The sequence below is a fragment of the Mirounga angustirostris genome, unplaced genomic scaffold (assembly GCF_029215605.1).
Source record: "Mirounga angustirostris isolate CCGP_5_RB_7025 unplaced genomic scaffold, mMirAng1.0.hap1 SCAF_9, whole genome shotgun sequence".
NCBI classification, from domain to species: domain Eukaryota; kingdom Metazoa; phylum Chordata; class Mammalia; order Carnivora; family Phocidae; genus Mirounga; species Mirounga angustirostris.
Genome location: NW_026991717.1, coordinates 137,517,203 through 137,589,291, shown reverse-complemented (window position 1 = coordinate 137,589,291; position 72,089 = coordinate 137,517,203).

The following is a 72,089-nucleotide window of genomic DNA, read 5'->3' as shown; positions in this document are numbered from 1 at the left end:
CAGGGAATAGACACCCACTTGGGGCTCACCCCTCACCCACGCAGGGCGGGCTGGGGAGACAAAGAGGGGCAAGGCACTGGCCACTCTGCCCCTGGGGGGACGCTGCCCTTTGGCTAAAATGCCTTCCCCACCATCTTCTTTCCCTGAACCCCACTTCCCTTCTCCCCTCCTGGCTGCTTCTTCACCTCCTCCCTCCCCTTTTAAATATAGATAATGGAATAAGGAGAACGGCTTATGTCCACGAAATTTCTGAAATTGCCCCTCACACGCCCGCCCGGCGCTGGCCTTGACTGACATCAAGTGCAGTAATTAAACAGCCCGCCAGCTGAGGTAGGTGAAGGTTTATTTATAATTACACATTTTTAGGATGGTTTGTCCAGAGTTGGTGCATTTAAAAAGACAAATCGGTTGCAGCTCTTACTGCCCCAATTATAGGTTTGAATGGTGGGGGTTTGTGATGGGGGTGAATCTGCTTGGCCAAAAGTAATTATTTGCCCATAAAACCAGGAAGCCAGGGTGGAAAAGTCTGATGGCAGAACCTTTGTCTGGAAAGCGTGGGGGAGAAAGTGGGTGTCTGTGCGTGTCTGTATGCATGTGTGCATGGGATGTGTGCCTGTGTGTGTGCCTGGGCGTGCATGTGTATGCCTGTGTGCACTTGCGTGTGTACATTAATGTGCTTGCGTGTGTAAACAGGTGTGTTGTGGGGAGTCATAAACTGCAGCAAAACGAACCTTCTCTGCAGCGCCCTATATAAACACCAGGCTGTAGATCACAAACCCCTTCCCCGCTTTATCTTAAAAATGACAAATCCATGGCCATCTTTCAGATCCAAGACAATGAGATCCAACAATCGCAGAGAGGACCCGAACGACCAGAGAGGACCAGCCCGGCCTGTGGGAGCCCAGTGGGAGCCCAGGGAGCCAGGACTGGGGCTGCCGGGAGGACCGAGCCAGCTTAGAGTGTCCGTGAAGGGCAACCGTGCAGAACTGAGGAAGACCTTCCAGTCCAGCATTGAGCATGGAGCCGGCGGGACGGCAGGACTGGGCACGGGGGGCCAGCGCCCTTGAGGGCGGCCAGCGTGTCCTCTCCTCCCACATCCGCTGGTGTTGCTGCCTCTTTGGGAGCCTGGTGTCACTTAGCCCCAGCGGCAGAACCAGTGCCATCAGGCTGTGCATCATCCCCCTCGTGGAGTCTTGGGGGCCCCACAGCCGGAGACAATGGCAGGGGCAGCCTTGGAGAGCCCCGAGTGTCACCTGGTGTCTTGGCAGGCAGCTGAACCTGGGAGTAAACCGAACCATCGGGGTGCTACAGGTATTGAAGTCACCCTGACTGAGCAAGGCTTGAACACTGGGATAGGAGCAGAGGGAGCAACAGGAAGCGCCCCTTAGGGGAATCGCCCCGGGTCGGATGTGCCTCCGCCAGGGCGCAGGGCGCAGGACTTCCAGGGGCAGAGGGGATGCAAAGGCCACTGCTGACCTGTGGGGTGAAGGAGCTGTGGAGGTCAAGGCCAGGCACGGAGCGGCCCCGCCATCCTGGAATGCTGCACAGGAGAGGCCAGACTGTCTGGAAAGAAGCTAGTCCTTCCGATTAAGTGGCAGAGCCCTACTGAGAGAAATAAAAGTGAGGAATGGTGAATTCGGTACCACTTGCCAGACCAATGAGCTTCATCAATTAATCACAGCCAAATAATCACCACCTACATTAAAGAATAATACATGAAAAGGACAGGGGCCTCGCTGTAACTTATTCAGAAAGGGCTGCCTCCCTAATCCCTCTGAGTCCTGACATGTTAACTGGATAGCGACTAATTAGATGTCAAAAATTCATAAGCGCTCTTTAATATTGCATATATCTGCAGCCGCCGACATTTCAATATGAGAGTTGTATACACAGAACTCACTATAGCATTAAAACACAGCGGGGTGGGAGGAATAAAAGGGAACCAATAAAAACAATGTCCCTCAAAAACCCCAGAGAGTGTGGGCTTTGGAAGTGTGTACTTTCTTATTCAGAAAAGGTATCACCTTAATAGGAATTATAGGCAAAGGGGTTTCGCTGCTCCGTGCTGCGTGGACAGAAAGAGGGAGAGGAGACGGGCTTATCAAAGGCACTGCCAGGTAAATAGTAATTTATTGTGCATGCACAATGAACATTACCCAGTGTCCTGACACTGGGTGATAATGAAAGACATGTTATTATGGCATCCACACAGGGAATTTCCACTCCCGCCTCCTCCCTGCTCCCTGTCTCTCTTGAGCAAAGAAGCAGTGATGGGTCCTGGCAGCTCCAGCCTGTTTCAAGCCATTTCACATAATATAGGATACACCTGAAGTTTAGTGGATTAAGTAAGTGAGTTAGTTTGCCGGCTCGGTGATATATATGTTGCCTGCATGTGAACTTATATTTCAAATGCTGGGGACTATATTTTTATGAAACAAGCCTTTTCCTGTTGGAAGAATTATAGGAATGTGATATAACACAAGGCAGTGAGATTAAAAACAATGCATCATAGCTGGGAGAAAATGCACTGTTTTATGACTTGCATCCGTTAATTGAACCTCTCAGGGATAAAGAGAAGGGCTCTGCAGGAACCTGCTGGAAAATCATTCTCTTTTTTGACTTCCAGCGGGTGGGGTTTTTTGTTTGTTTGTTTGTTTTTCTGTTTGTTATTTTTATTTGTTTAGCACATATGCACATACATAAATATGTATGTACACACATGCACAGACAATGCACATACATACACACTCACATGACGTATATACACATTTAAACACACACACATGCACACATACACTCGTGTGCATGCGTATACACATGCAATATGCCAGTGAGCACACATATATACACACAGACCGATGCTATGAATGGCATGTTTTGCATTCTGAACAAAACTGTTCTTTATCAAAAGTTATGTTTTCTGGGCGCCTGGGTGGCTCAGTTGGTTAAGCGACTGCCTTCGGCTCAAGTCATGGTCCTGGAGTCCCGGGATCGAGTCCCGCATCGGGCTCCCTGCTCAGCGGGGAGTCTGCTTCTCCCTCTGACCCCCCTCCCTCTCATGCTCTCTGTCTTTCATTCTCTCTCTCTCAAATAAATAAAATCTTTAAAAAAAAAAAAGTTATGTTTTCTTTTAACTCTCACATCTGACATAGGAGGAGTGTAATTGTATTGAGTATATAAGAAAAGACATGAGTTCAAGTCATCAGGTGGACGGTTATTAGCAGCTTTGCACCAATTGCATTAGTATTCTGAGTCTCAGTTTTGTCTTCTGGAAGATGGGTGAAGCAATGCCTTCCTCCCAGTTGGTCAGGCAGGGTATGGGAACGACATCACAAATGCCAAGGTATCTGTGAGATCCCATGAAGACCTCATGTCCTGATTAACTTCCATTGCCCTGTGGCCAGGGCTGTTCCTCCCCACATATATCATGACGTTGACACAGACTCTAAAAAGAATAGTGTCAGATGACACTTTATCTTTACTCAGAGCCCTGGATGATTGCGATGATGCAAGCCCCACAGTAGATATTCATGATCAGTTTCATGGTTTGGGGGCAATCCCTTCCAAAGACAGTCCTGAGCTCTATTTCTGGTTAACCTTGGAGCATATCTCCAGACTCACCCCTGTCTCTAGAACGTCAGCTCCAAGGGAGAGGTAGTCCAGAGAAGGAGGAGGAGACCTGATTTAGTCATCTGGCACAGCGCCATGGCCAATGGTCAGTCTTTATCTGATTATACAGGGTCTTTGATTTGGAATTCACTACATTAATTCAGGCTGAAAAAGTCCTTTATGAGCAATATTTAAATCACAGTTAACCACGCCCATTTGCTATTTTTGTACCCCTGATCCTTTCTCACAGTGTTAAATTGGTTTTTTCCCCAGCTTCGGTGTTTCTTTTTTCAAAACAGGAGTCTCTATCAATTTTGACTGGTAGCTAGGAAAACACGACCTTCCCTGGTTTGTCTAGGCTGTAGGAGATGAGACATTTATTTCCTTAGTGGGTGAGATGAAAGCCCGGGTCATTTCACTCATTCAGTGCATTATCTGCCCACTCGTTCACCCATTCCTGCATTAACTTTTCAAGTATTTTTTAGCATAATTACCACATCCTGACTCAGTTTCCTCTTGGTGTTACTGCTGAAAACAACCCTGTTTTCCTACTCCCCAAAACATATAGTCCAGTGGGTTAGGTGACAATGGACATGTGACTCAAAGATAATAACACAAGTGCCAGGGGAGGTGGCATTTGTTAGGGGAGCGTGAGGGGCACACACAACCGGGGCACCAAAGGTAGTCCAGAAAGGGAGACATCAGGAAAGGCATTAAATTGGGTACAAAAGGACCAGTATGAGTTGGGAAATGAGGGTGGGAGAACTGCCGGGGCACAGGGAATAGCACATCAAAGGTCAGTGTGGTGGATATTTGGGTAATTGTTCTCTTTCCTCCATCCAACCATCTTCTAGAAACAGCCCTCGGTACAGTTTGGGGGACACCCCCGTGCTCAGTCATATGATTTCAGTGTGGTTGATACCCTCTCCCATTTTTAGGGATGGGCTCTCACCTGTTTCACCAATTACTGTTCCCACCCCTTTGGTCCCTGTGATTGGTCCAGGGATGAGCACATAATCCACTCAAAGCCAGTGAAATGTGAGATGCTTGCTGGAGATTCTAGGAAAGAAATGCCTCCTCTCACTTCCATAGAATCTCTCAGAACTTCCCTTTTTCGATAGTGTGGTGTGAGGTTTTGAGTCTACAACCGCTAGGAGGGCCCAGAACTGCCAGGACTATTGCAGAGTGTCAGAGGGTAACACTCACATTGTGAAAAGTAGTGCAGAGAGGCGGAGAGGAAATGGATCCGTGTGATATTGTTTGAGCTGTTGGATCAATCCTCACCTCAAGCTATATGGTTATGAACTTTACAATTTTATGAGCCAATAAATTCCTCTTATTGCTTAAACCAGTCTGATGGGGGATTTCTTTTATTTGAAGCATAAGGTTCTGAAAGGAAAAAATCTGTGGCATAATCTGGATTTTGTGATGAAGAAGAAGAAAGAGGAGGAGGGGGAGGAGGAGAGAGAAGAGGAGGAAGGAGAAGAAGGGGTTATGGGGATGACGATGATGAAGGTTATGATGATGGTGGTGATGATGATGATGATGAAGGTGATGATGGAGTTGGTGGTGATGGTGGATAAGATGGTGAACATGGCTACCATGAACTGTCTCCACCATATCAGGCACTGTACTCAATGCTTTAAAATTACCATCTTCTTAATCTTCACAAAACACTGTGAGATAGATATTTGTCCAAAGTCCTACCCTTAGTAAGTAGAAGAGGGATTCAAACAGTGTGGTCTCACTCTAAAGCTCAGGTTCTTGGCTGAGGGAGATGCTGCTAAGGAGGTAAGAGGTACGGGGACAGGAGCCAGATGCAGGGCATCTGCAACCCAGGCACGCGGTTCTGGGTATGGAACTTTGTATACCAGGATGCCACATAAGTTTATCACTTGGAGAATTTCTCTGTGCTCCTCAGGCTTGAGATCCATACGCCTGCAGACCGCCCTCCACCACAGTGCTTGATGCATTGTTGCATTAATAGGCTTCTTGTCCATATCCCATGCTTTCTCCCACAAAACACCCGCTTCTAGAGTATCAATTGCATTCTTCACCCACACACAGAACACAGGTGACCTGCCCCTGATAGGTGACTGATGAGTGGCAACAAAGGGCTGGTGTCCATGCTACAAGGGCACTGACCTTGTGGTGGGCACTGACCTTGTGGTTCAGTTCATACTCCAGAGCTCCCCTTAAGATAGACTCCCCTGTGGTTACACACTTGCTCACCTCCTTCAAATGCCCTCTCCTTGTTTTCCTCCCTCTTCTCCACATTTCTCTCTTGATAAATCATTTGCAGATGTATCTCCATCTCAGGCTCTGTTCTTTGAGACCCCCACCCTACAGTGTACCGTGAGGCAGGGTGACTACAGAAGGGCTTAGGGCCGAAGGCTTCTGTCCAGTGCTTACTTGGCTGTGAAGACATCAATCTACCTCTAATGCACCCAAAACAATGGTCAGGGACAAATGAACAATTTCTGGGCCCTATTGAGCAATCCGGAAGAGGCTTCTAGTTTTTCCCAGGCTTGCTTCTTAAATCTCTGTTGTTTTGGGCTAAAGGGAAAGGCAGCTGGGTAGATGGGATGGGCCAAGCAGAAGTTTGACAAAGGGAAGTCATTTTGGCTCACTTAGAAAAGCTCACCGGAGGGATCATTGTTTTTAAGTCTTAAAGAAGGAAATGAGCATTACACGTGGTGATGAGAGCTGTGTCCTTGAAGCCGTGACTCAGAGCAGAAGCCACAAACATTCAACTGATAACAATGATGATATTTTGGAGACCTGAGAAATGATCATCAAACCCATTTCCTAGACTTACAAAGTTCTGGTCTGTATAAAATACACATTATTGGGCGCCTGGGTGGCTCAGCTGGTTGAGCGACTGCCTTCGGCTCAGGTCATGATCCTGGAGTCCCGGGATCGAGTCCCACATCGGGCTCCCTGCTCAGTGAGGAGCCTGCTTCTCCCTCTGACCCTCCCCCTCTCATGCTCTCTCTATCTCATTCTCTCTCAAATGAATAAATAAATCTTAAAAAAAAAAAAGAAAAGAATAAAATTTATGGGCGCCTGGGTGGCTCAGTTGGTTAAGCGACTGCCTTCGGCTCAGGTCATGATCCTGGAGTCCCGGGATCGAGTCCCACATCGGGCTCCCTGCTCGGCGGGGAGCCTGCTTCTCCCTCTGACCCTCCTCCCTCTCATGTGCTCTCTCTCTCTCATTCTCTCTCTCTCAAATAAATAAATAAAATCTTTAAAAAAAAAAAGAAACAAAACATACAAAAAAACAAATATCACCGCCTCTGATTTCCCATGAAAATTAAAACTACACAAATAAAAGTGCCTAGCACAGTGCCTAAAATAAATAGATGCTCAATAAACATTAACTGCCTTTTCCCTGGCTTGAAGCCATGTGATTAATGAAGAAATAAGGGGCTTAAGAATTAGGTTTGGGCGCCTGGGTGGCTCAGTTGGTTAAGCGACTGCCTTCGGCTCGGGTCATGATCCTGGAGTCCCGGGATCGAGTCCCGCATCCGGCTCCCTGCTCAGCAGGGAGTCTGCTTTGCCCTCTGACCTATCCCCTCTCATGTGCTCTCTCTCATTCTCTCTCTCTCAAAATAAATAAATAAAATCTTTAAAAAAAAAATACACATTATTTCACTGAAGCCCTCAAAAAATACCTGTTTGATGTGTGTTCTTATTCCAATTACCCGGAAGGAAAACTGGGTTCAGGGAGACTTATTTATGTATGAGCTATAAAGTGTGTTCTATCTGATCCTAAATTCAGTATAGTTATTTGACTCCATGTTCAAAGATCAATACTTTAGCAGCAGTTTTTTGTGTGTTTTGTTTTGTTCTGTTTCTGTAATGCAGACTCTGACTATGTAAGTGGGCAAAAAATGAACCCTTATGAATGGTGCTCGGTGGCAGCTGGATCACACCCGGGCCAGCATTAACGAAGTCCTAAAAGACAGCTTAGTGACTTCTATGCCTGAAGAAGGGATGACCTGCCCACATCATTTCAACAAAACTATCCAGGTACAGGAACATGAATTTTAATAGCATTTCTGCTTTGTAAATTTCCCCGATAATTCCTTCGATTTTACATTTCACTTAGAAGATAGCCCATTCTTTGTGAAATGATGTGGAAGAAGAAATAATAAATTCTAGACAGATGGCACCCAAATAGATGGTTAGAAACTATGGCAGAATTTGGATCCCAGTCCACACAATTTACATGAGAAATTTGGTGTGTTGTTTGTGGGCAGGAGAGCAGAGACTAGCAGTTTAATCTGAGGATGAATAAGGGATGCTTACAATGATAAGTGCCTGTTCAGTAGGAACAGGCTGGTGGGCAGAAGGGGTGCAGAGCAGGGAGCAGGGAAGATTATGCACAGGGAGAAGATACAGGTACTGTGGCTTGTTCGCTCATGAGTACACTTGCCCCTAGTGTGCAAGGGATTTAGTGTCTGTTCTGCATATAACCACCTGCATGCTTTACTACATCCAGATATGTAATTGGCCTGGAGATGATCAAGTCCCGCTCTCCAGGTGACCCGGATCACTTAGATTCCTCTCCATGGACAGGATGATGAGGGTGATTTTATGACAACAGAAACAGCAACAACAAAACAGCCACAGTTATAATGCTCCCTGGTTACTGGGGGTTTATTTTCTATGTGGGACATGAAACAGAAATGTCTGTAGACCACATCGCTACTAGAAGTTTCCTTTGACTTGGAAGCAAAAGAAAGGAAATCACTTTTTTTTTTTTTGAGGACTTGTTCTATGCATCGTAAGATGCTTGGCACGCTAAGGATGTGATCTTATTTAATCTTCATAGCCACCCCTGCAAACTACAGAGTAGCTACAGCCTCCATGAAGAAACAGCAGCTTGGAGGAGTTAATTGCCTTGCCTAGAGTTGCCTAGAATTGCCTAGAGTTGCCCAGTGAATCAATAGCAGAGTTTGATTCAGGTCACCATGAATTATAGCTTCCACCTGCACAGGGAAAGCCAATTTCTCATGGTCACCCAATAAAAATGGGAATGAAACAGAATCCTCACCATGTTCTCAAGATGCTGTTTGGGTCAGTCAGCCTCTCCATTTCCTCCCTTCTCCCCACCTTTGTAACAGAATGTCACTTTTTCTCCAAGACAATCATATGATTATTTATAAAACAACCCCCAGACAGGTCCTTGCAAATCACCAGTTTACCACACCAGCTGGTAAACATTGCCCAGAGCCCAGGGACCCCAACCAACCAACCCCCCAACGAGTCATTTTAACTTATAATGAATCCTATACATCTTCATACAGTTAAAGAAAATAATTTAGAGGAAAAAATAAACTCTAAAAGGAAGAATACTCTAGAGTGGTTTTGTTTATAACAGATCCAAATTGAGAAGAGCTCCTGTATCCAACACAAAACCATCTAAAAAGAATCACATCCTCCATTTTAAATGGAAATGCAATTTATTATAAAATGAAAGATTACCTCTCATGGAGATCTATGAAAATAAAACCAGTGTTGAGCTACAAAACAGAATTCAAAGGTGTAATGACCTCTTAAAAGGAAGATGCAAAATTTGTATTACTGCAAAATTATTATTACTATATTTGTTATGAGTGTCTACTTTAAAAATGCAAGGGAAGAGAAAATCCAGTTTTACATGAACCGGAGAACTTGCAGAATTAGTCACAATTAAGTAATGTGACCATTTCAAAAGAAATACTCTAAACTTCAATAGCTTTACTAAGTATTAGCAGCATTCATTGAGAAAATCTCATGGAAAAACAAACTCAAAGCCAAAATATATATAATCTGTCCTTAGTGTGTAAAATGCCTATATGGAGAACACTGTACAAATTTATTAATAAAAAAAGGGGGGGAGGAGGGGCGCCTGGGTGGCTCAGTTTGTTAAGTGGCCAACTCTTGGTTTTGGCTCAGCTCATGATCTCAGGGGTGTGGGATTGAGCCCCACCCACATCGGAGTCAGACTCTGCACTCAGTGGGGAGTCTGCTTGAGATTCTCATCCTCTGCCCCTCCCCACTTTAAAATAAATAAATAAATCTTTAAAAAGAAAACAAAAAAAACTTGATTGAGATACCTGGTTTTTACCCACCTGTTGGATTGCATCCTGTCCCATTCCAGGGCATTTGCACGTACTGTTCCCTTGCCAAAAATGCTTTTCCCTCTGATATTTTCCATGGTTGAGAGTTTCTTTGTATCTCAGATTCCTATCAGCTCAAAGAGGGTTCTCTTACGTCCTGATCAAGAGCTGCGCACTATCACCGCCAGTCATTTGCCTTTACCCTGTTCTTCATGGCACTTAACATCACGTCACATTATCTCATCCACCTGTTCACTTATTTATTGTCTGCCTCCCACACTTAAACAAAAGCTCCATGGAACAGGATTCTTTTCATTCATCTCCATGTCTGACGCAGGGTAGACACTCCACATATATGTGTTTAATCAAATTTGAAATACATAGTATGGCTTATTTAGAAAGAATAAATAAATTAAGGGGGTAAATTCTCTCCCAATACAATGAGTAGTTTTCAGAGCTCAAACTCAGATCTCGAATAGGCCATCTCTAGACTGGGGACTAGAGATTCAGTTAATGATGCTAGAGGTCAGTTGGCAGAATTAAGAAAAATAATAATATAAGGGAGTACAAATAACTATTTTCAAGAGAAGCTAAAGGGGGTTGGGCACTTGGGCTGGCTATATTATAAAACTTTTCATAATGCTACGCTAGGGAGAACAGTATAACATTGGCTCAAGGATAGAGAAGCACGAAAACAGTGGAGCTCAATAGCAGGTCATAAACTATGGAACAAAAATGGAGTAGTAACATATGATAAAGATGGTGTCAAAACTTAGTGTGTATGGTAGGCAGAATTCAGGGATGGCCCCCAAGACTCAGGAGCCTGGTGTAGCCTTGCATAATTCCCTCCCCTTGAGTGTGGGTAGGATTGTTGAATAGGATGAATCGCACCCCCCTGGTTAGGTTACCTTATATGACAAAGATGAAGGAATTTTACAAATACAGTTAAAATCCCTAATCAGTTGACTGAGTTAATAAGGAGGGAGGTTATTCTGGGTGAGCCTGACCTAATCAGATGAGACCTTAAAAGTGACTGAGTCTTTCCTAAAGGTTCAAAAGTGTGAGAGGGATTAAAGAGGGGACCACATAGCAGGGATGTGAGGGCAGTCTGTAGGAGCTGAGAGTCCCCAGTCAGCCATCAGTGAGCAAGAAAACAGAGATGTCAGTCCTATGTTCGGGAAGCAGGCTCTGCCAACAATCTGAAGGAGTTGGAAGCTAATGTTTCCCTGCAAGCCTCTGGATGAGGACACAGCCATTGCCATCTTCATTGCAACCTTGTCCCCTCAGCAGGGGACCAAGATATACTACGCTTGGACTTCTGACCTACAGAACTCCAAGCTAATGACTGGGTGCTGTCTTAAGTCATTGTGTTTGTGGAATTTATAACACAAAATTCAAAAGCTAATCCAGTGGGGAAGGAAAGACAATTCAGCAATATTATTAGGAGTTTATTAGCTACTTGGGGAATGTAAGTATGGATTTCTGTAAAATACTTGGTAGCAAAATAAATTCCAGATAGACTAAATAACTGGATGGGGGAAAGTGAAACCATGTATTATCTAAGTAAATACTTCAGTGATCTGAGGACAGAAACATAATTTTCGAGCACAAAAATCACAGAAAAAATTTCCAATACGATAGATTGGAATGTGCAAAGACTAAAACTTCTTCAGGAGAAAATAGCAACCCAAATCTGTGGAAATCTTTGCCTCAGAGATAACAGATAAAAATGTGGTATCTTTCCTAGGTAAAGAACACAGAAAAGTATATTAAATATTTGTAAATGTCTATGTGTGTATTCATGCTAATATAGAAGGAAAATACCAACAGCAAAACGTCCTCATCAAATATCTCTGGATGATGAAATTATGAGTGACTTTAAATTTCTTTGGCAGATTATATTTCTAGCCCGTGTACAATTTCCAAATCGATTCTGTATTCATGCCATGAATATATAAAAATAACAATTAAATATATAGCATTTCAATATACAACTACAATGGAATAGAATATAATTCAGTAGGATTAATTATATTTTGTAATGTTTTTATAAATATTTAAGTAGTAAAGATCAGGGGAAATATTAGAACATTCCTGCATCTGTATGTGTGGAAACATTGCAAGCATAGATGGGTGAAGATGGGGAAGATTTTGTATTATCATTAAAATAGATGTGTGAGGATAGTGGAAATAGGGACAAGTAAAAATGTCTTCTTTAGACTTTTTGGATTAGATGTTTGTATCTACTATAAGTGAATAGAGAGAGAGATGATAGATTGATACACAGGTAGGTAGGTAGAAGGATGATAGATGGATACATACATTCAAAGGCTTTCATGTGCATTAGTATTTCTAAGCCTTCTATAACAAATTACTACAGTGTTGGAGGCTTAAAGGAAAGAAATTAGATCTGAAATCTCAGATTAAGGCATCAGCAAGTTTGGTTCTTAAGAAGAGTCTCTCCTAGGTTTGCAGATGGGCTTCTTCTCTCTTTACTCCTCTTTCTTTCTTTCTTTCTTTCTTTCTTTCTTTCTTTCTTTCTTTCTTTCTTTCTTTCTTTCTTTCTTTCTTTCTTTCTTTCTTTCTTTCTTTCTTTCTTTCCTTCTTTCTTCTTTCTCTCTCTCTTTCTTTCTTTTCCTTCCTTCCTTCCTTTTTTCCTTCCTTTCTCTCTCTCTCTTTCCTTCCTTCTTTCTTTCTCTCTTTCTTTTCCTTCCTTCCTTCCTCTCTCTCTTTCTTTCTTTCAAGATTTTATTTATTTATTTGAGACCGGGAGAGAGCATGCAGGTACACTAGTGTGGGGGACGGGGGGATAGGGGCAGAAGGAGAGGGAGAAGGAGACTCCCCACTGAGTAGGGTGCCCAATGCACAGCTGGATTCTAGGACTCTGGGATCATGACCTGAACTGAATGAAGGCAGATGCTTAACTGACTTAGCCACCTAGGTGCCCCTCTTTCCTCTGTTTTTTTTATACTGTCTTCTGTGTGTGTTTTCTCTGTATAAGGACACCAGTCATATTGGATCATGGCCCACCCTCATGGCTTCATTTTTAACTTAACCATCTCCTTAAAGACCTATCTCTAAATGCAGTCACATTCTAAGGTACCTGGAGTTAGGTCTTCAACATATGGATTTTGGGAAAGGTGCAATTCAGCCCTTAACATTATGCAAAAATATCTCTTTCTAAATGAGACCACAGCACTCAACTTGTATGTTGTCCTTTTCTAAGGAGTGGCCTTTGCAAAATTACTTAGTAAAATAGTGATAAAATTATCACTATTAACCTTAGTTTGGCTCTTTCAAGCTTGATTTTGTTAAAGGGATAAATATCTCTGTGGCCTCATGTATTATGAGGATTCAGTGAGATGATGTGCCAGGAGGGTCAAGTGCAGCCCCTGGTAGGTTTGACCATGAAGGGGGCATGCCTCTTCCCTCCCCTGACACTCCATTGTTGATTTCGTGTTTCTCAGATTTTTCCACCCAAGTCCTCTAGCAGCAGGGAAGACAGAATTTGAGACAAAACCCAAAGAGGCATTTAGCAATGTTGTTCTTATATTTTATTAAAAATAACAAAAATGTTGACCTTTTCTACAATAGATCCATATTTATTAGAATAGAGAAGTTTCAACTCCTTGTGATGTCAGCTTGCTCTGGGAAAACACACAACATTTACCTTGTGCCTTCAAAAGCCTAGAACTGTATACTCCGTGTCCTTCAATTTGAGACACAAGCTCTGGGAGAGGTAAGATCCAGTGTTTCCCTCTGGTTCTAGAATTTCTCACAGCATGTCTTCAGAAGGGGAACAAGATAGAAAATCAAACAGTAAACTGGTGTTACAAAATCACTGGAAGAAAAGTGAAAAACAACAAAAAAAAAACAGACAAATATAAAAATGGGCAGGCAACAAAGCCAGAAGGACAAATAACAGATGGACAAACAGAATTACAAAGCAAATGCCAAGGACGAAAAGAGGCAGTAGCTGAGTTGGACAACATTATTAGAGTATAGTCAGATTCCGCCAGCATGCACCATTGTAGGGCCATGCCAAAGAGAAGTGACTCAGTGAGGGAGGCACAAGAACTTTCTTATAAAAATGTATGTCTCTGCTTATTATATTTATTGTCTTGTAATAGAACTCAGAGGACCAGGATTCCTGCCTTAAGTATTGGAAAGAGGAGCCAGTCTTGAAGATTAATCTGCAATGGGATTTTCCACAAGGAATCTTAAACATCTGTTTTATCCAAATGCTCATGCAACCCTATCAGGTGTGTTCATGACCCCTATGCACCACTGATGACCATCACAGACCCCATGCCAACAACATGCTATTCTTATCAAACAAGCCAAACTAAATACCCACACCAGAAGCCCTTTGTTATTTTGCAATGCAGCTCATTAGTATTTGTTCATATAAACAAAGAATTTGCTCTCCCTTCAAGAACCAGTTCCATTGGGGCGCCTGGGTGGCTCAGTCGTTAAGCGTCTGCCTTCGGCTCAGGTCATGATCCCAGGGTCCTGGGATCGAGCCCCATATCGGGCTCCCTGCTCGGTGGGAAGAGTGCTTCTCCCTCTCCCGCTCCCCCTGCTTGTGTTCCCTCTCTCGCTGTGTCTCTCTCTGTCAAATAAATAAAATCTTTTAAAAAATGGTAAAAAAAAAAAAAAAAAGAACCAGTTCCATTAGCTGACTTGAAGTGTCTGGTAATGAATAAGTCCACCTCACCACTGAGGGATGAGCCGAGTAGATGTATCATTTTCCATATTATTGAAGTGAAACCATCTAAGGGAGGAGCCAGTGACTTACGGTCAGCAGTCAGGAAACTGTCTTGAATACCATGAATGCATACATAAAGTGTGCATGGAGTGAATGCTTACCTGTGTAAAGGGTGGTCTCAAGCTCCTTCCAGAACAGAGATTAGACCGAGATCTCACACAAGGAAAATCAAAAGACATAGATGCCATAGTACTGATCAGACCAGCACTTGACTCACGGTCTTTGTGGGTCCCTCCAGTTAAGAATTGTTTTTATATTTTTAAAGGTCTATAGAGATAAAGAAGGAGAGATAGAGACAGAGATAGAGAGAGACCGAGAAAAGAATATGAGACAGAGGCCAACTAAGTCCTGCAAAACCTATAATATGTATTTCTTGGATTGGATGATATTTAGAGTGGCAATTATAAACTGTTTACGAGCCTGGCATTGCCCACCCTGACAGTAAGGCTTCCTGGTCACTGTGAGGAGAAGGGTTTTTAAAACATGCTGTCATCATAAGTAATATTCCTTAATTACCTTATGTGTACTGATGACAAATAAGAGCTTTAAATGTGTTAATCAACTAAATTCTCACAACTCTTTTTGATAAATACTCTGTTTTCCCCATTTTAAGTGGAGACAACTGAGCAACAGAGAGGTTACCTGGCTTTTCCAAAAACATGTAACCAGGACATGGTGGGGACCAGGATTTAAACTGGTTCAAATCTGAACTGGTTGAAGTAGTCTATATTTATAGACATATAAATATAGATGTCAGGATAGATAAACATATCCTGCAATAATAAATCACTCACAATTTTGAGTGGCTATTAATACAGAGCAGTTATTTAATACATAAACATTTATGCTTGCTCCATGTGTCCACAGAGGGTTGGCCGTGACTCTACTCCAGGTGCCTTGTTTCTGGGACCCAGGATGATGACGTAGCTTCTATCTATCGGCAACCGTGTAACAGAGGGACATGATTTCCCTTGGGAGGGACGGTGACTACCTGAGTCCTGTCTGCTATGGAACACTGAACAGGCCTTCCACTCAGGTCCCAGTATACTAGGACTTCAGCTAGAAGCCCTCCAAACACTTTGTAGCCACCTGATTCCCCCTCACCGCTCCTCCCTGCAATTGTCCAAAATAAGATGATGTCAGTCAACAGCAGCATCTCACTCCTTCATCCACTGGAATCACCACCCCTCCAGCTGTTCCTGTTGTTTAAATCTGTATTAGTCAGGTTTCTCCAGAGAAACAGAACCGATAGGTGTGAAATATATAAATGTAATATGTCACATATATATTATATATGTGTGTGTAATAAGTACAATAATAGGTAATATCTATGTCATTGATAGATGGATGAATACATGGGGGGGATTTATTTTGAGGAATTAGCTCATGTGATTGTGGTGGCTGACAAATCCGAAATAAGAAGGCAAGCCAGCAGGCTGGAGATGGAGTAAATTGATGTTCCGGTCTTCAGTCCAAAGACTGGAAAATCAGGCAGCGTTTCTATATTGTAGTCTGGAGGCAGAATTCCTTCTTCTTGGGGAAACCTTGGTCCTTGCTGTTAAGGTTTTCAACTGATTGGATGAGGCCCACCCATATTATAGAGAGTAATCTGCTTTACTTAATATCGACCAGTTGTAAATGTAAATCATATATAAAGAAAAGCTTTATAGCAATATCTAGGTTAACTAGTGTTTGACCAAACAACTGGGTACCACAGTCTAGCCAAGTTGACACATGGAATTAACCATACCATTTCAGGACTACACCTCAGTGTGAAAGTCCTTTCACCAAAGCTCACATCACCCTCAGGGTCCTTAGCTCTTCATGTTAGTTAACACTAGTTGTGGTGATAAGCTCCCACATGTCATGATGATTGGAGTATGCTACAATTTATTTTTTTGCCATATGAAGTCCAAAATAAATGTTCCTAATTGGTTTGTGGCTCTCCTCCAAGTGGTGATTCAGGGACCCAGACACGTACCATCTTATGGTTTTCCACCTTTAACATACAACTTCCAAAATTGCTGTGCTTGTCTCTGTCAAGACATTGCAAGGAGGAAGAGCAAGGCAAGCTGTTGCGGGATTATTTTATGCACCTGCACCAGGAAGGAATTACTTCATACAGCCTATTGGCTAGAACACAGTCACATGATCTCATCTACTTCAAGGGAGTCTGGGAATTAAAATAAGTTTGTAGGTGGAAAGAAGGTGGAAGGAATAGGATTGCTGATCTTCTAGCTAGTCTTTGCTTATTCCCACATGCTCTATAGCGATCTTAAATTCTAACATAGCTATGGGAGTAAGAGATTGCAGCAAGGTACAAAGCTTTTTCTGTACCTTAGCTTCTTGTCTTGTAAGTTGGAAACAACTCTCCTGCCCCTGATGGGGGAGTCGATACATGATGGCCGTGACAGTGCCCAGTACACACGAGGTGCCCAACATATATGTTTGATTTTAGGAAGTTGATAAAGAGCTCTGCCTTCCTGAATGTTTGGCAAGCAAATTTCACAGTCATTTTCACTGGTTCCAGAAGGATAAGTAAGGAAAGAGTTAAATGTCTCAAGGTAAAAAAATGGTACTTTTTTAGAGTCTGCTTCCAAAGTGCCTCCAAACATCTTTATGGTGGAAGCCTCCCAAATTGAGTCATACACCTTAGAAACCAGCTCATCTTTGTTAAAACGGGTTTCATTTCTTACTGACCCTGTCAACAGCTCTGCAAAGCTAATTTGCTAGTTCAGTGGCTCATCATCAGTTCCTCATACATGAAACTGACAAAGGTCAACCTTGTAAAAAAAATATTTGATTTCAGACCTTAATCCAAAGAGTTGCAATATATCTCTGCTTCTCTGATTGAATTAACAAGAAATTCGCCTAATTGCTTATTACATATGGAGGAAATGGGTTTTCCATGCTGGTCGTTATCTTTGTGCGGCTCCTTTTGGCTGACACTTGAGGCCCAGTTTAATTTTTAAGTAAGCTACTATGATCTGTCTATAAGCCAAATTCAACTTGTGGTCAAGGACTTCAGAAGCCACATACCACATTTCACCTTTGTCATTCTTGAAGGAGTGGTAAAGCATCCTCCTGTAGCAGCCAGGACTTTTCTAATCAGCTGACCTGACTCTGGTTGCAACATCTACTAACTTTACAATCTTGGCCAAGTCACTTGAATTTGCTAAGTCTCTGTTTATTCCTCTATAAAATGGACTCACAAAATCTACCTCCCACAGGTTGTTTTTAGGATTCGATGAGCATGTCTACAGCAAAGTTGTTGGCCCACATTGAGTGCTACATCATTTCTAGTTGTCCTTCCTGTCTTGTTAGGTGTAGATCAACTCTTCTTAAATCTGTGTCCGTCCATCATGCTTTAGTAGTTAAGACATTTTGTTTGCAAGCAGAAGAAACCAACGGAAGCTGAAAATGAAATTGGGGTATTTGGTTTAAGGATATAGTCATGTCTCCCTGAATCTCAGGGTAGGAATAAAGCCTTAGAGATCCATTCCTTGGATAAGGCACAGAACAGCATCTGTAAAGCTCAGGGAATGGTCCTTCTGTGTCATATCTCCTCTTCTCTTTATTAAATCCAACTTCTTTGTATCTGCAGATATATTTTCCTACTTCCACCTGGTGGAAGACATCCAAATCACAGCTCTGGACTCTTAATGGTATGTTTGTTGTTAGGAATTCATCTTGTGTGAAATATACTGATGAATTTCAATTACAAATTTCATTGGCCCAGCTTGTGTCATCTGTCCACACTTGGCCCCATCCACTGGGGCCATTTCTTTTTTTTTTTTTTTTAAAGATTTTATTTATTTATTCATGAGAGACAGAGAGAGAGAGAGACAGAGGCAGAGGGAGAAGCAGGCTCCCCGTGGAGCGGGGAGCCCGATGCGGGACTCGATCCCAGGACCCTGGGATCATGACCTGAGCCGAAGGCAGACGCTTAACCGACTGAGCCACCCAGGCGTCCCGCTGGGGCCATTTCTAAATGTGGATGCTGAGGTACCTGCTCTGCACAAAAGGAAGGCCATTAAGGGGGCACTGTGAATTGAACAGACACCACAAAGTATGTCTACTACAGTGGGAGTTTCTGAAGTTTATTTTTATTCTAAATAAAATAGATGGGGAAAAATGGAATTTTCCCTCCTTCCCTTTTTGTTTAGAATTCCAAGAACATGAAGAAACAATCTTGGTTTCTGTTGCAAGCCATTACAGAATGGACAAACTAGGATTGTGGTGGGAAATGGACTACATGGGTGAGAATCATCCGGAAGCCACTGGAAGGTTCTGGAAGCTTAAACACAGAGGCCAGCACAGGGAGAGTGTCCTTCACACAAAATATACTGCAGCAGAATGTGAGAACATTGCACCTGGATGCATCTCTAATGCTCTCTCTTTCCAGTGAAATAGATGACAAAATTCTTCTGACTAAGGTGAATGGGCCGTTCTGTACCCTCAGCCCAGGGGGAACCTGGCAGAGAACATTGGAACTGCTGGCTTGACCAATGATGAGCTTTCCACCAATTCTCAGCAGGTTCCCAAATGAAAATGTCCTCACAGTTGCTGAATTAACTGAGGGCTTTTTATTCTTTCCTATAAGAGGAACTTCAATCCCATTTATGTGTGAAACATAATGTTGCAAACACCAAATTTCACATGAGTACTTCCTTTCTGCATATTTTAAGGCATAGTTTTTATTAGAGAAATAAAAAGAAAAAAAAGTTTAAACTTGAGTTCTCTTGGCAAAAGAGAGCATTTCACAGATATTTATTGATGTAAATTAAAAAAGATGATAGATACATAGATAAAATATATAACAATAATTGACTTTTAGACAATGGATGGACCTTGGTGTTTTAGAGTATACAACTTTTATTTGCCTTTAATTAGACAACTGTTTTACAGACATTTCTTGATAGAAATACATTTTATATGCAATTTAATTTAATAATTACAAGTCCATTAGGTAGAGAATAGTATTCTCATTATACATATTTAAAAATATTGAGGTAAGGAAGTTCAGGTAATTTGTCTGAGATCAGGTAACTTACAAGAGGTAATCTGAGGTGTGAAACTAGTCTATTGGACTGTAAGGAAGGGGAGGTGGGGAGTTGGTTCAAGGATACATACTCCCTAAGGTAACGAAATAATTGACCACAGTGTTTGTTTTGTTTTGTTTTGTTTTGTTTTGTTTTTATCTGAGAGAGAGAGAATGAGAGACAGAGAGCCCAAGAGGGAAGAGGATCAGAGGGAGAAGCAGACCCCCCGCTGAGCAGGGAGCCCGATGTGGGACTCGATCCCAGGACTCGAGGATCATGACCTGAGCTGAAGGCAGTCACTTAACCAACTGAGCCACCCAGGCGCCTTGACCACAGTTTTATAAGAATATCAAGGTTATTTATAAGCACAAAAGATCTTTCTAGGCTCTTCTTAAAGATTCTAAACATGAGTCATTTTTACAATAGAAAATGAAACCCAACCTTGATTCATGACCAGGGGAAGTAAGAGATACCAGATGTACCATCACAAATAAAATGAATCAAAATAAAATAAAATATATAAATCAACAGTTTTCAAGTATTAGACATGAGATCATGATGTACAGGGAACTCTGAGATATGCAAAACAAGTGAGATGTAGCCCGAGTTAATCCCAGTTTATTGCTTAGAGAGTTTCCAGGCCACGGCAGAGGGAGAGAGAACCTGCCAGAGCTTGGCAGTCTCCCTGACTTGAAGGAATATTGGTGGGAGGCCAAGGTGGAGAGACTTCATGGGGCAGAGTATCAGAGAGCAGAAAGCTGTACAAAGAGTTCAGAGATCCATAGCATTGTCCTCACATATTCAGCTGAAGACTGTTCATTTCACACCTGTGAAGAATCTGAACGAGACAGGGAAAGAACAACCAGGGAGGATCAGAAGAAATAATCCCTATAACTCACATGGGGCTGAGAAGAGGGTCTGTTCCCACTGGCTGGAATGGAAAACCTCATAATCCATGGGACATCAGGTAGAGTCATCAGGTTTTTCCCTTAGCAGTAGGGCCAAAATTAGACCCTGTCTAGGTGTTACTCTGGTCTTGCCTCAATAAAGCTTAAAAGCAAGGTCCAAAAGAATCAGACTTGTTTCCAAGTGAGTTAACTACATCTCAGAATGACACTTAATATTTATGAGAATATAAAATATCCATCACTCAATAAGGTAAAATTCATAGTCTCTGGCATCTAATAAAAAATTACCAGGCATTCAAAGGAGAAGGAAAATGTGAGTCTTAAGGAGGAGAAAAATCAATCAATTGAAACAGAATTAGAAATGACATAACTGATAGAAATAGTAGACAGGATATTAAAACAATCATTATAACTGTTTTTCACTGATTTCATATGTTTAATGGCCTAGATCAATGAATGAGCATGTTGAGATATGGGCCATATGAAAAAGAAAAGGACAAAAACAAAACTTCTAAAGATGAAAACTATACTGCCTGGGATGAAAAGTATGTTGCATGATATTAACAGCAGATCAGATGTTGCAGAAGAAAAGGTTAGTAAGAGTGAAGATATAATGATAGGAACTTTCCAAAATAAGACACAGAAAGAAAACAGACTGAAAAAAAGCAAGTAGAGTATCAGCGATCTGTGGGATAACTTCAAATGACCTAAAATATATGCAATTGGAATCTTGGAAGAAGAGAGCAGAAAAAAAGTCAGAAAACTAACAACTGAAATTTTAAAAATTTATGCTATAATTCTATAGACCCAAGAATGTCAATGAGCTCCAAGAAAAAGGAATCAAAACCAGAAATTAGAAGGAATCAAGAACAGAATTAGAAATTAGAAGATATTAGAATTGAATGAAAATTAGAAAACAATGTATCAAAATTTGTACTAGGCAGCTAAAGCGGTACTTAGAGGAATATTTATGGCACTAAAATGTCTGTATTAAAAAAGAAGAATGATCTCAAATCAGTGAATTCAACTTCCACCTTGAGAAACTGGAAAAGTAAAATTAAGCCCAAATTAAAATAACCACACACCATAAATGGATGATATCTCAATCCAATTGATGTATGCAGTCATTCTTTCTCCATCCATACACAGATACAAACACACAATTTGGACCTATACAGTCAAATCGTGGCCCTAGCACAACTTACATGGTATTAGGCAAATAATTCTGCTTCTTTGACCCTCCATTTCTTTCCTTATGAAGTGGGATAATGAGGCTGGATCTTGAAGACTGGGTGGGTGTTCTTTAAGAACAGAACAGATAGGGATAACATAACAGACAAAGAGAAATATATGTAAAGATACCAAGACTACCAAGAATATGATACCTGAGGCAGGGGACACTCCTGTAGTTTAATACCAGTTTAGTAAGTATGAAGTTTAGGGAGCAGACAAAGGGGGCAGGTGGGGACGATCCTAGCCCTGACCATGGATGGCCTCACCTAGCATCCTGAAGAGAACAGGGAGCTGCCTTTGGGCATGGATTCCAGCTAGTGACATCGACAGAGTCCCATGCTTTCCAAAGACCATAGCTGTGGTCTTGAATAACTGTATCACATGCTTCAACTAGTCATGAAGCCCACATGATCTGCAAGGTGAATGAGAGGTTAGAGAATTTTGTTTTACACAGTTCAACAGGGAAAATGTAAGTTGATCTGTTTGTTTGTATTAGAAATGTGTTCATGCCAATTCATTATATAGGCATATTGATTAAATGAATTATTTATCTTACCTTACAAAAATTCATCTGTAGACTCTCTAAATAAGCCAAAGCTCTCAGATAGGGATTCTTTCTTGGAAGCATTCTTAAAGTGCTTTCAGAGCATCTTTTTCTTTTCTTTTGCTCTGATTCACTGGATTCTTAAAGATTATTGCCATTAAAGTATGGAAGGAAATGCACACATGCATTTTGTGGAAAATCTCCAAGGTCTAGAAAGCATACATACTCATGCAAAGCACTCAGTGGGCTGTTGCTCAGCCAAAATTCAGTTAAGTGTGGCTAGAAATGTCAAATTCACCTGCTCTCATTCCTTTCTGAAGAAAGTGACAAATGCCCATCTTGGTCACTGGAGCACAAAATTAGCCAAGTGCCCCAGGGAAAGGGCAACTTGGGAAGAAATAAACAAGAGGTCAGAGACCCTGGCTTGTGTGGGGAATACTAGAAATTGATAAAAGGGGGGAAAAAGGCTTATTTGTAATGGAAATCATGCCATCCATATAGCTAGGTCCCTTTGATTGCAGGGAGATCTAAGAATTTCCCTGTCCTAGACACTGATGTGGAACATGGCTGAGATGAAGCTAACCTCTGACAACTCAAAACTGTTTATTTCAGATCATCAGGGAATACATTGTGCCTTCTGTCTTGTCCACTTTCGTGATCACATACAGAATGCAAAGGCAGAGGAGGGCTTCAGAGCTATGCCTTCATTTACTTTCTCTGCATGAATTAGGAATTTCCACCAGCTGTGAATAACAGAGACTTAAATAATTTGGAAGTTTATTTCTTTTCCACGTATAAGAGGCCCAAAGATAAACAGTCTAGGAATGGTCTGGTAGCTCCAACATCATCAATACCCAGTTTATTCTATTATTGTTTCAGCATCCTTTGCATTGGCTCCCATCATCAAGCAACCCCAAGGCCCAAGATGGCTGTCGAAGCACCAACCATTATGGCAGTATTCCAAGGAGGAGAAAAGTAAGACCAAAAAACAACAACAACAAAAATATCTGTGTTGCTTTTAAGAAACTTTGCTGGCAGTCTCATTGAACATTTTCACTTACATCTCATTTGTGGGAACTTGTTCACATGGTCACACTTGGGTGAGGGAGACTGAGATTGACGGGAAAATCATCTTCAGCTCAGCTCTTTGGCACCTAGAATAAATATGGGATTGTCTTGAGAAAGAAGGAGAGAATGGGTCTTTGGTAAGCAACGATTCATTGAATTTTTGACTTACAACAAGTGTAGGCAAGTCTCTGTCAAAGGACATAACCTGCTTTTTTGGGGAAAAAAATGTTTCTTATTTTTAAAACTTTCACAAAAGAGAGAACAAGTAGAGAGGAAGAATTAAAATAACAACCATAGTCCATGCCCTGAAAGAAACACCATTATTATTTGATGTGTTGCCTATCACTTTTTTCAGTTTATTTTTTTAAATTATCATATGACACATATAACATCATACAACATTGTATTTTAAAATACAAACAATATTTATGATCATGAAATTAACATTGGTTTATTAAAATCAGAAAATTAAAGAAAAGTATAACAAAGAAACAGAAATTCAGTTAGTCCATTTCCATATACAACAATCACTGTGACTATTCTAGAGTATTTTAATGCTGAATTATCTTTCAATTTTTACATTGTTAGTGTCATACTGTATATAAGCTGATTTTAAATTATGATTAGTACAAGAAGATTCATAGGTCTTATCTGAAACATGATTGGATATACAATAATATAATAATAGATACCATATTTCACTGATTCTAAGATACATATTTTTCACATTTTAACATCTCTGAATGGGGTGCATCTTATAATTAATGGCATATCATCGTTTAATTGGCATCTTTTTTTTCTTAGTGGTACATAAAACAATGATACTTCTTAAGATGGATAACGAATTAGATTTTATTAAAGCAGTAATATCTGTCACTAGATAGTTGATTAGTCATTCAAATTAACTCAAGTCATTCAGGGATTCCGTGTAAAATTTAAAGAAGTAGAAAGTTACTCAGCAAATTCTCTGGCAATAAAATGTGACCATTATTTTGCTCATTGTGCCTTGGTTTTTGGAGAGAAAGAGAGAGAGAATCTAGAACAGGGTATGTTGGTGACATAGCAAGTCTGGCCTGGAAGGAGTTGTGTTGGGGTGGTTTGGAGCCAGACTGTGAAACTTCTGAGAGGATCCTGAGCAGTCCAGTATTTGCCAATCCATATCATTCCACCACCAGTTTTCCTTTAACTTACGTGGTAAAGGGAATCAATGCTCTCAGACACTCACCTCCTCTCCCTCTAAAGGAATCATGCATCCCTGGCCATCGCCACATCATATGCAAGCCCTTCCTGCACAAGACATACATTCTTCTGCTCCATCCGCACCCAGCTCGGCCTTGGCATTCACTTGGGCCAGGGCATAAGAGCAGATGTGACATGCACTGCAACCAGGAAGAAGCTGTGACAACCATTATGGGCTTTTCTCACTCTCCTGACTGTTTCTGTCTGCCAGAACAATGTGTCTCAAGGGGAATGGCGCTTCAGTCTCGAGCCCCCAGGAAGATGGGCAGAGCAGGTGGGAGCTGACCTGCAGCACCTTATACAGATAAAGTTTTATGTGACAAAAATAAGATTTTGTTGCTCTTGGATCCTACAGAGGTCTGGGGGTTGTTTGTTACTGCAGCAAAGCTGACTAATACAAGAGCTTATCAAACTTGGGGTGGGGGGGATGGGGGATGAGAGATGAGCTCCAGGAAGTATATTTTTTGATTTAGGGCAAACTTCACCCTCAGGGTACAATGTCTAACCAGCAACATATGAGCCAACTAGAGCACTAGATTGGGGGTTTAAACTGAGTAATGAAAGTCCCTTAAGTATTTTTCCTTTAAAACAGAATCTGACCAGTGGCTGTTGACAAAGTTATCTTAATTTTATTTTTTTTAAGAACCACTATGTTTTTGTTGTTGAGTACCTCAAACTGGAAGTTCCTCTTCATCATTTTTTTTTTCCAAGAAAGGTAACGAGCATCACTCTTTTTTTTTTTTTTTTTTTTTTTAGTGTTTAAATAGATGATGATGCCTTTCTCTTTCCTTCCTACATGGAATCAAATGATAACAATTACACAGTTAGATACCACAATGATTTTCCTCCCAAAGCCTGTAGATAACACTGCATGTGTACTTGGCATTGGTGAGAAAAAGTCTGAGGTAGCAGATTTCTATGTATTTGTAGGCAACTTTTTATTAACCAGATATATACCGACTTTGTTTTCATCCTTTTGACGGTTCTGTCTGGACATCTGCAGGCTTGAATTTATCCTTATTGGGTTTCCCTAATCAGGGACTGACCTTTAACCTGACCTTTAACATTCTGGTCTTCTATACACTTAGGGACTTTTTCTTCAGTTGTGAACTGTGTGGTGGGACCGCCTCAGATTTTATACACTAAGAGCCATAAATAGTTATTGGCCCTGCTGCGCTGTTCAGGGATATTTCCTGCATAGTGGTGATGTCTCAGGACAAAGTTCTGGCCCTGTGGAGCTTAAAGTCCCATTGAAGACAAGACAGTAAACTCATAAACAGTGAAGGAGCTGAAGGGTGACCAGTCAGGGTCTGGGTCACTTTTCGGTCTGGGTCACTTACGGCGAGTCAGTGTGCTTTGCTGGGCACGGGGCTCCTTGTGTGTATATGAACATAGTCTCACAGGATGGACACTGATGTTTTCATATAAAGAGCAGAAACTTGATAACTAAAAATATCGGTGTTCTTTGATTACTTCTACTTGATAAAGCTTGCACTCAATAAGACCTGTCGCTCAGACCATAAGGTCTAAGAAGGCATGGACTTTTGTCTGCATTTTTCATATGACACTAGAACAATCCTTAGGATATAATCATTGAATAATTAATATTCACCAAGTGGATAATAGATGATAATGCATCTTTACCTTGAGACTATGATTTCTCACGTCATTTCCTTTACTCTTGTATTCCGAGCAGGCACCCAGAGTTTCTGCCCCTCAGCACTGACTCACTTTTCCCTACTTTCAGCTCTGCCTTTCTGTTTCCACAATCCTTTTGTGACTTCGCTGTAAGTCTGGTCTCTGTCCTCATGTTTCCAGTTCCTTCCTGGTGACCCCTCTCCACCCAGTACCCATGTCACCTGTGGCTTTCCTCTTGTATCTTCCTTCTTCTTGTTCTGGGAGGAGAACCCGCCACTCTTGAGGTTCCTCTGGTCTGTGTGTCCTTCTCTTTCAGAGGACGGCCTTTTCTTTGTCTTGATATTTGATTTCCACTTAAAAAATGAGAAAGCCAGCCTTGGTCGACAGATGTCACATGGGACTTTGACATCGTGCTCCGCGGATTCTTTTTTTTTTTTTTAAAGATTTATTTATTTATTTATTTGACAGAGAGAGAGAGACAGCGAGAGAGGGAACACAAACAGGGGGAATGGGAGAGGGAGAAGCAGGCTTCCCGCGGAGCGGAGAGCCCGACGCGGGGCTCGATCCCAGGACCCCGGGATCATGACCTGAGACGAAGGCAGACGCTTAACGACTGAGCCACCCAGGCGCCCCGTGCGGATTTTTTTTATCACTTCCATTATCTCTTACATTGTGCAAAATTAGGCTTTCGGCTATACTTTTTTTTTTGCTACCAAAAACCAAACTGGGGTCAAAGGGTATCAACTTCATGTGGAATGAAAGAGTAGAAACAGGTGAGTGAATTCCTATGCTGTGAATTTCTCCCTTTTACAGATGAGAAGACTGAGGCCCACAAGAACAGGTTTGCTCAGTCTCCAGTGAGGCTAATGCACAAAGATTCACCCCCTGCCTGCTCCGTGGTGGCACCAGCGAGTGTCACTTCTAACAGGAAGAGGATGCCAAGCTGGAGCTCCCTTTCCACCTCCACGGGAAGTGTTTCTCGACTGCAAGATTAGGAGAAAGTCCTAAGCCCGTGAGAGCTTCTCTTCCATCGACAATCTCCCTCTGTATTTTTAGATTCCTGGATCACATTTTTTTCAAAGTCACAGACTTTGTCTTTCAGATAGCCAAGTGTTTCTGATTTAATTAAGAATGTGGAGGAGGAGGAGGAGGTAGGTTAGGGGTGGGGGACGCATGCCAGAATAATGTGAAGGTTATGTTACCTTCTCTGAAGCTTTTCCAAGGCCATTTGCCAGAGCTTCTTTATTAGGAGTCATTTTGGGCTCGGACCCAGATGCCTGCTGGCCTTGCCCTTTGTTGCCATAAACGCATCATCCACTTCCAGGAAATGAGTCTGCGCAAGCCCACGGGTGATCATCCAGGGCTGAGTCTGGTCCAGTTCAAGTAGGTAAAGAACAATTCTCTTACACAAATCAATTAAGATTCATTGCAGTTGACTTGAAGAAGGGATAAGATTTACTCTCCACTGGGACTTTGAGAGCCCAGGGATAGCCAAGTTGTGTCAATGGGCTTTCGTCAGTCCTAGTGCCATTTACATGTGAAGAATTTCATTATTTGGTCTCAAGAACTACTTATTATTACCAGTCTGTGGCAAAATAATAATAATAATAATAAAACAATTGTAAATTAAAGAGCTGATATGAAAATAGATGAAGTTTGCATTCTATTCAGCAAGCACAGTTTTATTATTAATTTTATGCATTATTTACAGTGAGAGTTGGATATATTGATCTTAGCAAAACAAGAAGTGTTGTCACACCAACAACTAGATTTGACTAAGGAAAAGGTAATAATTATCAATTAGCAGGAATTAGTGCTAATAAGGTTGGGGGAAGTGCAGAAAATTTCTGATTAGGATGAACTGACACTTCCATAGTGTCGTGTAAATTGCCAGGATTTTAAAAATACATCTGCCTCATATGATATTTAAAAAGGAAAAAAAAAAGTGTCAGACACATAATTGCTGGATATATCCAAGATACAAACCTTTTTGTTGTTCTTTTAATCATTTGGAAGAAGAGGAATTATATTGCTTAGAAGATTTTTGCCCTTTTCTGTGGAGAACAAGTAAAATTAACCAACAGCTCAATTATTCTGTTAATGAGGCAATCCCACCCCACCTTGCACAATTTCAATTTAACCTCCCCCCCCAGTATCCTCTTTCCTACCATCAATCAACATCCTTCCAAGGGGAAAGAATGATCTGCCGAAAGGGGGTGGGTGTGGGGTGAAGGTAAGATTGAGGTTGATCATACATTATAATGTGGAAGCAAAAATGACCTTAAAAGAACCCATTTTACAAAGGAGGAAACTGAGGCACCAAGAGTTTGCTCAGCCAGCCTGGGACAGAGAAAAGCTTAAGTCTAGCACTGAGGTCCCTGATATTATGCAACCCTGCAGATGTCCAGGATGAAATATGTTCTTTGTAGACTGTTGTTTTCCACGAATGTTTTGGCTGTTTGTTGGTCCTCATTTTATTAATCAATAAGAGCTTTTAAGCTGCATGAGGTAAGCAATACAAGTAGGATAATTCCAGGCAAAAGCTAAGCAAAGGACTCTTTAGCTAGGGAGGGCAGCCTCATCCGAGACAAATATGAGGTTTCCTTTCAGCTTTTGGGAACACCGGCAATCTGTCTGTCAGTTGCCCTGGTATCTTCGAGCAGCTGTAGAAAGAAGTTCACGGTCCATAGGTCTGAGGCTAAGCCAATTTTTGTTCTTCCATTTCAGCTCTGACACATGACAATTTAAGTCCGCTGCTTTGCACCTAAGTTAGGATCCAAACAAAACTAGTCCACCTGCTCACACATCTACTAGCACCTTGACCTCAGTGGCATACCCCTGCCTAAAATAATGCTGAAAACATTGGCTCTGAATTCAACTGCATTCCCATATCCTCTATTACTTATCATTATAATAGGACCATCACTACCCTGCCACTTACCAGATAAACTCTGAGCATCTTTGTTGACACACCCCTGCCCTGTGTGATGACCCAGTCATCTGGATTGTCTTCACAGCACCTCATGGCCTTAGCTCCTGTTCTCCCTCTCTGATTTCATCTTATTTGATTTTTCTCTCCCTTCTCCTATGATCCTCTGTTTTGTTTCTTAAATTCCACATAATGGAATGTTTTTTAAATTACACGTAATTCCTCCAACAGAGTGAAATCATATGATAATTGTCTTTCTCTGATTGACTTATTTCACTTAGCATAATACCCTCTAGTTCCATCCACTTCGTTGCAAATGGTAAGCTTCCATTTTTTGATGGCTGAGTAATATTCCATTGTATATATATACACCACATCTTTATCCATTCATCTGTTGATGGATATCTGGGCTCTATCTTTAGTTTGGCTATTGTGGACATTGTTGCTATAAAATAAAATAAGATGAACATTGAGAGGGAGGCAAACCATAAGAGACACTGAATTCTAGGAAACAAACTAAGCGTCGCTAGAAGGGAGGTGGGTGGGGGGATGGGGTAACTGGGTGATGGGCATTAAGGAGGGCACGTGATGTAATAAGCACTGGGTGTTATATGCAACTGATGAATCACTAAATTCTACCTTTGAAACTAATAAAAATAATAAATAAAATAATTGATGTTTTATGTGCATAAGTGTTAAATACATTCTTTCAATTTGTTCTCTTTTTTTTTTTTTTTAAAGATTTTATTTATTTGACAGAGAGAGATACAGCGAGAGAGGGAACACAAGCAGCGGGAGTGGGAGAGGGAGAAGCAGGCTCCTCACTGAGCGGGGAGCCCGACGCGGGGCTCGATCCCAGGACCCTGGGACCATGACCTGAGCTGAAGGCAGATGCTTAACGACTGAGCCACCCAGGCGCCCCGAATTTGTTCTCTCTTAACTTTCAATTTGTTCTCTCTTAACTTTCATCTTTTGACAAAGAAAAGATTTATATTTTTATATATTCAAATATACTGATCTTTTTTTTTTCCTGGCTTCTAGTTCTCATATTTTCTTTGGAAGACATTATCCACTCCAAGATTTTATCTATCTATCGAAAATCTATCTATCATCTACCTTGTTTTTTAAAGACTTACTTATTCATTTTAAAGAGAGAGAGAGAGAGAGAGAGAGAGAGCGTGAGTGGGGGAGGGGTAGAGGGAGAGGAAGAGAGAATCTCAAGCAGACTCCCTGCTGAGCCAGAGCCCAACACAAGGCTCTATCCCTCGACCCATGAAATCATGATCTGAGTCAAAACCAAGAGTCAGACCCTTAACCGACTGAGCCACCCAGCACCCCGATCATCTATCTTTTATATACACATATATGCACATATGCACACATGCCTTTCCTATCTCCAGTAATTTCTACAACTATGACCACGGACTTAAACATGAAAATTTAAGGGGCACCTGGGTGGCTCAGGTGGGTAAGCATCTAGATGGATGGATGGATGGATGGATGGATGGATGGATGGATGGACTAAAAGATGGGTGTATGTATGGATGGATGGGTGGACTAATATATGAGTGCATATATGTAGGTATGGATGGATGGATGGACTAATGGGGGGTGTATGTATGTATGGATGGATGGATACTTACATGGATGGATGGATGCATGGACTGGATAGATGGATGGAGGGGTAGATGGGGGACAAGGCAGTGGACTGTACGTGTGTCTGTGAGTATAGGTGTGGGGTGTGGATGTGTGATGAGTGATGAGGATGATGAAATGACTCACTGGATGTGGGGAGACCTATAAGAAAAATGTCATGTGAGAGGCTTACATCAGGGTGGTAGCAGAAGAAATGAGGATACAAACATAAATTAAAGGATGATATTTTTGGAAATCTGTGATGTCATCAGTGAGGATGTTAACAAAAAGGAATGATGTGGTACCAAGGATACAAGAGGCCTATGTCACTCTGTGATTCATAGAAGCTAAATACATTTCCTTAGCACCTGCTGCATGTCTCATGCAAAGTGGGGCACTCGGGCACCTGTGAATGCTTGGGTGTCACAAGGGCTGGCTTTAGGGTGATAACACTGCGGCTTAGTCCAAAGAGAATGAGGACGTACTACTCTAGAAAGATGCTGTTTTATAATGTAACTCATTACGTCAGTGATTATGGTCTTCTTGGTGCATCAGAATCACCTGTGGGGGGGGGAATTTTTTTAAAACAGACCCATGCAGAACTTACAAGGGATGGGCTGAAGTAGGTCCAGTCATTGCCCAAGTGATTCTAATGTGCATCCAGGGCTGAGGACTACTCCATTCACAGATTAATTAATAAAATTCAACCAGAAAAACTTACTTATCTTTCCAAATGGATTTCGCCTATTTGGTGACACTTTCTTTGCTTACAGAGCCAGTTAGCCACACTCCTCCTGACCCCTGTAGCACCTTGTTCATACCTTTATTGAACCATGTTCAGCGTCATGAGGTGTGGTTGTGTCGGGGTCTGTCTCCTCTCCCCTCGCTGCTGCCATAGCCAGAAATCAGCTGGCTGCAGAGGACAGAAATATGAGGACTCTCAGGGAATCTTGCTACCAGAAATATGGCGTAGTGTCCTAGGAATTAAAAGATACATCTGTCCTGGGAGGTACACAGCATCTCATCCCTTTGTGCAGCTACTTTGTTCTGTCTGCAAGTTTTCTCTGGGCACATGACTAATAAGACAATTAAACAAACAGTGGCTTCCTTCCCCAAGTCATTGTGGCTCAGCCTCTGTGTCTCTAGAAGAGAGCATCATCTTCTTGGGCCAGGTGTCCATTCCTGACCCAAGCAGGCAAGACCAGAGAGATAAAGTCATGTACTACCTAGACTCACTCTTCCCTAGAAAGCTGCAAGAGGAATCTCTCCAAAGGAATGCTTATAGTCAGGGATAAAGTGGCCCACACTCAGTCCCATTCGTGGCTCTAGGAGAGCCACCATACATCTCCTAGTCAATCCAGAGCCAAGCACAGGGCCTGCCACCTTGTAGGTGCTCAGGAAAGGCCTTTTTAATGAATAAATAGAATAAAAGGGAGTTGAGGGTCTGACTGGTGAGGAATGATTTTCTCCCAAGTTCCAGAAATGGATTGAGAAGATTTCACAGATATGAGTCACCCTAAGTGGGTACATGGGAGAGACCTCACAGGAGTCCCCCTTTGCTGTATGTCTTATCTGCCTCCTGGATGAGCCATTTATGCGGCCTCATGATTTCTAATTGTGTACTATAGTGGGTATTACAGTGGGTTGAATAGTGCCCCCCAAAGATATATCCACCTGGAACTTGTGAATGTGACCTTATTCTGAAGTAGGTTCCTTGGAAATGTAATGAATAACCTTTTTTTTTTTTTAAGATTCAGGTATACAATATAATGATTCAGCAATTATATGCATTACTAAGTGCTCACCACAACAAGTGCATTCCTTAATCCCCTTCACCTATTTCACGCATCCCCCTCCCACCTCACCTCTGGCAACCATCAGTTTGTCCTCTATAGTTAAGAGACTGGTCTTGTGTTTTTCTCTCTTTTTTTCCTTGTCTGTTGTGTTTCTTAAATTCCACACATGGGATCTTCCTGGATTTAGGGTGGGTCCTAAATCAAACATCAGGTGTCCTTATAAGAGAAAGACAGAAAGGCAGAGGGAGATTGGAGACAGACACAGAGAGCAAAGATTGGAGTGATGTTGCCCCAAGCCAAGGACTGCCTGAGACACCAGAATGAGGAGGAGACAAGGAAGCATTCAGCCTGAGAGCCTTCAGAGTGAGTGTGGCCTTGCTTAAACCTCAATTTTGGACTTACAGTTTCCAAAACCATTAGAGAATGAATTTTTCTTGCTTTAAGCCACCCAGTTTGCAGTCATTTGTTAGGGCAGCTCCGGGAAACTAGTACGGGTATGCAGAAGAGAGAATATATTCCTCTAGGAACTTAGGCAGCAATATTCTCCATCACATTTGAGTTTCAATTTACTGATAAGGGCTTGTCTTAAACAAATCTAGCGTAGGGTAGGATATTTCCTTGAATGTGGAATCCATACCTAGTTACTTTAGGAGACCAAAGAAGGGGTCTTGTGTTTTGATTTTGGGTGGCGAGAACGTGTATGAGGTGTCTTTCCCACACAGCCTCCTTTATGTTTCAAAAGTACTCACTAATCAGAGATATGAAGGAGGGAGAGCAGAGCCACCATGATGTGCCCTGACTTGAAACCTCTTTTCTCAACATGGCAAGATTTTATGGTTTTGTTTCCTAAGACTTATAGATCCATTCATCAAGTTTCCAAGAGCAGGCTGATTTTACATATGCTTCTGCCTACTCTGTGCTTTCCTAGACGATCAAAACCCACACTATTTTAGTAGAAAATAAATAAATACAGAAGGAGAGCATTATTCTTCTCAAACAATCACCTTTTCTTCATTACAACATTCCAGTTGCGGCCTCTAGTAATGGATCTACATTTTTATCTCTCTCATTCATTCCCACCATGAGGAAGCAATGTAACCACCCCTGTCTTCCCTGGGAGCCTCATCTTCCATCAAAGGAGAGATGACTGTGTCTTGAGTGTCTGTCTTCACCCTCCTGCCTTCCTGCCCTGATCATCCACACCTCATCTTCCCTCATTTTTTGTTCACATGAAAGAAGTTTCTCCATCTCCTCAGCTATTCTGTTTGAAGGTAAACAAATAAAACCCCACTTTAAGTTATCATCATTATTGTCATTATTTACCATAAGAATTGTTGCTCTGGAGGTTGTAGAGTTGGGTCTGATCATTGGAAGAAAATTTTTTTTCACACCTTGGTGCAGCAAGCTAAGTGATTAAAATATACCTGGGCTAATAGTGTTGTCAGATACCCTATACCTGCCTTATTTCTCCTCACCCTCCCCAGCTCCCTGTCCCACTGCTGCCCTGGTGTTTGTCACTATTTTAGGATGGAACAAGCACAGGCTATGTGAAGATTAGAATAAAAGTTTGTCACAGCTATCCATGATGAAAATAGCCTCACTATTAAGGAGAAGTCATTTGGGTCACCTGTGAGCATGGAGGCAGGATCATCATCAGATCTTTTCTCCAAATAGCCCATTCCTTCCCTGATGGTCTTTAAAAATAACTGTAATTTTAAAATATTCTAATGGACACACAATATAATGGGAATCCCATAATTTCTCTTGACCAGTGAGTTTGGGCACAGGTTTCAGGTACTACTTCCAGGCTGGCACATATGATTGTCTGGAGAGATGCTTCACAGCTCTCTTTTCCTTCTGTGGTGGGGCCTGGAACACTCCATGTGGTGACCACTCAGCCTGTCTAGATTAGTAGGGAGAACCACTCCAACATGAAGGAGTCTCAGGCATACAGGGTGGCGTCTTTGCTGCCTTAATTCATTGAATGACAGGGACTGTTTGTTACTGCGGCATAACCTGACTTAGCACCTGGACAGAGCATAATAAAAGGAGTGAGGAAAAGAGAAAGGACCATTTTCTGGATTGAACTCCACCTCTTTGTGACTATGAATTCATATAGACATGCTGATTTGTGCTGCCTCACCATCCTTATAGCTCAAAAACTTCTGATTCCTGCAAACTGAGAATAATAAACATTACACAACTTTAAATAACATGCAAACTCTTAATGGTTATTATGGTTAGACTGATCTGGGACCTTAGCTATCTAATAGTTTTGTAAATATTCTTTTACTATATATGTTAGATTATCATCTCTCTCCTACTTATTCTCTTTTCAATTATAATGTATTTCTGGTGAAATACAAAAAGATAAGCAATAACTGATTAACACAGACTACACTGAAGTATGAATGAAAAAATTGCTTTTCAGCTTTTCTTAAAGAATAACAGTTAGCAAAAGTCATGACTGTCTTTCTTCCCACCCCTGCAGATAGAATCAAAAGAGTCAGAAAGTGTTATTTTTTATTTTTAATGCTTATCAGAGCAATCTATGGACATAGTTTCATGAGTCAAATGGTGTATAGTTCTAAGCCCCAGTCGTGTCAATTTCCAAATCCCCTTCCTCAAACCCACCACTTACATCTCATTTACATATTCACTTCTTCATTATATTTTTAAATGACATGCCTGTGCTGCACTTTCTTGCTTTTTCCTTTTCAGGTATTATTTATTGCCTTCCTTCCATGGAAAATGTCATGTTAAAGGGTTGGGTAACTTTCTGTGAGCACCTGGGACTCTCTGGAAACAGGTTGAATCATGAACCCAATGATGCATTTCCCAGACAAGTTAGCTCCATGCCAGGCATGGGGTCATAAGGGGTGACAAGAAACTGGGGATGCACCCTCCCAACTGGCGAGGCCTCAGATCTGCTGATGGATGGTGGGAAGGCTCATGGGGAGGAGATGTGATATGATAGATAAGTAGTTCTGCCATTTGACAGCAAGTATGGCATTGGATTGAAGAAGGAAGAAATGGTAAATCTTTGAAGGAAGCTTAGGCTTTTTATGCTCACCCTTCATTGTTCCTTTTTTCTGCCTTATTTGTAAACCAAATGACACTGGTTTCTGAGTCCATAAGAGAAAGGATGCTGCTATGGCTTTATGGAAAAGACTGGGTCCAATCCAGATGGTCATGATAAAGAGATCCACCTATTATTTTGTTTCCATCTCCTTAGTTGGCTTTATCTTGATGACAGTGAGGTACAAAATCTACTATCTCTGTTTGAGGACTTGTTTTAAGGGACCAAGGACATTGTCAACAGGTGGAATCTATTTTGCTGGAATCCCACAATTTTGTTCACTCCTTGAGTAAAACAGATGAATCCATGGGCTGATAAACACACTCTGGTCAAGTACACCCTTGGAGATTTAGAAGAAACAAGGAGGATGAGGAGAAAGTCAGAGAAGAGAAACTGCTCTACAGATGACACATCCTTTTCTCATATTCCATTTCATATTTATAATACACCTATGAGGTAAATATAGCAAGCGTAATAACTTACCCAGTCCAGGTAAAGAAACAGTTTAAGGAACTTTCCAGAATACTTCTTGGAATGACAGGTGCTTCTAAGTTGGTACCTAGAAGTCAAACCAGGTCTTTGTTTGTTTGTTTGTTTGTTTGTTTGTTTATTTATTTATTTATTTATTTTTAAAGATTTTAAATGTTTATTTGAAAGGGGGAGAGAGGGATGCCTGCGTGGCTCAGTCGTTGAGTGTCTGCCTTTGGCTCAGGTCATGATCCCAGGGTCCTGGGATCGAGCCGTGCATTGGGCTCTCTGCTAGGCTGGAGGCTTGCTTCTCCCTCTCCCACTCCCCCTGCTTGTGTTCCTGCTCTCGCTCTCTCTCTCTCTCTGTCAAATAAATAAATAAAATCTTTAAAAAAAAGGGGGGGGGAGAGGGTTATATATATAGAGAGAGAACATGCACACATGAGCAGGGAGAAAGAGAAGCAGACTCCCCGCTGAGCAGGGAGCCCAATGTGGGGCTCAATCCCAGGACCCTGGGATCATGACCTGAGCTGAAGGCAGATGTTTAACCGAACTAGCCACCCAGGCACCCCAAGTCTTTGTCTATATTCCAACTGTTGTAGTCACTAGATAAAGCAATAAATATTAAACAACCTGAACAATAAATAGTATTATTATGGTTGCACTGGTCTTAGATCTTAGTTATCTGATGTCTTAGGCAAACTACTTAACTTGTCAGAGCATCCATTTCCTTAAGTATGAATTGGAGGTCTTAATAGTTGCTTCAAGCTATTTGTTGAGCATTTGGGACAATGCTCTCTAATACACATCGTTCACATGAGCCTGCCTTGTCGAAGTGTTTTATACATATTGACTGATGCATAGCAAGCTTGTAAGACAGGTTCTATAATGACTGCATTCTCCATCTTGCAGGTGGGCAGGTAGCTTCCCTGTGAGGCAGAGTGATGAGCCTAAGATCACAAGTGTATTAGGTAGAGGAGTTGAGATCCAGCCCTCAACACTGTGATGCCCGAGCCTGAAACCATAACCCTTATGTAGTATTGTCTCACACCTCCGAAATGTGTATAGGGCTGCATAGATTCTAGATCATTGGTAAATGCTGGTATCCTTGAGCAACATCCCCAGGACCAAAAAAGTGCTAGAAATCTCCAGTCAATTAATCTCTGGAGATTTCTTCCAGTGCATCAACTTTCTCATGCCTTCACTTTCTTCTTTGCTCAGCCCAAATTATTTCAGGAATATTTTTGTCAACACCCCGAAATCCCTTAACCTCTGCTTTTCACATCTAGCTGAGTAAAATCCAAATCCCAGATGAACTCAGTGATTCACTTGTCTTCACTCAAGAAGCGCACGCTGCCAGAGATCACCCAGCAAGGTAGAATGCATTGATGTTCACCTTCAAAAGCAGGATCACCACTGCTACGAAGTTCTCCTGTGTTTTCTTGGCCCATCAAGATCCTGTTTTCACAACAAATATTTCAAACCCTTACTACTTCTCTCACATCTCTGTAAACACCCCCACAACACATAGAAAAGGACAAAAACTCCAAGTTCTCAGATAAAATGGAAAGAGCGGGATAAGAACTCCCTCAACTGTCTCTAAATACTGAACCTTCAACATACCTGCATCCTGTCTTCTCTTCTGGTAACATCGAGAAAACACCCCCTTTCATTTGAGGTCATTTCCATCCCCTCATTCTAAGACAGACTTCCCTGTTCCAGGAATCTTAAAATCTCAGTCATTCCTTGTCTCTCTCTAGTAAATTTTGCTAGATTCTTTACATTGATACTTGTTAATCATGATCTTCCCATTTTTAGAGAAAAAAACACTTTATTGTTCTCAATCTTCCTCTAATTAACACCATGTCTAACTCCCCCTTTTTATAGACACCTTATGAGAAGAGCCTCTTTCCTCCTGCATCTCTGGACACTCACTTCTTCCCTTACATCTGTGTGTCCTCTGCCCATATCTGGTCTCTAGATGGGTTCTTTCTTAGGCCATAAGGTGTTCTGTCCTCTACCAAGTCTTCCCTACACTTACAGGACAAAGGACTTCCAGTTTTTTCCTCCAACTCTGGTTGCTTCTTCTCAGCCACTGCTACCTTTGAATGTTGGAGTTCCTTCATCCTAGACCCCATATTTTTATTCTGTACGTCTTCCCAAGACCAGATCAACAAAATCTGTGGCTTTAGTAGTCATTTCTAGGCTAAGGACTCCCAAACTGATGGGTAGAACAAAGCTTCTTGCTCTGAGTTGCACCTACTCATCACTTTGAATGCTGAAAATTATATTAAATTCAAAATGCCCAAGACCAAATTCTTAATCTTCCCTGTTTTTTTTTTTTTTTTAATTTAAATTCAATTAGCCAACATATAGTATGCCATTTGTTTTCGGTGTAGTGTTCAGTGATTCAATAGTTGTGTGCTCATCACATCACATGCCCTCCTTAATGCCCGTCACCCAGTTATCCCATCCCTCTACCCCCTCCCTTCTGCAACCCTCAGTTTGGTTCCCAGAGTTCAGAGTCTCTCATGGTTTGGCTCCTTCTCTGATTTCTTCCCATTCAGTTTTCCCTCCCTTCCCCTATGATCTTCTGTGCTATTTCTTTTATTCCACATATGAGTGAAACCATATGATAATTGTCTTTCTCTGCTTGACTTATTTCACTTAGCATTATACCCTCCAGTTTCATCCATGTCAATGTAAATGGTAGCTATTCATTCTTTCTGATGGCTGAGTAATATTCCATTGTATATATGAACAACAGCTTCTTTATCCATTCATCTGTTGAAGGGCATCTCAGCTCCTTCCACAGTTTGGCTATTGTGGACATTTTTGCTATGAACATTGGGGTCCAGGTGCCCCTTCTTTTCACTACATCTGTACCTTTGGGGTAAATACCTAGTAATGCAATTGCTGGGTTGTAGGGTAGCTCTATTTTTAACTTCATGAGGAACCTCCATACTGTTTTCCAGAGCGTCAGTACCACCAACAGTGTAAGAGGGTTCCTCTTTCTCCACATCTTCACCAACATCTGTTTTTCCCTGTTCTGTTTATTTTAGCCATTCTAACTGGCATAAGATGGTATCTCATTGTGGTTTTGATTTGTATTTCCCTGATGACAAGTGATGTGGAGCATTTTTTCATGTGTCTGTGGGCCTTTATATGTCTTCTTTGGAGAAGTGTCTGCTCATGTCTTCTACCCATTTCTTGATCTTCCCTGTCTTAATAAATGGCATCACTGTCAATAGCACAACATGGCCCCTTTAGAGTCAATGGGAGTCCTACCAGAGCCTCATCCTCATAATCAAGCCATGGCCAACACAATATAGTTTTATCCTCTGAAGATCTGTCTGCTCTGTTCACTTCTATCAATGCCCACCACCACCATATTAGTTCAAGAGGCCATCATCTCTTACCCAGACACTACAGTGACCTCTGATTCCAAACCCAGGCTGGGCCCCTTTCAAACCAGCACTGAAGCCCTTGTGACTTTCAATACACAAACCTGGTTTTGTTTCTCCCAGATTAAAACCTCCCAATAAATCCCCCATTCTCTAGGGATAGTGATCACAGTCTTTAATATGCTTCCAGGGTCAAGCATGGTTTGGAGTAGGTGTCTCCCCACCTCATTTCATGGTCTGCCTGGCCCCACCAGCTGTGCTCTGCACAAACTACTTGTTCTTGTTGTCTATTGCTGTGAAACAAATAAGTCCACACTTAGAAGTGTCAACAGCCACCATTTTCAGAGATCAGGAATTCTATGGGTGGAGAATTCAGAAAGAGTGCAGTGGGGATGTCTGAGACTAGGAACTAGGACTGAGAAGAGCTGGGACTGCAGGCTTCACTTCTCACGATGACACCTTCCTTGCCAGCCTACAGCCTGGGCCATGGTGGCTAAGAACAGACTCCGTTGGGGCCGTCAACCGCAGCACCTGCTCATGGCAACTGCTTGGGATCCATGGCTGGTATCTGAAAAGGAGAAAGCAGAGTCCTCCAGAGCTAACATTCCTAGACAACCTGCTGGAAGCCATGGCCTTGCACAGCCTAGTCTCAGAAGTCACAGGGCATCCCTTCTAGCACATTCTGTTCACCCAGGCGGTCACAAACATCTACCCATTTCACAGGACATAGACCCTACCCCTTGATGAAAGGAGTGTCAAATAATTCGGGACCATGTTTGAAAAGTGCTGCACTCTTTCTGCCATTTCTCAAAAGCACCACTGACTCTCACTCGGGGCGTGTGCCACCCTCTGCCCTTTCCTTCCCTACAGCCTGATTAGTGCTACCCCATCCTGCAGATTCTGGCTCCTTCTCTGCTTCTTCCTAAGACTGCAATCTTGACCTGATCCCCTCTCCATACCTGCTTCCCCTCATCCACTTCTTTGTCCCACTCAATACCATTGTCATTCTAACTTCGAGTTGCTGATTGATGACTGCTCCCCCCATTACATAATGAACTCCCGAAAAGCAAAGACCTTACAGTGAGTGAAGAAATGAAATGGGAGGAGAGAAAACTGGAGCATGGGCTCCCCAACTATACATACAGAGCTCTGTGACCACATTTTGCTCCCTTTCTATGAAAGGAAGAACATTCTGGCAGATGAGGCAGGAAAGACCTGTCTTTGGAGAACTGTGTTGGGAGGTCCTCCAGGAGGGAGAGATACATGAGAAGAACTCTCTTGCCCTGTTTTCTTAATCATCCTAAATGAATGAACAAAACACTTTACAGCCTCCCCTGGCAACCTCTGGCCTCTGCTCATGGCAGAACATGAAGGTATGATTGCAGTGTTTGCCTGGGACCGTTCAGGTATAGGCAGGAGGGCAGAGGCTGGGAGCAACAAGAAACAGAAATTGCAGCTACACCTGGATATCCAGCTCCTTTGAGCCCTGGGGGCACCTGGATACTTTCCAGAAGGGGAACACCTGGGTCCCCCACGGCCTGGATGGCTGCCATGCACCTTTGCTTCCTGCTGAAACACTGGGCAGAGCAGTCGGCATTGTGAACACACAGACCCCACATCCAAGGTGGGGGCCAGTGAGGGCGGATGGGGGTGGGCTTCTCATAAGGTGTGCCACCTTCCCAAACCCATGAGGTTCATATAATTTTTCCCTCTTCTTGCTAAGATGATTTTCCTCTCTGAGACTGCTGATCCTCTCTGATACTGCTGATCCTCTGAGACACAGGAGCAACCCAACTTCCAAGTCCCAATAGGAGGGGCTGGGTGATCTGTGTAGTTAAATGTTCAGACAACAAAGTAGACTGAACGGAGAGACCCAAGGAAACAGGGACATGTTTTCTATGCTGATTCAATCATTTACCAAGTCCAAAAGCACAATATTGAAAGAAGGTAGGAAAAGGACTCAGTTTTATTTTGGATACACACACACACATGCACTCACATGCATGCATGTGCATATATATATATATATATATATATATATGCACATACATGCACACATAAAATCAAGTCCCTAGCAACCCAGTTGTGTTTTGTATTCTCTTTTTAAAGTAATTTTCTTCTCTTGCATTTTTTTTTCTTTAGATTAAGCTCCATATGGGCCAACTGATTCAGGAAAACTAGCTATATCATATGTAGTTTTTAAAATCGACATCACAATCATCGTTATGAAAGGTAATGGCAATGATTCCTTGAGGCTCATACTATTTTACAAAGTGCTCAGACGCCCAGCGCAGGACGGGATGTTACCCAGTCCGTGTCCTCGGCAGAGCATCCAGGCTCTGGGGTGGGAGGCTACTGTGGTCATATGCTCATCGTCTGTTTTACTAGAAAATAGTCTCAGCTGATTTACCTAAAAACAAAACAAACAAACAAAACCATTGTTAAGAACTTCTAAGTCTGGGCTGCCTTTCCTAAAAGAAGGAGTGGAATGTGAGTATCCTGAAATGAATTAAATGTATCTTCTTTCAAAGTACAGCCATCAGCAATATATGCATAGCTGATCCTATTTTCCCCCCAGGGACTTGGAGCTGTACTTTTACTTAGAAATATGACTACTACCCCTTTAAATAAGAATAACAACTTTTACTCCATTCTTTCAAGCTGACCTCCAGCCTCACAGAGACTATGGATCTTTGTCTCCAATCAGTGCCTATTCCACTCTGCGTAAGAATCACCGATGTTGATAGAAATAGCCATGGGGTGTGCTAAGAACCCATTTCCTGTGTCAGAGGAGCTGGGTCTCTGCTAGATGAAATGTCAGAGGAAGGCAGGTATCTCTATGTGAAATGACCTTAAGAAAACCCCGACCTCGCCAAAGATGACCTTTTTCCAGCAAGAAACATTAAAATTACAACCATATTCATGTTTCAGTTTCAAAAACAATATGTATTTCTCCTCCACACTCTCTGACTTGGCATCCTACGTATCTTAAATAAAGATATACCGGGGTCCTATTTCTACTCGGCAGTGCGGAGTTGATTTATTTCTGTCTGAACACACCCGCGGAATGAAGCTGCTCTTTTTAATTCCTCAAGAGGCCCATTGGAGGTCCATTTTATTGCTATTTTAGCTGAATGTTTTACTACTGTATCTGTATTTAATACTTCCGGTGTGGCCTCATTTTTGGAATTTTTCCCCCCAAATCCCACAGGCATCCTTGTTTTAAGTAAAATATATGTCTTATCAATGTGTTAATCAAACTGAAAATTCTAGCCCTTAAAATACAGCTATAGAGACAGGTCCACATCCAATTGCATTTGGGTCTTCAAGTGCCAAAGTGCAGAATGACAGATCGGGGGCAGAGATGTATTTTATATCAGTGGCAGGAGGAACATGACTGGTCTGAAAGCCACATTGAGAAACAGGCTTTAAAAGGCACTTGCATTATTCTATTTCGCGATTAGTCCTTTGTTTGTTTTTGCCTATCTGCTTTACAGTGCCTTGTCTTGCAAATTAAACCCATTTTTTTTTGATCAGCATGAATTCCAATGGAACATGGAAAGCCTTTTTCCTCAATACCTAACTGCCAAAGTAAAACATAGGATTTCAAAGCACCTGTCATTGTCAGAATGGAAGAATGGCTCAGAACTTTCCAAGCTTTGTGTGTTTTTCCCATTAATGGTGTTTAAGGTGATGTGACCCACATTCTCTCAGTTTCCAACATGAATGGGAAATCACTAGAGTTAGAATCCTTTCCAAAACTGGTGCTGACCACAGCTACAATCTACTCTGGGCATAAGACAAGGGCAAATACAGATGCAAGCAGCATACGATGGATTGGGTTGGAAAAAGAACATCGCTTCTTATTAGCTGGATCACCTTGGTCCATTCACCAATTCCTCACCTTTAAGTTTCAACAATAGTGTCTACATCACACATGTGTTGTGAAGAATGAAGGGAATGAGGTGGGGGAAACAGCTGGGGAAATTCATGGCAGAGAGTTTGAGTTAGGACTTAGGTTCAGAGTATCATAAAAGACACAGCACAAAGGCAAGAGAGGGATGTTGGTTCTTTTATCAGGTTAGAATAAAATTCCAGGGAAGAATTCTGATTGGCTTGGCATCTATCACATGACCACTTTGTATTACAATACATTATTGGGGAGACTTCAATAGAATGCCATAGTTTGAGGGATCATATCTGAGAAGGATAGTCTATTCTGAGTTGACAAATTATTAAATGTTTACTTTAATTAATTATTGGTGCCATGGAGATTTCAGCATCCCACTCTCTGCCCAAATACCTCCAGAAAGGCTTCATAGTTCTTCACAAATCAAACCTGAACTATGATACTCAAAGCAGTCTTTCCTCTATGGAGATTTTTATCTGTCAATCTTATTATCCACTCTTTCCTTAAAATGTATTTCACAAATGAGTCAGGATCATCTGTGTACATATCTTCCGTACTCTTGAGGATGACAAATTTTCCCACTTGTATCCTGCTTTTGGAATTTTTTATGTGATTGTGCATCCATTATCCCATTTGATGTTTGGGACATAGGTAAGCAACCTGGAAACATAGATAAAGATCATAACCAATGGTTTATCTACTTGCTTAAGGCAAGACATTTTGCAACGTTTCCAAAGAATAGAGTCAGGACTTGAACTCAAGCCATCAGTCTCAAAATCAAATTCTCTTTTAGAAGCCATGCTATCCATGCAGAACACTTTATTCCTAGTCTGAAAATTATGTTTTTTAAAAGACTTTATTTATTTATTTGACAGAGAGAGAGAGAGAGAACACAAGCAGGGGGAGTGGCAGGCAGAGGCAGAGGGAGAAGCAGGCTCCCCACTAAGCAGAGAGCCTGATGTGGGGCTCAATCCCAGGACCCTAGGATCATGACCTGAGCCAAAGGCAGACGCTTAACCGACTGAGCCACCCAGGTGCCCCTGAAAATTATGGCTTTGTTGCTGACTAGTCATGGTCTATAAATTTAAAGATGGGGCACTAAATTGCTGAGACCATACCCCCTCTATGAAGGCTATAAGGATTCCCCCATCCACAACAGTGTTCCTCTTAGGACCCTCACGTTTCTCAGCAAAAAGCAACCTCTCTGCTGCTCAATGGGTTTTCAAAACTGAATGCTCATTCTTTAGTTCAGAATCTGGACACTATCTGGGAATTCAGTGAAGGCACCATCAGACTGTCTTGGTTCTCCATTCCTGTCAAACGCCTGTCCAAGATTTATGAAAGCTCTTCATCCATAACTCTGCTACCTTGGACACACTCCTTATAGCCTGGCTGGCCTTGGAAGGCTACATGCTGACTCACATGTCCTAGTCTTTCCCAGAGCTTCCTACCTTTGACAAGGTTTTAATTTCATGTCATCATCTTCAGTTTAATGATAACAAAAATGATCATAAGCATTTAGGATGTGGGTGTTTGATAAATATTTGCCAAGTGACTATGCATGTAACTGAATTTGCCAAAATAATTTTGAAATATCTCACTGTAAAGATAAACTTGTCATTTCTTCCTTGTATTTCTATCATTTTTGCTATAATATTTTGAAAATATGCTAAATGTTGACATCACATTGAAAATAGTTGTAGCTTCTAGATGAATTGACAATTATTGTCATTATATGGACAATCTCTATACATAATAATCTTTTCGTCTTAAATTCTACTTGTCTACTTTCAATATGGTTAGAATTTGCTGTATGTTTTCCTACCTTTTGTTTGCTATCTTTGCATGCTGTCATGAGCTCCATATAATTTTGTAAACACCATATACCTGATTTTTTTTAACCTGGTCATACATGTAATAACTTTTAACTAGTGACATTTAGTCCATTTATATTTATTGTGCTTATTCTTATCATTGAGCTTCTCCCTAGCATCTTATGCTGTGTCTCTTATTTAACACCTTTAATAATAATGCTATTTCTTTGACTCTTTATTCACTCTTCTAGAATTTTATTTTTGGAGTAAAATGGAGCAGGTAGGGGAATTGATTGTGGAATTTTGTTGTTAATTTAATTGTGCTTTTTCTCTATTGGTTTGGAATGTATACATATTGTTTTTTTATTTTCAGTGGTCACACTTGAAATTTTTGTCTTGTATATATAACAAGGTTTAAAGTCAATTATTTATTAAATCTTTTTCCCCAAAAGAAATAAAAGAATCTCAATTTTTTTCCTTCTAAAGTTTTTGTTTATTTAAGTAATCTCTACACCCAATGTGGGCCTCAAACTCAGGACCCCAAGACCAAGAGTCACATGCTCTTCTGACTGAGCCAGACAGGTGCCTCAGATATCTTTTCCCTTCTAAAATATTTTTTATCTGTCTGAGGAATGTCTTTTTAAAAATTCCTTTAGAGCAGTCTATTGGTCATAATTTCCTCAGTTTTGAGCTATCAGAAAAGATTATCTTACCTTTAATGCTAGTTTTACAGGGTATGCAATTCTTTGTTGAAAGTTACAATCTCTCAAAATGTGGAACTGAAAATTTGTTAGCTTGTTGATCTTTTTTATCTCTGACTACTTTTGGATTCTTATTGAAGTTCTGCAGTTTTACAACAATGTGTCTAAGTGTGAAATTCCTTGCTTTGTTTAATTTGGCTGGATACACACTGTACTTTATTTTCTATATTCTATATTTTTGTATTCTATAACCACTTTCCTTGTTTCTCTTTCAAGCAGTCTGGGTATTTCTTCTAATTAGGTATTTCTTCATGATCCTCAATTTTCAGTTCATTTTAATCTTATTTAAGTTTAATCCATTCATTGGATTTTGAAATTTAATAATTTGATTTCTAAAAGGACTATCTAGATGTTTTTTTCAAATTCGTATGAACACAATTGTCTTTTGGTCTTTTCTAATTTTGTTTTATTTCCTTAAATATTTCAAATACGCTTACTTTGTATCATATGTATAACTGTGTATATGTGTGTGTGTGTGTGTGTGTGTGTGTGTGTGTAGGACCTACATTTGGCATATGATCCTCAGAGAGGAGTTTCATTTGCTTTTTATGAGGGCCAAAGGGCCTACAGATATGGCACTATTTCTGGATCTTTGTAAGGTTCCTGTTCTAAAGTCTAGGTCTCAGGTTGAGGTCCTCCATTGTACCGGGATCTAAGCTTAGGTTTTTTGTTGTTTTTTTTTTTTTTGAACACAGACTTGTTTATTGCTCATCCCTCATGCTCTAGTTTTAGCTCAGTCATTTTTTGTCTACTTATTTTTAGTTCTTAGAGATTTCCTTTATATTCTATCAATCCATTAAAAAACACATTAAAATTATTTTCATTTATACTTGTGTTATTAATTTCTAATTAACCCAAATCTGGTTGTATTTCAGCCAAGATATTCTTCTGATGATCTTGCCTGCCATACAACCAGAAACCCATTTCTGGAATTATTTTGGAGGGGAATTGTCTAATTGGTCATTCAGTGTCCCTGGACTTCCAAATAGTGATAATAAAAAATAGTAATAATAACAAGAAGTGTATACTGAAAATTTTCATGGCACAAGAGACTATGCTAACCATGTATAAATAATGTCTTTCCAAAATGGTGAAAAAGCTGTGTTTTTGAGAATAAAATTGAATGGTGTTTACTTATCAAAAACCTAGTTGAGTGGGTGGCTCAGTTGGTTAAGCATCTACCTTTGGCTCAGGTCGTGGTCCCAGGGTCCTGGGATTGAGTCCCGCATTGGGCTCCTTACTCAGTGAGGAGCCTGCTTCTCCTTCTGCCTGTTGCTCACCCTGCTTGTGCTCTCTCTCTGACAAATAAATAAATCAAATCCTAAAAAAAAAAAAGTTGATAGTGGAGCTGGGTTTGAAAGGAGCTGGCATAATATTCTGCACATTTAACACTATGCATATATAGATATATAGATATATCAATTTGAAAAATATAAAATTATATAATTTTCATGGAAAACTATTTTTTGAATTCACAGCTAGAACGTATATTAATTTACCTCAAGAGACTGGCCTGACCCCTCTTTCCAATAATGAGCATTGCAAGACTGATCATACCTCCACTTTGCCCAGGACCCTGGAAAAGCTCTGGAACCAGCCAGAAGTTCAACTTCATCAACTTAGGGAGACATCCTTATTTGCATTCCCTTCTCTAATCATTACATTCTGGTTAGTATGTCTATTTTATTGTGTATTCATTGTATGATTTCTTATTGCAACCATTTCAAAAATGAACAAATAGTTAAAGAGATGAAAGCTGAGCACACAAATATATGATTGCCTTATGGAAAAAGCTTAAGTCACTCAGCTCGTGTTTTCCAAACACATAAAAGATTCTAGCAGCTCAAATGTCCAAATCATGTAATATTTTGGCTTTATTTTCCGAGGGAGGATCCTCTTCTCGTGTACCAGGCAACAACAAAAAATTAATGACAGCAAATGCAATTGGATTAACATTAGAAACCTTGCAAAAGGATTTCTCTCAATTTGTTCTTCACTTGAAACAATCCCCCTGGGTCCCTTTGGTTCTATACATTGTAGAGTTGAGTAAATGCAGGGACTGGGGCTCTGTGGCTTGGTAATGCCACAGGATGGGTAATAATCAGGGTTCTCCAGAGAAACAGAACCAATATGACATATATACATTACACATGCGCATGCGCGTGCACACACACACACACACACGATTTATTATATGGAATTGGCTCACATGTGATTATGGAAGCTGAGAAGTCCCTGCAAGCTGGAGACCCGGGAAAGCTGAAGGTTTTGTTCTGAGAACCAGCAGGCCAGTGATGCAAGTCCCAGTCAAGGGCAGGAAAAGACTGATGTTCCAGCTGAAGCAGTCAGGCAGAGAGCAAATCCCCATTCCTCTGCCTTTTGTTCTCCCAGGACCTTAGTATATTGCATGGTACCCACCCTCCTTGGGGAGAATAATCTGCTTTACTCAGCCCACCGATTCAAAAGCTAATCTCTTCTGGAAACACAATCACAGGCACACCCAGAAATAATGTTTAATCTGGGCACCCCATGTTCCAGTCGAGTTGGCACGTGAAATTAACCATCATAGTCAGCAAGTGGGAGAGGCAGGAAGGACCACCTCATCAGTCCAGAACATTTCTTTCCCCCTTGTGCTTTCTATATTAAAATAAATACTGGTCAGTTCCTCTTCCCCAACTCTCTAGAGGAAAAATTAATAATAAATAAAAAATAATAGAAAGTTCTTTCATCTACTTTTCTCTGTCATATTGCTTCTCCACACTTTTGTTCCACTTAGAGAAAATTATCTATTAACCATTCTCTTTAAAATTCAGTATTTCCTAACAGTCATTCTGTTTGTTCCTGGGCCTCCAACTGCCACTGAGAGGATTGAGATACTGACCTGAGTGGCCCCGGAATCCACCAGGGTTTTCCTTCATGTCCAGTGTCAAATGTCTCTTAATTTGTCTCCCCAGCAATCTGCTGATCCTCCATGAAAATGGGCCCATGCCCTTGGAAGAGCCCTCTGTTTTGCTACAAGATGTGTTCCGGCCAAATAACTTAACATCTCTTCTCTACAAGATACTATCCAAGGCATAATATTTTCATTCTGACATGTCAAGTGAATCCGCAAAAATACCATTTTGTTAAAAGTGATTTGCCTTTTAGGATTTCTTGCCTTTCTTGGATATAAATGTTGCAACTCTCCAAATTCAGATGGAACATTGGATAATTCAGGCTATAAAAGGTCCACTCTTCCTTGGAAGCTGGAATCCTGAGCAGGAAGGATACCTACATGATTAGCTTGTTCAACACTTTGCTTTTACATTTGAGGGCACTGAGAAACAGATATCAAGTCACTTGTTCAAGAACACACAGGTCATTTTGACAGGGGTATTCAAGGGCTGGTTGCTTCATGCTTCAAAATTCCAACTAGCAAGTTCACAGTGGATTGCAAATCCTAAAAGGGCAGTGATAATGTCTTTATAATTCTATTCTCTATTGACTATTTTAATAATAGACCCAGACACTCAAAACATGACCTCCACATCCAAAGACCATAGCATTTTAAGACATTCAGAAACTTTATGGCAGAAAAGAAAGTTGTATTTCAAAACTAATGAAATCTTACTTACCTGCTAGGAACTAGGCTGCATGCTTTTCAGTGCATTATCTCATTAATCCTCATAAGTATTTGGGGAGGTAGGTACAGCTACTATTTTACAAATGGAGAAACTAACACTTAGAAAGATGACATATTCTGCTCAGAATTACCAGAAGGAAGCACTGAATCTTGGTTTCTCCATCTTGGAAGTCCCAGCTTCCAACCATATTGGTTCTGCCTCTCAAGAGCTACAAGCCACATTGGGGACCACCCTGGGGCACTGAGGACCTGCCGTGCCAGAACTCAACATGTCCCTGGATGGAGCAGGCCAGTAAAGGTCACCTCTGCTGGGAGGAAGTCCAGGAAGAGAGGAGTGAGGCCCTGCTAAGGGACCACTGATGCTGAGGCGCCCAGGGCTCGGTAACAAACACCACTGGGGGTCAGAGAATCTGTAGAATGTTGTGGGGGGTGGAGAACCTGGAAACTGGGTAGTAAGGCTGACTGACAGTCCGGCTCACAATTTTGTTACCTGAGCTGTAGTTCAAGGCTTGATATAGTGGTGAACAAAGCAGGGATATGGGCACTCAAGTCCTGGGAAGGAGAGGGAGTGACAAAGACCGAAGAGGGCTGATGGCCTGGCAGTCATGACACTGAATTGGGCAGACAGGCAGTGTGGTGTGGTGTGGTAAAGGAGCTGTGGGTTAAGAGTGCATTACTCCAGAATCCCAATAACTCTCTTCCATGCCTTTGCTGTGTGACCTTTGTTAAACATTTAACCTCTCTGAGCATCAGATGTTTTATCCCTAAAATGAAGAGAACTGTAGTTATCTTAAGGAAGCATTTTAAATAAATAAAAAAAACATAATATGCAAAACTGCCGAGCACAGTGTTTGTCACGCAGTAGGTGATTTTTATTATTTTATTTTTGTCCAGCTTTACTGAGATATAAGTAACACACAACGCTGTGTAAATTCAAGATGCACACCATGTTGACTTGATAGGTCTATATATTGCAAAATGATTACCACTATTGCATGAGAGAATACCTCCATCACATCACATAATTACTTTTTCTTTTTTGTGGAGAGGACATTTAAGATCCACTCTCTTAGAAATTTTCAAGTGTATAATACAGTATTATCAACTATAATCACCATGTTGCATGTTAGATCTTCAGAACTGATATGTTTTATAACTGGAAGTTTGTACCCTTTGACCAACATGTCTCCATTTCCCCACACCCTGGTAACCACCATTTTACTCTGTCTATGAGTTTGAGATTTTTCGATTTCACATGTAAGTGATATCATATAGTATGTATCTTTCTCTATCTGACTTATTTCACTTAGAATAACTAAAAATCTTTTGCACAGCAGAAGAAATGATTAGCAAAATTAAAAGACAATTTAGGGAATGGGAGAAAATATTTATAAATAATGTATCTGATAAGGGGCTAATATTCAAAATATATAAAGAACTTACACAACTCAGTAGCAAGAAAAAAACAATCTGATTAAAAATGAGCAGAAAACTAAATAGACATTTGCAAGGAAGACATGCAATGGCCAGTGGGTACATGAAAAGGTGCCCCACATCACACTCATCATCAAGGAAATTCAAATCAAAACCACAATGGATATCACCTCACACCTGTTGGAATGGCCATCATCAAAAAGATAAGAGACAAGTGTTGGTGAGAATGTGGAGAAAAAGGAATCCTGATGCACTGTTGGTGGGAATGCAAACTGATGCAGCCATGGTGGAAAACAGCATGGAGGTTCCTCAAAAAAATTAAAAATATTACTGCCATATGACCAGCAATCCCAACTCTGGGCATATTTTCAAAGTAAATGAAATCAGTGTATTGAAAAGACAGTTGCATTCCCCTGTTCATTGCAGCATTATTTACAATAACCAAGATATAGAAACAAACTAACTGTCCATGGTTGAATGGATAAAGAAGATGTGGTGTATATATTCAATGGAATATTATTTAGCCAGGAGAAAGAAGGAAATCCTGCCATTTGCAGCAACATGAATGGACCTTGAGGGCAGTGGGTCTGATTCTGTGAATATGCATTAATTCTTCCAAAATTTTCTCTACATTAATTCCCTATGGTTTCTGTAACAAATTACTACAGACTTACTGTTATAAAACAACACAAATTTATTAAAATTGTAGAGGTCAGGGGCACCTGGGTGGCTCAGTCAGTTAAGTGTCCTACTCTTGATTCCCTCCTACCTTGGCTCCGTGCTCAGAGGGGAGTCTGTTTGAGATTCTCTTTCTTCCTCTCCCTCTGCCCCTCCCCACACTCGTGAGCAGGTGCACATGCTCTCTTTCTCTCTCTCTCTAAAATAAATAAATAAATATTTAAAAATATATATGCATGTATGCATATATATAATAAAATTGTAGCAGTCCGAAATCCAGTATGGGTCTTACTGAGCTAAAATCAAGATGTTGGCAGGGCTGCATTCTTTCTGGAGGTTCTAGGGGAGAATCTGCTTCCTTGCCCCTTCCGGCTTTCTAGGGTCATCCACGTCCTCGGCTCAGGATCTCTTCCTCCACCTTGAAAGCCAGGAGTCTAACATCTTCAAATCTCTCTTCCTGCTTTCATCCTCACACCTCCTACTCTGATTCTGACCCTCCTGGCCTTCCTCTTATAAGGAGCCTTGCAACTGATGGGACACATCTGGATGAAGTAGGATAATCTCCTCATTTCAAGATATTTAACTTCATCATGTCTGCGAAGTCCCTTGTAAAGTAAAGTACTGTCTTGTAAAGTAACATATCCACAGGTCCCAGGTGTTAACACCTAGACATTTGCGGGGGAGGGTCTTTTTTCTACTGACTACATTGTGTAAGGATCAGATGATGCCAGAGATACATGTGGAACCAGATCTCCAGACAGGGCTGGGCTGGAACCCTCTGCAGAAGGAGGTGACCAGGTGGGGTGGGGTGGTGACTGTTAGCATCGTGTATAGGCAATCCGGACCAGCTCTTCCATTCTACAACTGAGAGCACCAAGACCAGCAAAGCAAAGTGTCTCCTCCCAGGGTACAGAGAATGGGTCTGGGGTGAGTTTCTTCGTATTTAACACAAACATGATAAAGCAGCAAATGCCCCTACTCCTTATTCATCAGTAAAGGTCACCTGTGGCTCCTGCATACATTTCTCCTGATCTCTTTTTTTCAGAGCCTCAAGGCTCAATTGCACATTATCCTGTGACTGTGTTTATTTGTGTTTTATCTTAGCACTTGTCATTTTCTGCAATGATCCAGTTTTTATTTGTTTGCTTTCTAAATTGCCTGCATTTTTTTTTCAAACATTGCCTAGTTCAATGAATACGTGCCGGATGGATGGATGGATGGGTGGTTGGATAGCTGGCTGGCTGGCTGGCTGTCTGGGTAGATAGCTCAGATGGATGGATGGCTGGAGACTGCATGTTAAACAGAATGCTAAGCATTTCATGTACCTTATCTTATGCATTCCACATGTCTCTGCAGGTAAGCACTATTACAGAGAGGAATGGAGACTTTAAGAGATGATGTGATGTGACCAAGTTCATAATCAAGTGCAGAGTTGGGATTAGAACTCAGACCTTCTATTCCAGAGCTATGAAGAACTTCACCTCCTGAAAAGTGCCGGGCAAATCCTGGATTCAGAGCCAGCATGTCCACAGACAATGAATGTGTACAGTTACTTTCTGAAAGGGAGTATTCTTGAGACTTTCACTCTCCTTTCTGCTCTGCTTTCTTCACAGGCTTTCAATTGCAGTGTAATCCAACTTAGCAGCACAGAGCGGCTCCTGAGAAATTGGTTTATCTGTGTGGATGGGCCCCTGCAGCCCAGAGCTAACCCACTCACTGCCCCTGACCACTGAGGAGCAGATAAGTAACAGAGGTGTGTGGATGAGTGTTGGAGGAGGTCGCAGTGCGGGTGCTGAGCACAGTGGGAAAAGAATCTGAAATTGACATATAGGAAAAAAAGGAAAGAAAAAGTGTTCTGATGTGAATTCACTATCAACACTAACACATATTAAAAATCTCCCCTTACACTGAGCTCTAAATTTATACTTCAAAGTAGCTTTAAACTCATCTTACTGAATCACCCTGGAAAAACATATACAATAGAAGTTACTAATCCCGCTTAAAAGAAAATAAAACCAAGTCTCGGGAAACTGGAGTAACATGCCTATGACCATACAGCTAGTAAGTACTATTCTTTTTTTTAATTGTTATTTTAATGCCAGTGTAGTTAACATATAGTGTTTTATTAGTTTCGGGTGTACAATACAGCAATTCAGCAATTCCACACAGTGCTCATCACGATAAGTGTACTCTTAATCCCCATCACCTCTTTCATCCATCCCCTCACCTACCACCCCTTTGGCAACCATCTGTTTGTTCTCTATAGTTAAGAGTCTGTTTTTGTTTTTGTTTTTTTAATTTAGATTCAATTAGCCAACATATAGTACATCGTTAGGTTCAGATGTAGAGTTCAATAATTCATCAGCTACGTATAACACCCAGGGCTCATCACATCACATGCCCTCCCTAATGCCTTAATGCCCATTTGGGTTTTGTTTTGTTTTTTTCTTTTGGTTTGTCTCTCCTTTTTGTCCCCGTATGATAATTTGTTTTGTTTCTTAAATTTCACATACGAGTGAAATCATATGGTATTTTTCTTTTTCTAACTGAATATTTCACTTAGTATTATATTCTCTAGATCCATCCCTGTTGTTGCAAATGGCAAGACTCATTTTTGTTGTGGCTGAATAACATTCCATTGTATAATTATACTACATCTTTTTTACCCATTCATCAGTTGATGGACACTGGGGTGGCTTCCATAATTTGGCTATTGTGAATAATGCTGCCATAAACAAAGGGGTACATATATCCCTTCAAATTAGTGTTTTTGTATTCTTCAGGTAGATACCCAGGAGAGTGATTACTGGATCATACGGTAATTCTATTTTTAACTTTTTGAGGAACTTCCATACTGTTCTCCAGAGTGGCTGCACCAGTTTGCATTCCTACCAACAGTGCATGAGGGTTCCTTTTCCTCCACAGTCTTGCCAACACTTGTTGTCTCTTGTGTTATTGGTTTTAGCCATTCTGACAGGTGTGAGGTGACTTACTTGAATCCTGTTACATCTTGGCACCAAGTACCTGGTTACCCCATATCATGGACTGAATGGAGACCTCCATAAACATATGCCTATGACCTAATACTCAGAACCCTTGAATATTACCTAACATGGCAAAGTTAGAATTTGAGGGAAGGAGGTTTTCCTGGATTACCCAGGTGGGCCCTAAAAGGCATCACATATATCCTTATACAGGAGAGGCAGAGGGGTTTGGGGGCAGAAGAGGAGGATACCACATGATGGGAGGTGGGGGGGCAGGGGAGGCAGAGATGGGAGAGTTGTAGCCACAAGCCAAGGAATGCCTGGAGCCACAGAAGCTGGTAGAGGCCAGGAATGGATCCTGCCCTGGAGCCCTTGGAGGGAGAACTGCCCTGCTGACACCTTGACTTCAGATTCCTGGCCTCCAGAACTGTGAGAAAATATTTTCTGTTGACTTAAGCCCCCAACTGGTAGTAATTTGTTACGGCAGCCACAGGATACTAATACGCCCCAAGATTCCTTTGGTTGTAGTTAAACTGATAATTTAGAATATGTCTTGGCTTTCTCAGTTAAGAATGATACATTTTAGGGCGCCTGGGTGGCTCAGTTGGTTGAGCGACTGCCTTCGGCTCAGGTCATGATCCTGGAGTCCCGGGATCGAGTCCCGCATCGGGCTCCCTGCTCGGCAGGGAGTCTGCTTCTCCCTCTGACCCTCCCCCCTCTCATGTGCGTGCTCTCTCTCTCTCATTCTCTCTGTCTCAAATAAATAAATAAAATCTTAAAAAAAAAAAAGAATGATACATTTTAACAAAGACGTGCAAATGTTTACTAAACATTAAAAACATACTGTCACACATTTTAAAAAATTTATAGAAAATGCATATATAACTACATATTTATAAGATCTATGCTTTTCATTAATGTGGATTGCCAATAACCAGACCTTTCTGACATGTTAGCAGAATAAATGATTTCTGTAAAAGTCACCCCCAAAGCTGACTTTCCTATCTTTCAGACAGGTTATCTCACAATTTATTTGGGTTCAGACTTGCTTTTTAGCGAGGGGGATTTTGCTAATTATTGAAAGTACCGTGTTATTCCCTGAGGACTTTGAGGGTCCTTTTATGGAGAAACAATTCCCAAAAGACCCAAAGTAGAAGCTACAGCTACTTATCACCCAAAACTGAAACACATGTAAGGACTTAAGCTCCAGGTGGGGAGCACTGGATGTGCTCTATCTTCCCAGAATTTAACCCACCATCAAACTTAATACGGTAAGGGTCACAGGATAGGCAGCAGAATCTGGGAGGAAATCAGGCAGGTGCAGACATGGGAGTGAGAGCTCTCTGAAGTCCTGCACAGGGGAAATGCCTGAACACAGAAAACTCAAAGCCCACCTCTAGCTTCATTATTCAGTTCACCCATGGGACAGAAGGTCTGCATCCCAGTGGACTGGATACAAATAATGATTCCCCTGGGGGACCTGGGCAGTCCAGTCAGTCCAGTGTCTGACTCTTGATTTCAGCTCAGGTCATGATCTTGAGGTCTCGAGACTGATCCCAGCATTGGGCTCCATATTCAGTGTGGAGTCTGCTTGTCCCTCTCCTTCTGTTCCTCCTTGTTCTCACTGTCTCTCTAAAATTAATAAATAAGATCTCTAAAATAATAATATCAATAATGATTCCTCTGAATAAATAGAACCTAAACCACTTTGGAAGACCTGGTCAAAAAGAAACTTTGACATGCTCCTCAGACATTTGAAAGTGCTCAAAGCCCCTAGGAACTTAAAGAAGGATGGTATCAGTGACATAGAAGTGACAGTGGGTGGTGATGATGTGACTATGATGAAGGTGATGAAGGTGGCAATATAAAGAAGATGAAGGGTGGTCGCGACGCAATCTTCAATGACTATCACTCCAGGGACTTTGCATTTCTAAAATCCTACTCTTGGGGCACCTGGGTGGCTCAGTCCGTAGAGCGTCTGACTCTTGACTTCAGCTCAGGTCATGATCCCAGGGTCTTAAGATCGAGTCCCACAGCAGGCTCCATGCTCAGCAGGGAGTCTGCTTGAGATTCTCCTTTTCTGTCCCTCCCATATAAATAAAGCTTTAAAAAATAAAATAAAATAAATAAATAAGATCCTACTCTTTGTGATGACAGGATTCTAGGAGGTCTTGGGTTCACTTGAGACAAGTCTTTCCTGAACTATGTCCAACGTTCAAATCAACGATTTCATCCAAGGAGCATTTACCAAGTGCCAGCAATATTCGTGGTGTTGTCCTAGGCTTTGCAGAGCAAATTTTAATAAAATGTTGTCTCAGGGAATTCTAGGAGTCTAGGAATGAAGATTCAGGAGTAACATGGGGTTATGCCAAAGTTTAGGAAGTGCTGCAGGGTGACCTGATAGAGGGACAGGAGGTAGTAGCAAAGTGTGAAGAGAAACTTAACTGAGCCTGGATATTGAAGGAATCTACCCTGGACGAGGTGCCATCAGCCCTCTGCACCAGACAGCCAGTATGAGTTGCCCCCGCCACAGGTGGGACATGGAATGGAGGAGGAAAATGCCCCTGCCTGTCTCTGTGGGTACAGAGCAGGAATGAGAGTGTGTATGTGTGCACCTGCCAAGTGCCAGGTCCGGTGCTGAGCCTGATGCATAGAGAATCTCCTTTAATCCTTGGGACATTCTTATAAAGTTGTGACTATTATTATCCTCATTTTACAGATGAGAAAACTGAGGCATAGAGAGATGAACACCTCGCTCCAGATTTCACGGTAGCCCAGCCAGATTCAGTTCCAGATATCAAGTCTGGAGCTCCAGAGCTCCTCACCCCTCTTCAATGTCTGATGATGCCTTTGCTGCTGCGTGGATGCACAGACCAAGGGGTCTGGGCCGGGCCTATGGGGGCCTTGGATGCACCGATTTATCAGTGTTAAATCAGGCTTGTCTCTGTCCCAGAAGGAAAATTCACTCTGGATGTTTGTTAGCTTTTTCTTTTTAATATTATGGTGTCCTCTGGTGTTTAGTAACATTCGTTTTATAAATACTGTCTGGACTCAGGGGCACGAGGTGGCATGCTAGGGGTTGCTGGGGGTAGTTTCTGGAGTCAGCAGACGGAGACTAGAAGCCACCACTACTCTTTCTAGCTTGAAACTTAAGCTCCTTGCTGAGCAGGGAGTTTGCTCCTCCTCTGTCCCAGGACCCTGGGATCATGACCTGAGCCAAAGATGCTTAACTGACTGAGCCACCCAGGCATCCCATGAATCTCTCTTTTCATTGCATTAAAACCACCCTGCAGTAAGTACTGTCCCCTTCGGAGGGAGTGGACAACTTGCCTAGCGTCCTCATGTGTAGTCAGCGGAGTTTGGCTTATCTCTTAAACTAAAATGGCTCCCAAGTCTGTTTTTCACACATTGCAGAAGGAAGGTTCAACTTTATCAAACATCAGAATCTGATGTGATGCATGTCTTGTGCAGAGTTTCCCAGGCCCTGCTGGCTGTGGGGCTTCTGACTCTAGAGGTCTGAGAGGAGGCACAAGAAAGCATGTTTTTCCACAAGCATCCCCCAATGGTTCTGATGCATTTGGCCCATGGATGCGGATTTGAGAAACCCTGCTGCTTGTCTATTGAAAGAGCTGAAGAGAGATTAACCGGGGTCCCCATTAAAAGACAAGGATGTGGGGCGCCTGGGTGGCTCAGTCGTTAAGCGTCTGCCTTCGGCTCAGGTCATGATCCCGGGGTCCTGGGATCGAGCCCCGCATCGGGCTCCCTGCTCCGCGGGAGGCCTGCTTCTCCCTCTCCCACTCCCCCTGCTTGTGTTCCCTCTCTTGCTGTGTCTCTCTCTGTCAAATAAATAAATTAATTAAAAAAAAAAAAAAGACAAGGATGTGGGTATCAGGTAAGGGGTTGTGGTGTTCTGTATGTGTGAGAGAGCAGATTAAACAGGGAAGGCAGAATGGGTTGGGGGCAGATTTTATTACTTTATCCCTCCCAGCCCCCCAGATATTTATAGCTCAAATGATGCCCCAAAGAGACCGCTTGACTCTAAACTCATAAAATGTCTACTTGGGAGTCAGACTGTAATTTACTTTTCTAAAGATGCCTCAATTATATCCAAGGAAAAGCCTGGTTACATTTTTAAAACTCAGGAGGAGCAGCTTTTAAATTTATTCAGACTAATGAGCACGTATAAATTTGGCTAATGCTAATTCACCGGAGTCGGTTGTGGCGGCAGGAGAAACAACAAGAGTGTCACTACCGGGGAACAAAGTGAATGGGTGATATGAGTGACAGTAAAGATTTCTTTTAACATCACCAAAAGGCAGCTGAAGTGACAGGTAAGAGGACAGACGCAGGATTCTGCAGCACTCCGAGAATTTGTGTACTATCAAGAAGGGACACGTTGACTTGATACCAACTTAATAAGTTCAGCAGAGAGTTAGAGCTGGGGGTGGAGGGTGGCCCCGGCGCTAAAAGGGCACCCACCCTGCTTCCTTGGGGGGCAGGGGACTCTGATCACACAGCCATTTAACTGGGGGCCTCTGCACCCCTTCTTGCAAATTTCGCAGGAATCAAGCACATGGTTTTAATCTGTTCACACAGATCTTCCAAACGAACTTAGCATCCTCTGGACACAGCTTCTACTTAGGATCATCTTGAAGGGAACGAAATCCTAAATCAAAACCCATCAATGTACATCTGGAGTTTGAGAGAGTCGCTCCCCAATCAAATCTACAGGCTTCTGAAGTTGGAAGCCTCCAGCTCAGGGAGAAAGTCGTGGGAGGCAAAACTTTGAAAGCTTCATAAGCATGACTTTGTGACCCGCAATTGTGCTTTCTCTGGGGTGGGGGGGGGGGGGTTGTCCTGAATGGAATGCAAATGCCAATACAGTTCCAGTTTCTTCACGGTGATTTCTTTCGGCCAGAGGTGGGCACCTACCTGCACCTGTGTGCATGTGGGACCCAGGGCCCACCTGAGTGGAGCGCATCCTTCCTTCCCTGTCCAGTCTTCCCTCTCCTTCTTCTGCCCACGTACCTCCTCGAGTCACCATTTGTTATTGGCTGAATTGTATCCCTCCAAAATCTATAGGCTGAAGCCCTAACCTTCACTATGACTATTTTTGGAGCTAAAGCCCGAAGGAGGTAATTAAGGTAAAATGAGGTCATAGGGTGGAGCCCTGAACAAATAGGACTGGTGTCCTTCTAGGTAGAGAAGGAGACACCAGAACCCTCTCTCTGAATGAGCACAGAGGAAACACCACACAAGGACACGTGGCTATCTCCGATCCAGGAAGAGACCTGCCGCTGGAAGCCAACTCTGCCAACACCTTGATCTTGGACTTCCAGCCTCCAGGACTGTGAGGAAATAAATATCTTTTGCTTAAGTTGCCCAGCCTGTGGTATTTTATCACAGCAGGCCAAGCTGACTAATGCACTATTCTCAGAAAGAGCCTTATGCTTTGAGCCTCGCGTCTGCTGTGCCCTCTCTAAGAAATGCCTTCCTCAGGATGCCTGGGTGGCTCAGTCAGTTAAGCGTCTGCCTTCAGCTCAGGTCATGATCCCGGGGTCCTGGGATCAAGTCCCGCATTGAGCTCCCTGCTTAGAGGGGAGCCTGCTTCTCCCTCTGCCTGCTACTCCCCCTGCTTGTGTTCTCTCTCTCTCTCTCTGGCAAATAAATGAGTGAAATCTTAAAAAACAATTAAAAAAGAAAAAAGAAATGCCTTCCTCATGTCACCTACTTGGTGATCAAACGATCCTCAGCTCAGGTACCTGGAAGATCCTCCTGGACTTGCCTAGCTTGGAAGGAGTGTCCCTGCTCACGGCTTACTTAGCATCTCGTGCCTCTTCTCTTGTAACGTGGAGCCCACTGCTTAGAAAATATGGCTTTACCTTATTTGCCCCTCAACAAGTCTCTAAATACCTGGAGGCTGCATAGTCACACTTACATTTTGGTGTACACAGAACCTAGTTTAGTATCTGTCTCAGATTTCCTTCACTGCTTGTAAATTTACTAATGGAAAGATTAAATTGATAGGTAAAAACTGGATGGACAGATGGATAGGTGAATGAATGGATGGATGAATGGATGGGTGGATAGATGTATGGATGGATATATCTGTATGTAGGAATGGATGGGTGGATGGATGGATGGATGGATGGATGGATGGGTGGATGGATAGATGGATGCATGGTTGTGTGGTTGGAGGGATGGATGGATAGATGAAAGCCTATTACCTTTCCTAGTCTGGAGCTTTCAGCAGTGCAGAAGATAGGGAAAGGGTTGAGGTTGGGGCACCAGAGCGTACTTTCTCAATGCAAACCATTCTCCTCATCAAACCTTCATAACTAAAATTTCCTTACTTGTTCCCTTGCTGCTCATGTCACTGGCTGCTGAATCCTTATAGTACTGACTGGATTTTTATAAATCTTTGTCTAATAGCTGGCTAGACCCATTCTTTATATTGTATGTTGTCACATCTCATTGCTGGGTTGATTACATTTCAAAGTGGGGTCTGCAGAATAATGTAGTATAACAATAAATGTGGACTAGGCATTTTGACAAACTACCATCTCATTTAATCTTTACAAATAAATCCCTGAAAGTTGATATCATTAACCTCACATTATGACTGCAAACCATGAGGCTCAGCCAACTGAGGGCAAAGACAAGATTCAAACTGCATCTTTGCAGCCTCAGTCCCAGATCACAAGATGAATGAGCTGTCCCGCTGCCCAGTGCCTTCTTGAAAGACGGACACCCAGTGCTATCTGGAATTGCACCTGCATTTTCTGCAAGAAGAATTGGGCTGGGAGACATATTTCTCTTTGAAATAACTTTACTGGGGGAAATTTCCCACTGTGCTGAAAGCTGACCTCTTGGACAAACACACTGTCATAAAAACGCGCTATTTGCTACGAGTGCATTGGGAGTTTTAAATCATCAAACTAAAGTACCCCAGGCTCTGACAGTAAAATTTTCATTCAAAGAAGGACTCAGCTTCACAACATAATAAATTATATATGACTGGGACATATAAAACATTTAAAGATATACAGAATCTCTCTGCATTTGTGTTCAGTGGAAGAGTTCAGCTCTCGAAGTACTTTTTTATGTCAGTCCTGCCTATTCATAAGAAGAAAAGACACCCCCTTGCCTCCCCGCTAAAATGAGAAGCAACAAAACAAGTTGCCTATCTCCCACATCCCGAAGTTCAGATTTTATGTTTTCTTTCCTTCTTTTTTTTTTTTTCCCCCCAAGTATATGTTGGAATGAAGCAATGCCATCATGGATACCAAGTAGTTAGAGAGACCATAAACAGAGCCTTTGGTGACCTCTAAGCCAGAATAATTAAACATAAACAGCAGAGACACATGCCAGACAGACCTGAGGGACACATCAAGGGAATGATCGGCAGGAATCAGTAAAGAGTGGCGCATATACAAACAAAAGCTCCAATTATTGGAACCACTTTTAAAAAGGTACTGAGGGGCGCCTGGGTGGCTCAGTCGTTAAGCGTCTGTCTTCAGCTCAGGTCATGATCCCGGGGTCCTGGGATCGAGCCCTCCATCGGGCTCCCTGCTCGGCGGGAAGCCTGCTTCTCCCTCTCCCACTCCCCCTGCTTGTGTTCCCTCTCTCACTGTGTCTCTCTCTGTCAAATAAATAAATAAAATCTTAAAAAAAAAAAAAAAAAGCTTTAAAAGGTACTGAGTTCTGAGAGACACATGGTAAAATAATGGAAGCAAGCCATTCCTAGATACGAGGTTACAAGAACAGTCCTGGTCCATGGTAGATGCTTACTACATGATACATTTCTCTGTCTTCCTGGACTGAAAGATGATCCCAGCCTAATGCTAACACACACGTGTGTATTAGTCAGCAATTGCTGTCCACAGGTCATCTGAACTAGGCTGGCCTTGACTGAGTGGCTCTAATTCTGGACACTGGTCAGCTGGACTTGCATCCAGACTGAGAGCCAGAGTCCAGCTGTGCCATGCGCTTCTTCCTCCTCTTGGGACTGGAGCTACTTTGGGCATGCTCTGCTCATTGTTAATGGCAGGAATCCAAGAACGTCAACAAAAGCAGGCAATGTCTCTTGAGGTCCTGGCTCAGAACTGGCTCACTCTCCTTCCACCCTATTCCGTTGGTGCAGGCAAGTCACGTGGCCAAACTAGATACCACTGGGGGACGGAAATACCACTTAGTAGGTGGTTTTGAAAAGTCACACACCCAAAAACATGAATATATGAATAATTATCATTCAAATGAATATCATTCAAATGAATTATCATTCAATGAATATATCATTCAAATATAGGAAGATCATGAAGAATTGCAAATAATAATTTTATCTACCTCTCCTGGGTTTTACCTCTGCCCCGGTCTTAACTTGCTGTGGGACTTGAAAGTGAATCATTTCTCTCTCCCAGTCCAGCTTCAGACACAGTGTGGTCGCAGAGCAAGAGCATGGGCCTCACCCTGGAATTTGTGGGACGTGAAAGTTCCTGTGCCCCACCCAGACCTACTGAATCAGAAACCAAGCTTCAGGTAGTTAAAGTGGCTTACCTGAGCACACAGAGTGCTAAGTGACGGGCTGACCCTGTCCCTCTCACCCTATCTCCCTGTCAACCAAGGCTAGAATAGAGAGAGGGGGAGCAAGTACATGGAATTGGCTAGAAAAAAAAAAAAAAAAACACACTTTTTTTTCAAGTGAAAATGAGAGTTAAAAGCTCTTCCAAAGTATGCAGACAAATTCATTCATGTGCCTTTCACCTCTTGCCAAGCCCACATTCCACTGAAGGTATGTAGTTAATCACCATTTGTGCAGAAACTTGATCCAAACCCTCAGGTCGCTTTATTGTGATTTCGTCTATTTTTGTTTTCTGAAATCCCATCCGTTTCACTGGTGACTTCCAGGCCTGCCCAGCCCTGGGAGGCGAAGGGAAGTCTCCTGGCAGGGAAAAGACCCTGTGTTCATACAGAACATGAGCCTCAGGGGCCTCCCGCAGCCTCAACACATAGGGCTGACAGCCACTGGGAACACCGGTGAGCGCCAGCAACATGGGGGGCACAGGCGGCCCTGTGAGCTGGACAGAAGTCCTCATGTGGTTACATGGGAGCCCCAGGGCTGGGGAGGGGCAGGGCTCACAGCACCAGGGCCAGCTTGGGGTGCTGGGACTAAGGGTTGAGAGGGGTTCGGATATAGACCCCGACCCTCCTGAAGTGTGTGGTGTTACTCAATGTCCCTGGGCTTCCAGGTGCTCATTTACCAATGTTGGCGATTATATTATATTATATCATACATTAATATAAAAATACGATACAGCACTAACACAATATAGCATATACATCATTACACGTACAGTATATGTTAATATAATAATATATCAGTTTTGGGGCACCTGGGTGGCTCAGTTGGTTAAGCGACTGCCTTCGGCTCAGGTCATGATCCTGGAGTCCCGGGATCAAGTCCCACATCGGGCTCCCTGCTCGGCAGGGAGTCTGCTTCTCCCTCTGACCCTCCCCCCTCTCATGTGCTCTCTCTCTCGTTCTCTCTGTCTCAAATAAAAAAAAAAAATCTTTATAATAACATATCAGTTTAATGAATAGAATAGAATAGAACTATACCATCTTATGCTATATCTTGATTAATATGATATAAACATATTATTTTGTTATTTATGGTATATTATATTATATATGCCAATTAATGTGGACATATATATTGTGCATGATACGTATGTAACAATGTAATATTGTGTAGTATTACATAATTATATAGAAAAGTTATAATATATAATGACAAATGTGATACATGTTGTACAATATCATCATATTATATTATTATTACTATGAATGCCAGGAACTGGATTTGTCCTAGAGCTGGAGTTCCTACCCATGTTTCCCCAAGTCCAGAATATTGTGAGCACCAATCTCAAGCAATACTGGCTTCTATAAAATAAAAGCCCTGGAAAAAGACATGCCTCCAAGGCCCCTGCTGCTGTGGAAGCAGAGCCTAAAGGGCAAAGATACTGTAGGCTCTGGAGTTAGGCAAAACCAAATTGGAGTCTCAGCTTTGTCACTTTGCTTGGGCCAGACCCGTTCTGCAAGCCTCAGTTTCCTGGTCTGGAAGCGGTGATCATTTTAACAGCTAGTAGCAACCGTAGTTGGTGCCAGTCACCCGGCATGCACCGGAGACTTAACAGGTATCAGACAGATGGGAGCCTGTCTTACGGGCATGGACGAGGGTCTAGGGTCAGATGTGGTTGAATTCAAGGGTCAGCTTCCAATTCACCAGTCCGGGACCCTTAGGCAAGTCTCATGAACTGTTGCAGACTTTTCTAATCCTTTCAGAGAGGATGTTTGTTTCACAGTGCACTCTGGAGGCCCTATTGTGACAAAGTTACAAAGCACTTGACTCTCAATCCATCACCTGTAAATGACCGTTTGTTTACGAGTGACCCTGCCCCTCCTCTGGAGCTAGGACAAGTTATGCTGGGGGTGGCAGGAAATGACAACTCAGCTTTGCTTTGAGTCTCAAGTCCTCTCCATATTCCGGATTGCCCAAGCTTACCCGTGCAGACCTGGAAAGGTTGCGCGCCTGCTGAAGCTACCCTTGTCCCCCAGAAAGGACAAGCAGTGCAGTGGCGAAGGCTGAGAACAGCTCTCTGCACACTCTCACCAACTCCCATCCCTCAGCATCCTCAGCAGCCCCCTCATCCCTGCCCACATGGCTCCCCCACTTGAATGCCCACCCTGCTAACTCCACCCAGTGTGACCCTGTTGAATCCGGCAAGTTGGGAACTCAGTACAGTCTCCTCTCTGTCCAGTCATTCCACAGACATTTCCTGTGAACTCATTGTCTCCCTCCTGGCTGTGTCTTGGTCCCCAAACAGAACAGCAGTTCGCTTTTAGCCCTGCTCATGGCACTTGTCACATTGAAGCTTACAAGGCTGTTAAAGGTGTTCAGTTCTGCCTGGCTGGTAGTGGAGGCCTGGCTGATTGAAAGAATTTCTGCTGTCAATGGGCTTGAGGTTTATTCTGTGCACGTGGAATTCGGGGAAAATACAATAGCCAGGAGCTACATGTGGCTACTTAAATTCAAATTAGTTAAAATGAAATGAAATTAAGAATACAGATGCTCAGTCTCAGTGGCTACATTTCAAGTGCTCAGTAGCAATATGTGGCTGCTAGTCATTGTATCCCACACTGCAGACAGAAGATTTGTCTCTTTGCAGAAGTTTCCATTGGACAACGCTGCTCACCATACTCTGTCCCCCTTGAGCCTGTTATTCCTTCTCACTATGTCCGTTCCCTTTAAAACCCTAACAATTATTTGTACACTAATTTGTTTAATGGAAGTTTCCCCCAATTAGACTGGGAGATCCCCAAGACTAAAGATTATGTTTATCTCTTATGCCCACTTGAACCCCCACACTTAGAAGGGGACTGGCACACAGGGGGCACCGAGGATATACTGGTAAAATGAATGAATGAAAAGATGTGCCTCCATACCCCATTGCCCTGACTTCAAAGTCTACGTAGGGATTGACATGTCATTTGGTGGGATGAATCTTCTAGCTCATCATAGCTCTCCATAAGGACAGCCGGCACCTACCATCGTTCCAGCCTCATCCATCTCTTGCTGATGCTCTCTTGATCCCTCCTGCTCTGCCCACATGGATCTAGCCAAGTCTTGCTTCCCTCCTCCTTGCCTTTGTTCACTTAGGGCCTCAAGACCCCAGGATATCCTTCTCCATCAAAGTCTACATGATCATAGTTGACCCAGATGTCAAGGACCAAGAGAAATGCCACCTTCTCAAGGAAATCTTGTTTCTTCACCTTCTTCACTTTCTTCCTTCAAAAGGGGGGTAAGAATGGCTTCCGTCAGCTTTCAACATCCTTGGCTTTTAAACCCCAAAACTCTCAGGAAGCTTCTTGCCTGTTGCCTCGCCCATGGCTGCTTTTGTGTATTTTGTTCATGTTTCTTACCACTTATTGGGAGCAGGGTCTGAGAAAAGTACTTGACACACAGCAGACATTTAGAAAAAAATATTTGAATGAACATCAGTAAAAAGAATCACTTTTTAAGGCTATGATTTTTCCATGTATAAATGATCATTGGCCCTAAAGAGCTTAGCTCTCCTATGACTTATTTCATGACTTCTTTTTTTTATTTTTCAAAAATTCACATTAAACTGTAAAACATAAATCTCTGTAGCTTATGTAATTTGTAAAACCAAATTCTAAAATTAAGAGTTTATTACATATCATGGTTCAAGAACCTAGGGCTAAAAGAAGCAAATTTCTAAATTGAAATGTCTCTTGGGAAGAGGCACTTTGATTTTGATTTTGCAACAAAGTAAATGAACTAAAATAGGAAAAATGTGAACCATTAGTGTAACTTATTTGTATCTTAGACCCATATTAATTTTAGACATGAAATGCATATATTTTAGATCAGTATTTAAATAAAGAAGCCACAGGTAAAGGACCTCCTATCACCATTCCCTCCTTTGAGACCACATTCCAGAGAATGATGACAATACTTCTCTGTGTTTAAGGCTTGAAAAGTCTTTGCACACCCACTGTCACATGCGATCCTCATCTCTATTATTTGGGACCTTTATCCTGTTGAATGTTGGCTCCCTATATATCACCAACACAACCTGTTATAAGAAGATGCTAAGTTCATTGCTTACTGGAGTACCTGGGAACCTGGGAAGGATGTAAGCAGTGTCTCCAAGGTGGGAGCCCAGGTTGCAATTTATTCAGGATTTGCAATTCGGGTTAAACAGGGTCTTCCAGTGTGGAGGGTATGCGGTTGGGGTTGGCTATGGATAACAAGACAACAGTCCAGAAGGGATGGAAAAGCAAAGTGAGAATCTCTGAACCAAGAGATTAAAAGAATGTGAGGACACAGCTGAAGCTGTTTGACTTTGCAGAAGAACTGATGGTTATTTCAGGAAGTCTCCACAGTGAACAATCAAAGAATCAAACCATTTGCGCAAAGAAGACTCTCTGGCAGAGTAAAGTCATATTAACCAAGGCGAGGGGAAAGTAAATCATGCTCGTGGGGACGGTAAGCTCAATTAGGGCAAAGAGCTTCCGGCTTCAGTGGTGATGTCTGTGCGTACGTGAATAGATCCGTACCGACCGGAGGAGAAACACAGCTTCTGGAAACACGATACCATTTCCCTCTTCCATATGGATACACATGTTTAAAAGCACTGCCTGCCTTGTTCTTGAACTCTACGGTATGAATTAAGGACCCCTCCCTGTCTGCAGGGAGCCCACCCCCAAAAAGAAACGAGGGCTGTTGAGAGCTGTTTCTCCCTGCCTTTAACACTATATGCAAAATAAGACCTTAATTTGAGTGCTTTTTGAAAAACTCCAGTTGATTTCTGATCTATTAAAGTGTTATACAAGTAGAGATATAAATACACATCGATCAATATTTTATTCAATTGTCTTTCCCCCTTTGAACCACCTTCCAGGTGGGTGGCTATTGAGAGCGTTCGGAATTGTAAATGCTTGTTGGCAACGAGTGCTTAGTGACTTTAATTTTATTCCCTGAATATTGAAGGCATGTGGCAAGGTGCTATTCTCTTTCAGGGAGGTAATCTGTGGGATGAATGCTAGACTGTGTATGAGGGCCAATGCAACATGTCAATAATACAGCATGTTAACATCGCCGGTTCCTTGCAACCAGACTGCCAGAGCTGGGAAGTCAAGACCCTGGTAGAAAGATCTCCATCATGTTCACATTCACACTAGGAAACTGCTTTCTCAGTTCTCTGGCACAACTGAAACATTATGTTCCATATCCATCACAACCACAACACACAACTCTACCTTCTCTTGCTTTGCTGCCCTATGTTTTTTACACCGTACATTCTTCTTGTTTGCAAGTTTTATTAAACCCTCTCCTCTTTTCCTTGCAAAGAATAAGACATTTGAGAGAGACTGCTAATGGTAAACCTCTTCCAAGCGTTTCATACAAAGAGTGAGAAACAAAATTCTAAAAGACAAAGGTCAGCCAAGGATGGCAATGCAGTCCCCCGCTGGGTGATGACTGGAGTGGCGGCTGCCCCAAGAGGGAGCCCGTGGAGGGGCCGGGCTTCCATCCAGCCTCACGAGCTCGAGGTGCCATAATAAAGATGAGGTCCCTATCTAACCAGCACTTCCCTACCCCATGTTGTCCTGAGACTCTGGAGGGTGAATCACAGACTCACAAGAAAAGGACAGAGGTAGGGAGCCGTTTTTCCCTATCTATGCCAGCATGCTATGGATTCATTTGTGTGTACATCTGTCTGGGTTCAGCTATATTAACCACATGTTCTGGATAAATCTGGATTTGGAGAAAGAAACATTGTGGAATCTGCTTAGTCATATTTTCCTCTATTTACCTGGTATCTTAAGAACACAGTTTTTATCTATATCACATGCACATCCATATCTATATCTGTATGTATGCCCATAGTTATCTATTTAATGTAGATGTTAGGTCAATCCTGAAAATCAGTCTGGCAGATAAAACCATGAGCCAGATTCAAAAGATGTGAGTGTAAGTCCCAGCTCTGCGACCGAGCAGCTGAGCAAGCGCAGAGAGCTAGGTGCCCTCTTTGGGCCTCAGTCAGCTCATCTGCAGAATGGGTCTAATTTCCCTGCCTGAGAGGGTGGGATACACATTGTGTCCAGTGTGGTTATGTGCACTAAGACTTCATAAATGGTGAAATCAAGGCAGCATCAGCAACATATACCAACAGTGGATATGCATCTGAATGATGGGATTATGTCTTACCTTAATTTTTGTCTTTACGGGTCTTTGGTATTCTCCCTAAGGGACATGCTTTTTCTTTTGCCCAGGAACAAATACCCTTATAAAAGCAGAGAGAGAGAGTGTGTGTGTGTGTAAAGGAAAATTTAGTGATGGTACATTCATTCCAACTAGTTTATTTTACCTAAATCAAGTCTTTTACACTTGTCACTAGCCAGCATCATATTGTGTATTTTAATCTATATATTTAAGAGCTCTGACCTTTTCCTTTGGGAACATGTGCTCATTAGGGCAGGGAGTTTGTTTCAATAACACTGCCTCCTCAGTCAGGGTCATACTGATATATGTGGGGCAGAAGCAAGAGTACAGAAGAGACCAAGCACAGCCCTGACTTTAACTTGCATGTGGAACACACAGTGTAGGGGATGGCTGATCCTTGCCCACTGGTAGCACCATCCTCCCAGTAGGATGCAGTCATGAAAGAGGCCAGCCTAAGCCAGGAGAAGGCCTGGGGCTGTAGGCAAGGGGTCCCTGGGTCTTGGGTAGAGCAAGTGGGCTCTGAATGGACGCTCGGGATGGTTGACACCGCAGGAGGGCTTAGGAGGACCCTCTGAAGGGTGGGGTCTGACACTGAGCCCCCCTGGGTGTCTGAGTCTAGGGGTGATGCTATTCTGGTGCCTACTACCCGAGATGCTCCCAAGAAACAAGTGTGTGAATGAAGTGGGTAGCCATGTGGTGTTCTTGGTTCTAAGACTGACTTAAAGCTGAAGGTGAAAACACTTCCCTCCATGTACAGGAGATGAGATGAGAATGCCGAATTAAGGGTGTTCTGAGACTCAGCTACACAACATTCTGAGTGGCACCGGTGGCTTTAGAAACCAGATCCTGTTTCCTTACGCATGACTTTCCATTTGCGAGAATTCTGTATTCCATTCCACCTGTTTTAATCCACTTGCTCCTTCAAACAAATAGGAATCAGGGTATGGGGCCACTTTGGACAATCGTTCTATGACAAAAGGTTTGTGTGTTCTCACTGGAAGTGTAATCACACAGGGGTTGACTCAGTGGGGGGACAGGCGGAAATCTCAGTTGGGGAATTTGGTAGCATTAAGGAGAAAAATAAAACCAAGACGTGCAGGAGTGCTCTTTCTCTGGCTGAGTAAGTTATGAGGGGCGAGTGGGTCTTGGAAGGAACCAGTTTATCACACTCAGCATCGCAGGACAGATATTTATCGCCTGACTCGCTTCAGCCTTATAGAGTGAAAGCAGAAGCCATAAACCATGCACAGAGGAGGGTGCAAACTGTTGCATTCTCTGAATTCATTGAAGATGATGTGAAAAAGTTGTTTGGATGCTTTATTATGTGTGGAAGGATCATAAAAACCAGGCTGAGCCACCAGGAGGAAAGTATGGTCAGAAATAGGGTGTGCGTGCAGGAGATGACGCTGCAATTGAACTTGAAACCCTCTCTTTATAGACACATTAAAAATCACGCTCGAACCGATAGAATGAATAAGCAGGCTCAGGGTATCAGAATCCTGCAGCTAGGAGCACACAGCCCTGCAAAAGAAGGTCTGGAGTGTTTGCTATCTCTCCGTTTTGAAATGATGGCACGTCAACTTAAAAATCATTTAAATGCCAGGTAAGCATTTCTTTATGCATGTAACAAATAGTTATTGTCACATATACACCAAGCTTTGTACTAGGAGCAGGGGATATAATGACAAAAAAAGGCACAGTCCCTATTCTGGAGGTACTGTCAGATGCAGGCGAGTGGCTAGTAACCGGGGTGGCAGACAGATAGAGAGGACAGGCCCCTGACCTGGTCCTTTCTGTATGGAGTGGGGTTCTCTGCCTTCGGCTGATCAGGCACAACTTATGATCGTTATTACGGTCATGCACACTCGTGGGATAAAGTTTTCAAAGTTCAGAAAAAATAAGTAGAAAAATAAAACATTAAGAATATGTCAAGTATTGGAGCGACTCGGGCTCTTGGGGAAAGAAACGGTCTTGATTTATAGAATTTGTTGATTTCTGTCGTGTAAACACTTCCACCACAGCCAAGTTTAAACCATCAGTGGGATACCACTGATGCAGATTTGGTGAAAGATGGGCTTTAAGGGGCCACCATGAGCTGCTGTGTGGTGCACACAGCCTCCTGCACACCATTGGTTTGGGGTGTCTCTATAGCACTTTACTGGGTAGCACCTTGTGGTAGTTTGGGAGTCCTGACTAGGTTCTTAGAACTTAGCTTCTAAGTTCTAAGAACTAGGTTCTTAGTCTTAGAACCAAGCCTAGCTAGCTTAGTCAGTGAAGCGTGTGACTCTTGATCTGGGGGTCGTGACTTCAAGCCCCACTTTGCAGGTAGAGTTTACTTAAAAACAAAACAAAACAAAAAGAATGTGTCAACCATACTCAAATAGAAAAAATGAAATAAAAATAAATTTCTCTTGAAAGGAAAAAAAGAAAAAAGAACCTTACTGCTCAGAAACAACATATTACCTTGTATTATATCCCCTTCCTATCTTTTACCTATGCATGTAACTTCACATTATTGTTGTTCCTTACTGTCTCAGCTACACATAAGTGTTTCATATGTTATGCTATTTTAAATGATCAGTAATCTTATTTTTATGATTTTAAAACATA